Source organism: Dermacentor variabilis, chromosome 11, assembly GCF_050947875.1.
Source record: "Dermacentor variabilis isolate Ectoservices chromosome 11, ASM5094787v1, whole genome shotgun sequence".
In the NCBI taxonomy this organism is placed as follows: domain Eukaryota; kingdom Metazoa; phylum Arthropoda; class Arachnida; order Ixodida; family Ixodidae; genus Dermacentor; species Dermacentor variabilis.
In genome coordinates, this window is record NC_134578.1 from 50,444,857 (window position 1) to 50,516,945 (window position 72,089).

Genomic DNA, 72,089 nt, shown 5'->3' on the forward strand with positions numbered 1-72,089 from the left:
TTTCCATTTTGGGGGAAAATATAAAATGAGGCTAGTCGCTTATTTATCGCGCTTAGCGGTGTTTGCGCATGCGTGGGGAGTACTCTATGCAAAGAACCAGCGATTTGAAGACAGCTTATTGTAGCTCGGGGAAACCAATATTTTCATGGGCTATAGGCTTAGTGTTTTTTCCATTTTGGGGGGAAATATAATCTGAGGCTAGTCGATTATCTATCGCGCTTAGCGGTGTCTGCGCATGCGTGGGGAGTGCTCTATGCGAAGAACCAGCGATTTCGAGGCCGCTTATTTTAGCTCGGGGAAACCTATATTTTCATGGGCTTAGTGTTTTTCCATTTTTGGGGGAAATATAATCTGAAGCTAGTCGCTTATTTATCGCGCTTAGCGGCGTTTGCGCATGCGTGGGGAGCGCTCTATGAGAAGAACCAGCGATTTCGAGGCAACTTATTTCAGCTCGGGCAAACCAATATTTTCATGGGCTATAGGCTTAGTGTTTTTTCCATTTTGGGGGGAATATAATCTGAGGCTAGTCGCTTATCTATCGCGCTTAGCGGTGTCTGCGCATGCGTGGGGAGTGCTCTATGCGAAGAACCAGCGATTTCGAGATCGCTTATTTTAGCTCGGGGAAACCAATATTTTCATGGGCTATTGGCTTAGTGTTTTTTTCCATTTTGGGGGGAAATATAATCTGAGGCTAGTCGCTTATTTATCGCGCTTAGCGCCGTTAGCGCATGCGTGGGGAGTGCTCTATGCGAAGAACCAGCGATTTCAAGACAGCTTATTTTAGCTCGGGGAAACCAATATTTTCATGGGCTATAGGCTTAGTGTTTTTCCATTTTTTGGGGAAATATAATCTGAGGCTAGTCGCTTATTTATCGCGCTTAGCGGCGTTTGCGCATGCGTGGGGAGTGCTCTATGCGAAGAACCAGCGATTTCGAGGCAACTTATTTCAGCTCGGGGAAACCAATATTTTCATGGGCTATAGGCTTAGTGTTTTTCCATTTTTTGGGGAAATATAATCTGAGGCTAGTCGCTTATTTATCGCGCTTAGCGGTGTTTGCGCATGCGTGGGGAGTGCTCTATCAGAAGAACCAGCGATTTCGAGGCCGCTTATTTTAGCTCGGGGAAACCTATATTTTCATGGGCTTAGTGTTTTTCCATTTTTGGGGGAAATATAATCTGAAGCTAGTCGCTTATTTATCGCGCTTAGCGGCGTTTGCGCATGCGTGGGGAGCGCTCTATGAGAAGAACCAGCGATTTCGAGGCAACTTATTTCAGCTCGGGCAAACCAATATTTTCATGGGCTATAGGCTTAGTGTTTTTTCCATTTTGGGGGGAATATAATCTGAGGCTAGTCGCTTATCTATCGCGCTTAGCGGTGTCTGCGCATGCGTGGGGAGTGCTCTATGCGAAGAACCAGCGATTTCGAGATCGCTTATTTTAGCTCGGGGAAACCAATATTTTCATGGGCTATAGGCTTAGTGTTTTTCCATTTTTTGGGGAAATATAATCTGAGGCTAGTCGCTTATTTATCGCGCTTAGCGGCGTTTGCGCATGCGTGGGGAGTGCTCTATGCGAAGAACCAGCGATTTCGAGGCAACTTATTTCAGCTCGGGGAAACCAATATTTTCATGGGCTATAGGCTTAGTGTTTTTCCATTTTTTGGGGAAATATAATCTGAGGCTAGTCGCTTATTTATCGCGCTTAGCGGTGTTTGCGCATGCGTGGGGAGTGCTCTATCAGAAGAACCAGCGATTTCGAGGCAACTTATTTCAACTCGGGCAAACCAATATTTTCATGGGCTATAGGCTTAGTGTTTTTTCACTTTTGGGGGGAAATATAATCTGAGGCTAGTCGCTTATTTATCGCGCTTAGCGGCGTTTGCGCATGCGTGGGGAGTGCGCTATGCGAAGAACCAGCGATTTCGAGGCAACTTATTTCAGCTCGGGGAAACCAATATTTTCATGGGCTATAGGCTTAGTGTTTTTCGATTTTTTTTGGGAAATATAATCTCAGGCTAGTCGCTTATTTATCGCGCTTAGCGGCGTTTGCGCATGCGTGGGGAGTGCTCTATGCGAAGAACCAGCGATTTCGAGGCAACTTATTTCAGCTCGGGGAAACCAATATTTTCATGGGCTATTAGGCTTAGTGTTTTTTCCCTTTTGGGGGGAAATATAACTGAGGCTAGTCGCTTATTTATCGCGCTTAGCGCTGTTTGCGCATGCGTGGGGAGTGCTCTATGCGAAGAACCAGCGATTTCGAGGCAACTTATTTCAGCTCGGGGAAACCAATATTTTCATGGGCTATAGGCTTAGTGTTTTTTCCATTTTGGGGGGAAATATAAAATGAGGCTAGTCGATTATTTATCGCGCTTAGCGGTGTTTGCTCATGCGTGGGGAGTGCTCTATGCGAAGAACCAGCGATTTCGAGGCAACTTATTTCAGCTCGGGGAAACCAATATTTTCATGGGCTATAGGCTTAGTATTTTTTCCATTTTGGGGGGAAATATAAAATGAGGCTAGTCGCTTATTTATCGCGCTTAGCGGTGTTTGCGCATGCGTGGGGAGTGCTCTTTGCGAAGAACCAGTGATTTCAAGACAGCTTATTTTAGCTCGGGGAAACCAATATTTTCATGGGCTATAGGCTTAGTGTTTTTTCCATTTTGGGGGAAAATATAAAATGAGGCTAGTCGCTTATTTATCGCGCTTAGCGGTGTTTGCGCATGCGTGGGGAGTACTCTATGCAAAGAACCAGCGATTTGAAGACAGCTTATTGTAGCTCGGGGAAACCAATATTTTCATGGGCTATAGGCTTAGTGTTTTTTCCATTTTGGGGGGAAATATAATCTGAGGCTAGTCGATTATCTATCGCGCTTAGCGGTGTCTGCGCATGCGTGGGGAGTGCTCTATGCGAAGAACCAGCGATTTCGAGGCCGCTTATTTTAGCTCGGGGAAACCTATATTTTCATGGGCTTAGTGTTTTTCCATTTTTGGGGGAAATATAATCTGAAGCTAGTCGCTTATTTATCGCGCTTAGCGGCGTTTGCGCATGCGTGGGGAGCGCTCTATGAGAAGAACCAGCGATTTCGAGGCAACTTATTTCAGCTCGGGCAAACCAATATTTTCATGGGCTATAGGCTTAGTGTTTTTTCCATTTTGGGGGGAATATAATCTGAGGCTAGTCGCTTATCTATCGCGCTTAGCGGTGTCTGCGCATGCGTGGGGAGTGCTCTATGCGAAGAACCAGCGATTTCGAGATCGCTTATTTTAGCTCGGGGAAACCAATATTTTCATGGGCTATAGGCTTAGTGTTTTTTTCCATTTTGGGGGGAAATATAATCTGAGGCTAGTCGCTTATTTATCGCGCTTAGCGCCGTTAGCGCATGCGTGGGGAGTGCTCTATGCGAAGAACCAGCGATTTCAAGACAGCTTATTTTAGCTCGGGGAAACCAATATTTTCATGGGCTATAGGCTTAGTGTTTTTCCATTTTTTGGGGAAATATAATCTGAGGCTAGTCGCTTATTTATCGCGCTTAGCGGCGTTTGCGCATGCGTGGGGAGTGCTCTATGCGAAGAACCAGCGATTTCGAGGCAACTTATTTCAGCTCGGGGAAACCAATATTTTCATGGGCTATAGGCTTAGTGTTTTTCCATTTTTTGGGGAAATATAATCTGAGGCTAGTCGCTTATTTATCGCGCTTAGCGGTGTTTGCGCATGCGTGGGGAGTGCTCTATCAGAAGAACCAGCGATTTCGAGGCAACTTATTTCAACTCGGGCAAACCAATATTTTCATGGGCTATAGGCTTAGTGTTTTTTCACTTTTGGGGGGAAATATAATCTGAGGCTAGTCGCTTATTTATCGCGCTTAGCGGCGTTTGCGCATGCGTGGGGAGTGCGCTATGCGAAGAACCAGCGATTTCGAGGCAACTTATTTCAGCTCGCGGAAACCAATATTTTCATGGGCTATAGGCTTAGTGTTTTTTCCCTTTGGGGGGAAATATAATCTGAGGCTAGTCGCTTATTTATCGCGCTTAGCGTTGTTTGCGCATGCGTGGGGAGTGCTCTATGCGAAGAACCAGCGATTTCGAGGCAACTTATTTCAGCTCGGGGAAATCAATATTTTCATGGGCTTATTTATAGGCTTAGTGTTTTTTCCATTTTGGGGGGAAGTATAAAATGACGCTAGTGGCTTATTTATCGCGCTTAGCGGTGTTTGCGCATGCGTGGGGATTGCTCTATGCGAAGAACCAGCGATTTCAAGACAGCTTATTTTAGCTCGGGGAAACCAATATTTTCATGGGCTATAGGCTTAGTGTTTTTCCATTTTTTGGGGAAATATAATCTGAGGCTAGTCGCTTATTGGTCGCACTTAGCGGCGTTTGCGCATGCGTGGGGAGTGCACTATGCGAAGAACCAGCGATTTCGAGGCAACCTATTTTAGCTCGGGGAAACCAATATTTTCATGGGCTATAGGCTTGGTGTTTTTTCCATTTTGGGGGGAAATATAAAATGAGGCTAGTCGCTTATTTATCGCGCTTAGCGGTGTTTGCTCATGCGTGGAGAGTGATCTATGCGAAGAACCAGCGATTTCAAGACAGCTTATTTTAGCTCGGGGAAACCAATATTTTCATGGGCTATAGGCTTAGTGTTTTTTCCATTTTGGGCGGAAATATAATCTGAGGCTAGTCGCTTATCTATCGCGCTTAGCGGTGTTTGCGCATGCGTGGGGAGTGCTCTATGCGAAGAACCAGCGATTTCGAGACCGCTTATTTTAGCATGGGGAACCCAATATTTTCATGCGCTATAGGCTTAGTGTTTTTCCATTTTTTGGGGAAATATAATCTGAGGCTATTCGCTTATTTATCGCGCTTAGCGGCGTTTGCGCACGCGTGGGGTGTACTCTATGCGAAGAACCAGCGATTTGAAGACAGCTTATTTTAGCTCGGGGAAACCAATAAATTAATGGGCTATAGGCTTAGTGTTTTTTCCATTTTGGGGGAAAATATAAAATGAGGCTTGTCGCTTATTTATCGCGCTTAGCGGCGTTTGCGCATACGTGGGGAGTGCTCTATGCGAAGAACCAGCGATTTGAAGACAGCTTATTTTAGCTCGGGGAAACCAATATTTTCATGGCCTATAGGCTTAGTGTTTTTTCCATTTTGGGGGGAAATATAATCTGAGGCTAGTCGCTTATTTATCGCGCTTAGCGGCGTTTGCGCATGCGTGGGGAGTGCTCTATGCGAAGAACCAGCGATTTCGAGGCAACTTATTTCAGCTCGGGGAAACCAATATTTTCATGGGCTATTAGCTTAGTGTTTTTTCCATTTTGGGGGGAAATATAAAATGAGGCTAGTCGCTTATTTATCGCGCTTAGCGGTGTTTGCGTATGCGTGGGGAGTGCTCTATGCGAAGAACCAGCGATTTCAAGACAGCTTATTTTAGCTCGGGGAAACCAATATTTTCATGGGCTATAGGCTTAGTGTTTTTTCCATTTTGGGGGGAAATATAATCTCAGGCTAATCACTTATCTATCACGCTTAGCGGTGTTTGCGCATGCGTGGGGAGTGCTCTATGCGAAGAACCAGCGATTTCAAGACAGCTTATTTTAGCTCGGGGAAACTAATATTTTCATGGGCTATAGGCTTAGTGTTTTTCCATTTTTGGGGGAAATATAATCTGAGGCTAGTCGCTTATTTATCGCGCTTAGCGGCGTTTGCGCACACGTGGGGAGTGCTCTATGCGAAGAACCAGCGATTTCGAGGCAACTTATTTCAGCTCGGGGAAACCAATATTTTCATGGGCTATAGGCTTAGTGTTTTTTCCATTTTGGGGGAAAATATAAAATGAGGCTAGTCGCTTATTTATCGCGCTTAGCGGTGTTTGCGCATGCGTGGGGAGTACTCTATGCGAAGAACCAGCGATTTGAAGACAGCTTATTTTAGTTCGGGGAAACCAATATTTTCCTGAGCTATAGGCTTAGTGTTTTTTCCATTTTGGGGGGAAATATAATCTGAGGCTAGTCGCTTATCTATCGCGCTTTGCGTTGTCTGCGCATGCGTGGGGAGTGCTCTATGCGAAGAACCAGCGATTTCGAGACCGCTTATTTTAGCTCGGGGAAACCAATATTTTCATGGGCTATAGGCTTAGTGTTTTTCCATTTTTGGGGGAAATATAATCTCAGGCTAGTCACTTATCTATCACGCTTAGCGGTGTTTGCGCATGCGTGGGGAGTGCTCTATGCGAAGAACCAGCGATTTCAAGACAGCTTATTTTAGCTCGGGGAACCAATATTTTCATGGGCTATAGGCTTAGTGTTTTTCCATTTTTTGGGGAAATATAATCTGAGGCTAGTCGCTTATTTATCGCGCTTAGCGGCGTTTGCGCACACGTGGGGAGTGCTCTATGCGAAGAACCAGCGATTTCGAGGCAACTTATTTCAGCTCGGGGAAACCAATATTTTCATGGGCTATAGGCTTAGTGTTTTTTCCCTTTGGGGGGAAATATAATCTGAGGCTAGTCGCTTATTTATCGCGTTTAGCGGTGTTTGCGCATGCGTGGGGAGTGCTCTATGCGAAGAACCAGCGATTTCGAGGCAACTTATTTCAGCTCGGGGAAACCAATATTTTCATGGGCTATAGGCTTAGTGTTTTTTCCATTTTGGGGGGAAGTATAAAATGAGGCTAGTGGCTTATTTATCGCGCTTAGCGGTGTTTGCGCATGCGTGGGGAGTGCTCTATGCGAAGAACCAGCGATTTCAAGACAGCTTATTTTAGCTCGGGGAAACCAATATTTTCATGGGCTATAGGCTTAGTGTTTTTCCATTTTTTGGGGAAATATAATCTGAGGCTAGTCGCTTATTTATCGCACTTAGCGGCGTTTGCACATGCGTGGGGAGTGCACTATGCGAATAACCAGCGATTTCAAGACAGCTTATTTTAGCTCGGGAAACCAATATTTTCATGGGCTGTAGGCTTAGTGTTTTTTCCATTTTGGGGGGAAATATAATCTGAGGCTCGTCGCTTATTTGTCGCGTTTAGCGGCGTTTGCGCATGCGTGGGGAGTGCTCTATGCGAAGAACCAGCGATTTCGAGGCAACTTATTTCAGCTCGGGGAAACCAATATTTTCATGGGCTATAGGCTTGGCGTTTTTTCCATTTTCGGGGGAAATATATACAGAGGCTAGTCGCTTATTTATCGCGCTTAGCGGTGTCTGCGCATGCGTGGGGAGTGGTCTATGCGAAGAACCAGCGATTTCGAGACCGCTTATTTTAGCTCGGGGAAACCAATATTTTCATGGGCTATAGTCTTAGTGTTTTTCCATTTTTGGGGGAAATATAATCTCAGGCTAGTCGCTTATTTATCGCGCTTAGCGGCGTTTGCACATGCGTGGGGAGTGCTTTATGCGAAGAACCAGCGATTTCGAGGCAACTTATTTCAGCTCGGGGAAACCAATATTTTCATGGGCTATAGGCTTAGTGTTTTTTCCCTTTTGGGGGGAAATATAATCTGAGGCTAGTCGCTTATTTATCGCGCTTAGCGGTGTTTGCGCATGCGTGGGGAGTGCTCTATGCGAAGAAAGAGCGATTTCGAGGCAACTTATTTCAGCTCGGGGAAACCAATATTTTCATGGGCTAATATAGGCTTAGTGTTTTTTCCATTTTGGGGGAAAATATAAAATGAGGCTAGTCGCTTATTTATCGCGCTTAGCGGCGTTTGCGCATGCGTGGGGTGTGATATATTTGCGAAGAACCAGCGATTTCGAGGCAACTTATTTTAGCTCGCGGAACCAATACCAACTAACCAACCAACCAACCAACCGGTCATGGTCTGCTTTGTGTTTTTTTATTTTTTCACAAAAAAAAATTCTGAGGCTAGTGGCGTATTTATCGCGCTGAGCGGCGTTCTCGCATGCGTGAGAAGTTGTCGTTAAATTCGACTTCGTCCTACCGTCTGGTAGCCGCCTGATTAGCTCAGATGGTAAAGTAGTTGCTCCGGAAAGGCGGTGGTTCCGGGTTCGAGTGCTGGACCTGTACGACTTTTTCTGCAACTGCGAGGCTTTTATTTCGAGGAACCCTTAGGGTTTTTTTTGTGGCAATTGCTATGATTGTGCGGATGTTTCATTTTCCCTTTTGTAAGGCGTGGGGAGTGACATTTGCGGAAACCTGCGATTTCAAAAGCACTTTTTTTACCTGGCTGAAACGGACATTTTCGTGCCTTACTATATTTTCTGGTTTACCATTTTTTTCCCTTTTTTGGAGAAAGTAATTATGTGCGTTATTCGTTTATTTCTCGCGTAAATCGATGTCAGCGCAGGGGGGGAAGTGATGTATGTGAGAACCAATGCTTCGGAGAGAACTTTTTTTACCTGGCTGAAACAAATATAGAACTGAAGAATAGCATGATTCCGGTGGCTGCCCCCCATTCCTTCTTCCCGCCTTCTCCATTGCGTGCCGGAGCAGACGTACGATGCATCCTGTCGCAGACGATGCGTGCTTCGGCGTAGCAGAAGACGTGATCCGCGGCGCGCGCGAAGCAGACGACGTGGTGTTGTGGCACGGCTCGCAGCGGTCGTCCCATTGTTGAGGGGTGCAGCCCGCCAAGTCATCTCGCTTCTCCCCGCCCTTTCGCGTGACAGCAAAAGCTTACCTGTCACTTTTGGTTGCGCGATGAAGACGCATTGTGGGAAACGGTCTCCGCCGGCGCGGCGCGACCTGCATGACGTGAATAGTCACGAAAGAGCAGCAGACGTATCCATCGTTGCGCAGATGAAGAAGCCGTTCGTCTGTGTTCGTGCTTCTGTAGCAGACGGCCAGTTTGGAATACAGGCGGCGGACTGTGAAATGCACGCCTGCAACCGCGAGGCGAAATGCTTGATTTCATTTTGTCGTAGCATGCGGGGGTACGGCTAAAGAGGATGTGCATGTGCAGTGTCGCTGTTCAGGCAATGTTTTACTGGAGGTTACTCTTAACGCCGGTGAATTGGGTACCACGGTGCATATTTGTTTTCAAGTTGGGCACAACTCGACACATAGGCAAGGAAGAACCATAACGTTAATCGCCAAGCTCTTGTCCTCCGCTCACAATTGGGCCTGGTTTGGTGCCTGTAGTTGTGGCTCAACCCATTACGTGGGATAGGCCATGAATCGGTTGGTAGTAGGGACGAAAAAAGGTGAAATAAAAGGAATTTTGTGAATGAGATATAACGTAATAAACAGATAATTTTCGTCGTTAGTATTACATGTAGAGTCATATTAAGGAACATGTGCTGTTATTGGTGCTGTAATTATGGTGAGAAAAGAACACTCAGAAAATTAGCACGGAAGTGTTTTTATTTCACTTATAAAATTAACTAAGGCATCTTATACGTTCCTATTGCGGTAACTTAGTGCCGACGCTTCAATGGAAAGTATAACGGGAAGCGTATGCCACAGCCCCAGCTGACGTAGTGTACATTCTAGAAGTCTTTTTCCGTTAAGTGCAAAGCTATTCCATCCTGCAAAATTATGTTCCATGTTTTTAGGCTTACTGCAATAGTAACGTTGAAACAAAGTAGCCAATACAGACCTATGTGCAGTGGCATTCGGCCGACACTGTCTGTTAAACGAAACTTCGAATTTTTCTGGTGAAGCACCATCTGATGTGTCAAGGAAATCGAAGGCCCTGAAAATCAGCGTCGTTTTAAGACATGTGATTCTACATGTCGCCCATGGACAGAGAATGTTCAAGTTCTTGCAGCGCTGATATATGCCGAAGTTTGTAGAACCCTCAGGACCGGGCCTTTGAAGAAGCCGCGGCGGGGTACGTCTGCTGACTCATTTAAATCGCAGATCCCCTCTTCGGTTCAGTGTACTTATTCGTCATTTAACATTACAGCTTGCGATAGCCTCGTATTCTTCTGATAGATATAATGTCTGTGGACCTTCTAAAATCAACGAGTCCAGAAACATATGGACCAAGAGAGAATAAAGGAAATAGCATTCTTACATATTTTTTTCATTTACAATGTATGGAGATATTTTGGGGCGAAAAATAAAAAAATTATAGAAAATGAAATCTGCCTACACAAAGTCTGCGGACAATCTACAAACTGCTTAAATTCATTTTATGAGGGAGCAGCATTGTAAAAGAACACAGATAAGCCTTTTGCATCGTGAAAGAAAGATCTTTTATTAGCAGAGTGTTTTGATTATTATGCACCCATGGTGAAACACATTCGCTTGCACAATAGTGCGATACAAGAAAGTCACAGATTAGAAGGAACCAAGGTTATATCACAGACGAGCACCGCAAGTGCAAGAACACCACGCGCGTGTGTTTCCCAGAGAAAACCGAACACTTCCAGGTGCACATGCGAGTGTATGTAAGAGAAAATATGTTAACATTGCGAAGGCCACTTAAGAGACTCATGGTAACTTTACTAACATGCGACGAATTGAGATCCCAAGGCGACCTGTGCACGTAACCGCAGTTATGCCGTAGTAGGGAGTTTTAATCTGTCCGTATAACGTATTGACCTTCACGGAACCGGAGACGCAGGCCTGAGCAGCCGAGTTGGGGGAATCATCTCGTGGCACAGAGATTATTCACAGAGGACAAAGACACCGAGCGTTCGTCTACTTATCTTGTGGTGTAAGGCGTCGGTAGTGATATCAGCGTCAACATGCAGCCTTTTTTGATGCGAGAGCATCAAATGGCCCATTGCGAGAGAAAGGCGGCGTCTGTAGCAGCGAAACGGTACCTAAATTCCCATTGGCTGCGATGCCACGTCACGAGCGCGCCTCGGCGGAGCCGATACGGTGACGCGACGCCACGAGGCGAGACGGGTTCTCGTCGGTGAGGCGATCGCGTGAACCTACGCGCGGTTGCCGCCGTCTCGCTTTCGGAAGCCGGCGCGCGGTCAGTATCTCTCTCTCACCCCCACTGGGCTTAGCTGCTGCGCGCGCACCTACCGGCTGTGGTGGTCGCCGCTGCTTCCTCGGTCTCGGCTTCCTCGGCCGTGGTGCTTCAGGCTGCTGCTGCCTGCTGGCTCGGAGTGCGGAACTCTACGGACCGCTCAGGGCCGTTCCAATGAACATTAATGCTTTCACATTCCCAACTCACAAGAAATGCTTCGGTGTCCTCAGATTTCGTTCCTTCGGGGAGCGCAACATTGTAAGATGAAAATGTTTCTAACGCGTTGTTGTTGGAGAAACCACCACGAGATGTCGCTGCCTGTGTTGTTACTGCGCTTCACGTCTGCGGTACCACGGTATTCCGTGAAAGCGTGGTAGGTTAGAAGGGCAAGGTAAAACCCTATTTGACCCTCATTCAGAAATAAGTCTTAACTTGAAGTCTATGCTTTGCGTGGCGAAGATGAACGTGCCAAAAGAAAGGCAATTAGCATCTTGGACACGTTCCCGCCAGGCGTTATCTCGACCAACGTCAAGCACGGGCTTCAAGTTAAGGTATATTTCTGAATACGGAGGTTAATATTCAACCATTCCGCGTTGAATGGAAAGTGCGATGCACTCACACAGCTGATGACAATGCTTGCGTAGTCTAACTTGCTTTTAGTAGTATTCCCGTAATTGTTTCGCGTTTAATTCGAGGCATTTCAAGATTTCAAGCACGGTAACTTCAACTGGCCGCACCTAACGTGAAATTACACTGTCACTGGCACTGTTGGTTGCGAGTGACGACTGGCATCGACTGTAGGCATTTGACAGGCGTTGGGAACATTGCCCGATTAAACGTATTCCTTTGCAACTGGTCTGGGCACACCATATTTCAATCATCTGTGCTTGAATAAAGGTAACACCTCGAATGAAATGCGACATGCTAACCGCTCGGTGAGGGGATATATACATCGGTCACTTCCAGGCTACCAGTATAGTAAACTACATATAGTCTGTGCCTATTAGTCATGAGTAAGACATTCAGTAACTGCACTTTTTTGCGAGGCTAATGCACCTGTGTCTGCCATCGTGTGAATACGAATTGTGCTATTGGGTGTAGTGCCCTGTAATTTTTCTTTCAGCACTTCGACACTATGGCGAGGCCGCGTAATTCCCTTAGTGGAGTTTTGGCGAGCTAGCGAAAAGATTGCGAACTATTTAAAGGTGCCGTTATAAGGCTCGTGCAGCAAGTTCAAAAAATAAATACAAACACTCTCAATGTTTCAAGGTAACCTAACAACCACTCTGAGTAAACAGACATGCAAAGTCAAATTGACCTAGGAACTTAAATTATGTACCCTGTCCTTAAATACTGCAGCGAGAAGCACGAAAATCGCTGTCAGAAAAATAGCAATGTAACTGAGTATTCCCGTGTTTAACACATTTGGTCCTTTCTTTAATTTAGCTTACTACAATAAATTGGTCTTGACGCCCCGGAAACAGTCAAAGCTTTCTTGCACAACTATTCGCGTTCAAAGCGCCCTACAACCATTCATCAAATCATGGCAGCCGGCACAACGGAACCGGGCAGCTGTATAGAGGGCAATACGGTATAATCGATCATTCAAGTTCCCTGTAGAATCAATGTGGCAACCAAGAGTTACCAAGAGCCCCCTCGAGCGATATAAAAGGGAACATATAAAGCCTTCGAAAGACCGTAGTGGCAAAACAGACATGCCTCGCATCAAAGTTCCAATGCGGCCAAGTTTTCAACGGGAAAGCTGCCTTTTGCATCTTCACGCGTCGCATTTGAACTCAGACGTCATGTATAATCGCTGCCTAAAACGAATTCAGCGTTCCCTCCCATGTGCCCCCCACTGGGCATTGTCGGTTCCAGTGTGTCCTTGGTAGATGTTAGCAAAACAATAGCTCCTTTGACCATCCAAATCAACAATAGGTTATGGCCGACTCGAATTGAAAAAAAATTTGTTGTCCTTTTAGTCTCTAGCGTTTCTGCTAATCGTTTGGTTGAGTTAAGAAATGAAATAAAACATTGTGAGTTTTACGAGAGGGTAATTTTAAAGTATCGATTGCGCGTCGGCTTTAAGCGTCCCTTCAGCAGCCTCCTACCCGATCTAGCTAGCCACAAAAGTAGCCAAATCTCTGACGTACTCTTGACACAAGGAACGTCAGTTAAAAGCACGCATCACCAGCATCTAACCCCTCAGAGAAACACGGCAGCGAATAGCAGCGTTGCACGGATGCTAAGAAACAATCGCAATAGTTACCTGGCAGGTGACCATGAGGGTGCGCCAAACTAGTTCCTCAGAGGAGCGTTTGCGTCACACAACCAAAAAAAAATATGACGCGCTCGGTACGACTTTCTGCCAAAACGCGAGCAAGGTGAACGTGATCACTAGGACTTTGAGGATAATTTCGTAATGTATATTATAAGAGCAACCAAATTTCCTGAATAGCTTTAAATTTTTCAGTTGTGTTCCGGTCAAGTTCATGCCATTTAACGGAGGCAGCGTCAGTGAGGTGCTCGAGGTCTCACCAATTAATGTAAACAAGCACGAATTCCATGGCGGGCATCACCGGGCACTGCTCATTCGAGAGATCATCGCCGATATGCTGCAGGGCAAAGCCACACTTAAAGCGAGGAATAGCCAAAGCACAGCCTGGACAAATAAGCGCGAGTCCTACTCGACAGACCTTGGTCCGACACACTTGCCACACGACATCCAGGACACCTCAAAGCTCTCTGAATAGCACATCAGGGATTGCAGTTACATCCTATAGCCACCAACGACAGTAAAGGAAAAGTTTCCTTCACATTACTATAGTCCCATTCCAGTTCCCCTTGACGGCTCTTCCTTCGGCATCCAAACGAGGCGGACGACGGGGACCGCAGGAGGCGCAGGTGTCTCCCGAGCAGAGCACTGTCTGATCAAATGTCCAGGCACCTCAGCTTTCTAGTGGGCACGTTCGACACGAAGTCACTGGTCACTTCCGCCGCGGCGCCCGCCGCAGCGTCACCGCCCTGTTCATCCTGGACGTCGCCGTTGTCCGAAAACAGGGAGAACCGTCGCAGCTGCTCCCAGGCCGAGGTGGGCGCCTCGTAGGCGCTCATCTCCTGCAGGGCCTTCCACGAGTCCTTGAGTCTGGTCCTCAGCAGGGACTCGAGCGTGAAGAGGTGGTCGTCCCAGGCGTCCGGCACCTCCTCCTTCATGAAGCGCGCCAGCTTGAGCACGTACTCGGCGTTGGCGCCGCAGAAGCCCCGAGCCGCCAGGACCTCGTCGGCCAGCTGGACGGCGCTGGCTGGTCCCAAGTAGAGCGGGTTGTTGGGAGTGGCAATGTACACGAGAGCCGGGAAGGCTTCCTCCCGCGGGTCCCTTGGCCGGAACTGGACGAACCGGACCGAGTAGCCACCCAGCTGGGCTTCGCGTTTGTCGAGGTAGCCGAGGGAGTCTCGCGCGCTGGTGTCGTCGTCGCTCAGCAGGAAGGCCCGGCCCCACACCTGACCCTGCGTGTGACGAGGACAAAGAGAGGAGACCAGCGAGGTTACCGACGCTGTACGTAACGGGGCGTCTGACGTCAGCACAGTCACTGCTACAAGCAATTGTCGCCCCATCCTTAAAAGAAGCCACCTAAAACGAGGGCCGAGTCATCCAAATGGTCCGGCGGGCAGCAACGGCCAGCGGAGCCCTGGACTGAGGGCCCCGACCACATCGACTCCGACTTCCTTCGGCAAATAAAGTTTAATGAATGAAGCGAAGGAACGACACGTGCGACTGCTAGAACTGATCATTTACTGGGAAAGCGGAATGTGTAAAAGTGACATTCCAAAGAGACTGCGAATGCACCACCCGGAAATCCCCGACACTCCCTCTGCATTACTGTGTGGTAAAAATAACAAAAAATCTGTTCGATCATCTTCGCCTAGTGCCCCGTTCCAAGCGCATGCAGTCTCAAAGATGAACCAGTGCCAACTCGCCCAGTTTGCTGCTATTATCAAGTATCGTCATTGTCATCATGATTATCATCATTATCATTGCTATATACACTGGTGGGCGAGCAAGCGAAGCCTCGTTCTGGAGCCAAGATTTCGACAAAGTGACTTGTCCGTCGGGTGATCGACACACCTTAATACTACTCCTCACTCGCACCTGTGCACTCTATGCAATCGTGTAGTTCGCTCCGTCTGAAAATCGCATCGTTGCGTCCTATTTGTATCGTCCAGGCTTCCAGGAAATGCTAAACATAAGCGAGTCACGGCACAATAAGCCCTCGTGTCAGAAATGCTATAGAATATTGACTGATCGCCGGTTTAAGGCCGCAAGCAACACGACGTCGCAATGCAGCGCCCGGAATAAGTTTGACCACCTGGAACGTCTTCAACGTGCAGCCAAAACTAGGAACCCGAACATCTTTTTTTTTTGTCACCTGCGTGGTCCCATCTAAAAGTGACCGTCGCGGCAGGGTAGTCAACCCGCAACATCGAGCACCGCCTCAGTGTCATAGCCACGCGGGAATTTTTCTTTTTGCGGCTGCTGTTTTTAAACTGCGACAAAATTGAAAGTTCGGCTATTGGTAAGATCCCGCTACCAAATTATCGCAGTTAAATTGCAAACACCATCTAGCCAGTCTGCAGGTGTTGTTAAACTGTGAATAGTTTGTAAACATATGTTCACTTAGATCTCTACCCGTAACAATACTACGGGACACTTCCGTGTAAGTCTAAGAGGCGCCGCGGTATGGTTTCTTAGTTCTTTTTTTAAATTTTTCTCCGTATGCAAAAAGGTTTCCTATTCTTTCGCTGAAAAAAACCCCCACTGCGCACTCCCAAATAAATCTGGACAATACCCTTCTGTTTCCAGCTGCGCGCATAATCTGCCGCGCTGCGCAAGCAATCAGATGGAACAGAGGTACACGCAAAGCTTGACCAGCAATACACTTTCGCAACGACCTTCACCCTGAAAGGACAGAACGCGTGACGCAGCTGCACGAGACTGGGCTGCTGTGATGTCGACACGGAACCTCGCTCTTGAAAGCTCCAACCCCCCAAGCTGTCTGCGACCTGTCACCGCTGGACGCTGAGCGATTGGCGGCAAACAATGACGTGCGCGGCGACCACGTCACGGATTTTTTTTTTTTTTGCTTGCCCACGCAGTTCGGCCAATGCCGAGAAACGTTCGCGAAAAACAACCGGAAGAAAATGCAGTGTTCGGTGGCAGAGCGCTGCGTGTGCGTGTGTGTGATCCACGTGCAAAATGTGGCGCAACGTGGACGGCCTGTGGACAAGCGAGCAAATTCGAACAGAGGCGTGCTTGCGAAACAATGCGGGGAACACATGCGAACGAAGGGGCATTTTCTTGGGAACTCCGAGAAGACCTCGCGCATGACTTCGCTGTCCTTCGAAGCATATGTATATACATATAACATGCAGACGATGCGTGTACAGTTGAACAAGCCCCGACGATAATGCCTGAAGATCATAAACACCAATGGAAATAAAGGTACTTAGAACACGCCGATTACATCTTAAGATATATCTTAAGACATGTAGGACTTAGGACATATTGCTTCCTAGGCATACGGAAGGTATTTCTGAAAGTTCATTCGTAGAATAAGAAATTACGGATTCAAGAAAGCCAGCAGAAAACTTCAAATTTCTTACTCTGCTGTAGCTGCTGCACGCGTGTTTAACGATGCTGAATATACAAACGATTGCTATAAAATGAATTTCCAGCACATAGAACACGCAAACATGCACAAACACACGCACACACACAGAGAGAGAATTACGCGCACTCACTGGGCGCAACAGGACAGCACAACAAGACCGCGTAAGAGAAAGGATTACGCAAAGTTTTTCTCGCATTATTTTTTATAAGGCAGTCCAGACGTCGCCTAACTTTATTTTTTCTGGAAGTCATTGCCGTTGTTTGATGGCGAAGCCTGCAGCCAATCTTAGGAGCCACGGCAATATGCAGCCAAGAGCCAGCGCAACGCGTCACCTGGGTCGACTTAGCGGATCTAGGAACTTTAGTACAAAAAAAGGAAAAAAAAAACAATGTTGAAAATGACGTATAACTAAGCGACGAACGCTCGCACGACGTAGCGAGAAAGTTGAGACGCTCAGTGTAACGTCTTAAGCTTGAAACTCCCGCCATTGTGCGAAGTTCTAAAGAAATAAAGGACACCACCTGCGAGTCAAAATGGCACGAGAAAAGCCTACACGTACGGTTATACGGGTAAGGGCGCCTTCATAAATTGGGATTTCTACGCACCCACGGAACTGCTCACTTTATCGGTTACTTTAAGATATACGAGACTTTCTTTCTTAGGGGTAATCCGGTAAAAGTGCCTTACAAAGAGCCGCCGTAAGTAAGAACTTGCGGCGAAAAGAAGTGACGAAAAGTTCCGATGGCAGCCCTAAAAGGACAGAGGTGTCATCAAGTGGGCTATGGCGTGAAACACGGCAGTTGCCCTGGCCGTTACCAACTAAACCATCTAAGGCATCTCGGCAAGCTGGAGATGCAATATAACGATGCATATTACATGTTGTTTTTTTTCAAGCCATGAAATACTTCTTTAATGTTCAGTGACATTGAATTCATCGCGGCACAGCCTGTATTTTACGTCAAGTGCTCTTTCGAAGGTTTCGAAAGACTTGTAGCGCTGCCAAATAAATAAATAAATAAATAAATAAATAAATAAATAAATAAATAAATAAATCGCTGTATGAAGTAACATTCGATGTAAATATTGAAACGAGGGCGCAGCAATCAATTGTGAATTAACCTGAGCAAATAAATTTAATTATTAGTCTCCGTCCTGCAAATGCAAACTTGCAATGACTATTTGTGAACCAGGGTTAACTGGAGATAGCGGAGAGAGGCCTTCGTCCTCCAGTGGACACTAATATAGGCTGATGATGATGATGGTCTATGAACCGCAGCATACGTGTGCCACAGCAGCGACTAAGTTGATAAAACCATTTACTATATGTTTCTCACAGACAGACAGACAGACAGACAGACAGACAGACAGACAGACAGACAGACAGACAGACAGACAGACAGACAGACAGACAGACAGACAGACAGACAGACAGACAGACAGACAGACAGACAGACAGACAGACAGACAGACAGACAGACAGACAGACAGACAGACAGACAGACAGACAGACAGACAGACAGACAGACAGACAGACAGACAGACAGACAGACAGACAGACAGACAGACAGACAGACAGACAGACAGACAGACAGACAGACAGACAGACAGACAGACAGACAGACAGACAGACAGACAGACAGACAGACAGACAGACAGACAGACAGACAGACAGACAGACAGACAGACAGACAGACAGACAGACAGACAGACAGACAGACAGACAGACAGACAGACAGACAGACAGACAGACAGACAGACAGACAGACAGACAGACAGACAGACAGACAGACAGACAGACAGACAGACAGACAGACAGACAGACAGACAGACAGACAGACAGACAGACAGACAGACAGACAGACAGACAGACAGACAGACAGACAGACAGACAGACAGACAGACAGACAGACAGACAGACAGACAGACAGACAGACAGACAGACAGACAGACAGACAGACAGACCGACAGACCGACAGACCGACAGACAGACAGACAGACAGACAGACAGACAGACAGACAGACAGACAGACAGACAGACAGACAGACAGACAGACAGACAGACAGACAGACAGACGGACGGACGGACGGACGGACGGACGGACGGACGGACGGACGGATATGCCAACTTCAATGAAAAGCTGGGAATGTTAGCGCGGAAATCTAATGCCCAAACATGCTAATTCAGGTGTAGGGTACAGTTGTGATGTGTACAGCTATAAGAAATCTCAAACATACACACGCTACAGACATTCATAAAGCCTTATTAAGAAAGCAATACGTTGTTCGAGTAGGTTTATAGAATACATAGAAAGGATGAACGGTTTAGGACCCGCGCGTACCGCACTACTAACCCAAATCCAGACCGCGAGAGAACAACGCAGTGATACAGTCTAACTAGGCGTAACGTTAGATAAGTTAGTTTCTCAGTAACTACTCGCCCTGTCAATACTGACTCGAGAGATCAACCAACACAAGTAGGGCGTGGATGGTGCGCGTGTGCCGACGTTGAGCCTGCCGAATGAAAGATAAAATAAAAACATGACGTGCAAACAAGATGGTGCATCGTTGATATGACGAATGCGGTGTGGCCTGATCTCAGTGGGAAAAAAGTTAACTTGTTAATGTTTGCCGTCCGGATGCGTTGAATAGGAATACTCTGGTAAGCGTTCTTTTCATTCTCGGAGCTGAAAGTGCCAACAGACAAGGGACGTTGAAAAGCAGACAAACACCGTTTCTTCTACAATAAGTTTCTTGGAGTCAAGTCTGACCGAAAAACAAAAACAAATACACGAACAACAAAAAAAGAAGAAGAAAAGAAAAAGAGTGACGTCGCCACTGCAGTGTTAGCACTTTCATGGGCAAGCTAAATGGATCAGAGAAAAACAAGAAAGAACGAAAAAAAGAGAACAGGCGCTGATTCGGAAGAAAATGCGGCAATAGAAAAAAAAGCGGCTTACTTATATTATTCAGCAAGCGCATCGATCCAGGATTAATGGACGTTGTCCGCGCAGGGAATTGAGGGATGAGAGAGGGAGGGAGGGGGGAGTCAGAGCAAACACAACAGGTGGCTCGGGGTCACAGGTCGGTCGGGGTGGGTCGCGGCCTCTCAACCTCCGCACCCAAAAACGAGGCACCCGCACCCCTCCACCCCAGCTACCCCGCGCCTCCCTACACCTTCACACAGGGGATACCCTCCCGAAGAGCTTGCGGAGTTCCCCCAACCCTGGCCGCAGCCGGCACACGTACGTACGGCTCGGACCCTCCGACCTGTCTTCTTCAACCACTGGGGATTCAGTGCATGTTCAAGACGATGGGTGCGTCACCTTTTCTTGAGCTGGGCCATTCTTGTCGAAGAAAAAAGGAGGCTTCAAGGTGGGGAGTTGGGAAGGGGGAGAGGGTGATACTAGGAACCGGCTGTGTGGCTTTGTGCTGGGAGGAACCGGGTGCCACAGAACAGTGAAACAGGGACAAGGAGACGAGGCCCCGTTTGCCGACGAAGGAGGAGGAGGATGTGCCGGTAAAAGAAAGGATAAACTCCTTAAAAAATTAGAGCGAATGAGACGGGTGGAGGAGGAAGCGAAGGGGAAGAGAAGACGAACAGCCGCGCAACCGGCATGTCCTTGGCTGTTTCAGTGTGCAGGTCATCCAACAATGGGTTTCATCACAAGCCTTGCACTCGTCATCCGCGATGCTCAACTGCATCCTCAATCGAAAGCCGTGGCGGCTCAGTGCATATGGCGTTCTGCCGCTGAGCGTGAGGTGTTGGCTTCAATTCCCGGCGGCCGCATTTCGACGCGTTGCGTAGGAGTGGGATTTATCTCTCACTGTTGCTTAAGTTAAGAACGGTGGTTAAGAAGGGGTCGAGCTGCGAAAGCATTGCAAGTGTACTTACGGCATCTTAGGCTGATCGTGTTGGCGCGATCTAGACCGCTCTCGCGACCAGGGTTTATTGGACTGGTTGAAAAAGAGCTCGCACCCTACGTTCGGCTCGTTATTTTCGATCGCTCTCCAACTTCTTCGCGCACTCTCGGAGGGTTCTAGCCACGGAGCCTACTGGCAAGTAGTAACGCGATAGCGTTACTAGTTGCCAGTAGTAAGGCCTGCGTGTCGTAGTAAGGCCTGCAGTAGTAGGCCTGCGTGTCGCAAAAGATCCGGCGTCGGCGTCCGGCGTCGGACGTCGCTTCAGCAAAACGAATTTTGAATACTCGTACCCAATCACGCAGACCCTCCATGTGACGCAAGGAAATTACTGTACTAATGAATTTCTCAAGGTAAAATACGCAGCAAAATCCTAAACTACGACTTACACACAACCTACAGACATGATAGCGTCGGACTCTTAATTCGAATATACGAGAAAACATAATTCAGTTACGCGCAAACTCAAACACAAAGCCCTTTTAACGCGATAGCGTTTTCCAGCTGCCGCTTGAGGTCTATCTTAGTAGGAGCGGCGCGGCCCACTCGGTTCCCTGCGCACCATGAAAAAATAAAAATAAAATAAAAAATGAACCACAAAGCTCGCCTTCGTGCATACCGTTCTCCGCCAGCGTTTCCCGGTGAACATCACGGTTACATAAGCTACAGTTGCCGGGAAGCGTGAGAAGCACTCGGGGATCTTTGAATGGTATCGTGTTCCACTCTTAAAGGCGAAGCTTAGACGTCCTCCAAATTTTTCTTCTCCGAGCAGTCGTCAGTGCATATATGTCTTCGAGATTGAACGCTTCGAGGCACGTGATCACAACACGGGTTCATGGCAACTACATTCTAGAGTTCGAACGAACGCTCGTCCCTTCGGCGCACCCCCCCCCCCCCCCCGTTCTGCCACAAAATATGGAACCAGCCCGGAATCGGCAGGAGATTTGGCTAGGTTTCAACAAACCGTCGATGCGAAATCGGATCTTTACTATAGCCACGACTTTACTATAGTCCTTCGATACGGCGTCTGTCAATGCCGCAATGTTGCCTTGGGGCGCTAAAACCCACGGTTCAATCACTCAGATCGTCGATTGAAGGCAACGAAAATCACTAGAAACACAATAGAATTTCAACAGTGGACTTTTCATAAGAAGCCAACAAACATCGACACCAAGGACAACATAGGGGAAATTACTTGTGCTTAATAAATGAAAATAAAGAAACGAGGAATTAATGGAAATTAAAGTGGATGAAAAAACAACTTGCCGCAGGTGGGAAACGAACCACCAGCCTTCGCATTTCGCGAAGGCTGGTGGACTTTGGACTTTGGTGGACAGTGGACTTTGTAAGAGAACGCCGGCCATATATTTTCTTGGGATCACAAACAGAGCAAATGCACCGGAAAGTTGGCGGCCACCTGAAAGGCATCATAATGCTACAAGGCAACTCAGAGGTTCCTTAGAAGAAGATATTGATGTAGGTGAAGAAGATAAACCATCCAGGTATACCGAGATTGCATCCAGAATCATTGGCTTCTATAGGCCAGCCGTCCGATCAAGTGAGCTAATGGGGAAGCTATAGCGGATGGCAAGGAGTGGCAAACGGATTCTTAGTGGATTTCCGGAAGCGATGGCCGTACACGAATATAAAGCTTTACTGCATTCGAAATTAAATAGAAAGTTAACCTGGCAACTGCAGAGCAAAGGTAGAGCGACCAATTTTAAGTGACCGTTATGTCATCAACGGTTTCGGCGCGAAATGCGAGAAAATTTGGGCCATACTCTTCTCGCTAACACTTGATACTTTCCTATTTATGTTTAACATAAGTACGAATTAGCGTAACCAAGCCAGAGTGACATCGTTGGAAGTCGCTAGAGGGTCTTCCCTGCAGCGCTTGCACTAGCACGTACGGTGCGCTTCCCGTTGCTCTTAAGCGGCTGGAAACTCCACCCCAACATAACTCTATACCTCACACAATGACATCGCATTGCGAGATCGTTTTCGGCTATTCAGCGCAACTTCATTGATCAATGACCAAATCAAATGTAACCGTGGGGTTTAGCCTCGAAACAGCACACTGACTGCGAAAGCGCCATTGTCGGGAGCGCTGGATTAGTTATTTAAAAGCCCGGATTCTTTAACGAGCACCTAAATCTAAGTATATAGCAAATGCACTGTTTCCTATATTTTGTATCGTGAGCACCCAACCTGATGCTATGAAATGTCAAATTTGCTTGTGTTGTACCATTTTCCCTCCCTGTAACAACCTTCAAGCGAGGGTTAACAGTATTAATAAAGAAAGAAAGAAAAGTATACACGAGCGGTTTCGAACTCTGCCCCGATCGAAATGCGGCCGCCTCGAGGCGGTTTTTGGAACTCGCGACCTGGTGCTCGGCGGCAGAACGCAACATTGAGTCCACCGCGGACGGTTTGATCGAGAACCGTTCAGAGCCTTTCAACCAGAACGGTTATGAAGCTGGGAAGACAATGCACCCGAGCGTCACCAAGCTTCGTGATCAACAGACGCACACGTGATCCTTTCCAACTCGCGGTTTCCTCCTCTCCACCCAGCGCACTACTTCCCGAGGTGCGGACCGCGAAACCTTCTGCTGACGCTCCCAGAGCGCCGCGCTGAAAGCCCCCGAGCCGTACGTGGCTGACAGAAGGCGAGCCCACGGAGACGAGGGCTAGAGACCGCATATGCCAGTGGGAAAGAGGAAACGCTGGGTCGTACTTGCGAAACGTACGGAGAACTTGAATGAAGCAGCAGCGAAGGAGGCGCGGGGTTAGGGGGGTAAGCCGGAAGAGCAGCAGCGACGCTGTAGTAATAGTTTAGGTTTCGGGGACGCGGCGACGCGGTGGCGCCGCCGCGCTGTTTTTGCGAAATCGGGCGACAACAGGTGGCCAGGTGGATGCGAACAGAAAATGAAACACACAAACGGGCTGAGGTTAAGGGAGGGAGGTTGACGTTGTGGGGAAGGGAACAGAACGTCGGCGGCGCTGACACAGCGAGAACCTTCCTTCACACAGGGAGTGGAGGGGAGTGGTAGTCCCTCTGCTGTTGCACTCTTCTTTGCTGTCTTTTAAATGATGATATACCGGGAAAATAGAGTAGTCTAAACGAAGAGGAAGAAATAGAGAGTGTCAATAAATTCGTTTTGAAAGGTCAACTGCAGAAAAATTTCATGTCGCATGAAAAGAAAGTAATAGTTGTGATAGCGCGGATACAGGGGAAGTCTAAGCCAAAAAATTTTGTGCGCGGAATTCGAAAGAGTGTATTAGAAGGAACTCGCAAAAGTACATCGACGGAGTAGGGCTACAGTAATTGAGGTCATGGCACTGAATCAGTACTTATCCGGCGCATACAGTGTCGAACTAAGAACACCCTTCCACTCCACGGAGGAAGGAAGAAACTGGGAGTCAGCAAAACGAGTCGACCCGCCACGTGATCGTCACGTCAAAGCGCGCGGTAGGTTTTAGTGCTCCCACTTTGCAGGCAGTGCTACGGCCACGGAGGAGGGAAACTCAGGAGAGGACCTGACGTCACTCTTTGTGAAGCTAAAGTGAAGCCGGAAGTTGGCGTTGCTCACGCGTTGCTCCGCCTATCGGGCCAGCTCTCCTCTCTTGTTTACATTTCTCGAGAAACCACGCCGGGCTGCGCGCAACCGTGGTGCTCGGACGCGCGCGCTCCGAGCACCACGGTCATACGAGCCATACTAAACAATCGTTAGCACGTTAGCATGATATTGCGCCAAAGAGGGCAATATTTCCCGCGGATATTCCTTCGTCCGTTGCCATTGCCGTGGTGCGGTACATTGCGTACAGCATTGCATGCGCGTTCATTTCACGAACTTTAGTTCCTCCTGTTCCACCTGGCCACAACAACATGCGGTAGAGCACGGTCCAGATAACGCAACGCAACAAAACACGGAGACCAAACTTGCCCGCACGGCGGCTGTGCCACGGTACGAAACCTACAGAGCAACACGTGTGAGCGCACAGAACAATAACAAAGCCGCCAATGTGGCCCGAAAGGCGGGGCCACTACAGCAAAGAAATAAAAAACAACAACAAAACCAACGAGAATCTACTACGCCATTTCCTCCACACTTTTCTCCTAGCGCGCGGAGGCGGTAGGGCCTCTCCTCAGTTTCCTTCCTGCATGGCTACAGCAGAGCAGCCTAACTTCTAGAACATTGTAGCCTAACTACGCATCGACTGAAAATACCGGAAACCAAGTATTCCCGGCCAATACGCAAAATCTCATAGGTCACGTGTTGGGCCGACTTAGCGAGGGAAGAAAGCGAAGGGTATGGCTGCACCGAGAGTTGGCTTGCCAATGCCAGCTGTGTGACATAATGTGGTTTATTTCCTTCCTCCGTGTTCCACTGTAACAATTCAGCCATCTTGCTTGCTCTGATTGGTTAGAACAGTGGCTACACCTTATCTGATTCACTCGCAAAGCAGGCGCTCAAGAATTGCAAGATGTCCTGAATAGTACTGAAAACCACAACGAACTCTCAAATCCAGCGTCACACGCCATAGTGCTTATTTTAGCATCATATATTGAGCGTCAATACGTTCTCCGGCATGGTCTAGTGGTTAGGATACCTGGCTCTCACCCAGGAGGCCCGGGTTCTATTCCCGGTGTCGGAATACGTATTTTTTTAGATGCTCAGTTCAGGGCATGTGCTACATTTTATCTCTTTCTACTTTATTTTTTGTATACTTGCTGCGCATAGCATTTTTTTTTTCAACAGGGCAAGCTCCGCCACCGTGCTCCTTCTTGCTTGAGCTTTTCGTTTTATATGTCATATTTCACACAGCGCAGCTTATATCCGCGTACGCTCGACACCCACTGCCGTGTCCAGCGCTACCCACCCTGCCAACCTCCGGACGCTCAGGTGGACTTTAATAGTTAGAAGGGTCCTGCTCCCGCAGGGGGTCCGACGGGGGTTCCTGCCCATTTCACGACAGACGGGGGGCTGGCTTCCTTATGTTTCTTTTTATTTCTTTCGTTCTCTTTCTTTCTTTGTCCCTTTTTTTTCTTTCTTTCTTTCCATAAAGGCTGTTCTAGGTAAGGCCCCAGTGGAGGAAGTGAGTGGTGCAGCGCTTTGTTGGACAGCGAGGAGGTTGTAAGGCACGGTGAGGAGGCGTCGCTCACGGCACGAGGGTGGGCGGTGGAGCGTCGAAAACCGAACATCTGGATAGTTTCGCCGACGCAGACACTGGCCCGTCGCTGGACGGGTGCCAGAGAACGGGACCCGGGTCAGCCAATACGCTATAGCCGCACTCTACGTGGATGGATGGATGTGTGGATGGATGTTATGAGCGTCCCCTTTGGAACGGGCCGGTGGGTTGCGCCACCAAGCTCCTGCCACTATACTGCCTAATGTCCTACCTAGGTTAAACAATAAAAAAAAAACGCTATGAACTCCCACAACCAAATTTTCTGATCCCCTATTGCGAACTGTGCTTTTGTACGAACACAAAAGCACCGCCTGTCGATGGGTGTTGGTGACCCGCATGCGCCAAGAACAATCGACCACTCCACCTTCCTCTACCTTACCCCTTACAGGATACTATCGCAGCAGTTTCGCAAAGCAGACTCAAGCAACGGGAACTACAAGTTCCTGCCTCGATGCGTGAATTAGTCTTGCAGGGTACTTCCTAATCTTATTTCTTCGCAGCTTGCCGCTTAACTATCGTCTGCTGAGCTAATAGGCACATTTAGGCTTTGTGCACCCAAAGTTGTGGTTATATTCCTGGTCTTAGGCGAGAATTGTGGTATATACGCGTAACCCTAACGGCACACATTCACCCATGGACAAACACACACAGACGCATTAAAGCTGTATTTACGAAGTGCCACTGAGAATTGTAGACCACAAATTGAACACCTGTGGTCTGTAGACCAAATTATGTGGAAGGTGCTAAAGCAGCTCTCCGGTGGCAAAATGACGGGAAACGCTGCAGCCATACACACCGCACAGCTGGCAGATTGCTTGCGTGAAAGAAAAAAATAAGTATAACTCGAGCCGCCATGGTGATGCGTGGAGTAGCGAACCTCGCCAATTAATGAATTGAAAGTCTGTTATCAGTAAACTTTTGCGAATGATATCGGGGATTAAAGCATAAAATTTCGCTCCTGGGAAGCACTCGGGTTTAGATCTTAATGCAATAGCATTTACGCAGGACACTCGGTGGCATTCGTTGTTAACGTCGACGAAGAACAAAGCGGGCCGATCCCGGAGGCAGTGTTATCGAAACGCATCTGTGCGTCGATCCTGATAAGGCTACCGCATTCCAGTCATTCGGCAGGTGTGGCGCACACTGGCCAGCGAGTATTATTTTTTTTTGTCTTTTGAATGCGACAAAACTAATGCGAGTCATTTATAGGCCACTGACGAATAAGACCATTTCTGTGTTTCACATGTATCCGAGTACCGAAGTCAAGAGTTTGCCGCTCATCGATGCCTGCTGTTAAACTTAAGAAACGCGGGCGTAGTACAGACAGCCGCAAAACATTACGAACCATGCGATCTGAGAAAATGCCGAATTTTCTAGCGTTTTGGAACCGCATGGCCCACGAAACCGTACAGCAAGGTGTTGCTCTCCCATATACTTACTTGCAAAGCCTACCGGAAACCCAAATACCAGGCTGCGCATAAAAAAAATTGCAGCCTTTGTAGCTTACATCAGCAAAGAATAATCCCCTTCAACCTTGAAATCATTTCATTTCTTTACAGCGTTGCCCACCCTGCAATTTTGTGTCAGAACGCTACGTCACGCTGATATGGGCATCCTATTCGTGAGCTGAAAGTAGCGGGGCCGCAGCGATTTTCTTGAAGTACACGCGAGATCGATGGCGATTATTATTTTGGTGATAAGATAATCCCCAAAGGATGCAAATTTTTCTTAGAGTGCGTGCCCACGCATGCAGGATGCGATATGTATTGAACGTTTCCTCGTATTGCACGGTTCGTAAACTTTCGCAATCGACTGTGTACGTCGAGTGAGCAGCGTTACGATAGCTCGGACGACAATGACCAGAAGCCGAAGTACTCACTTCCTGCATCATCATCCTCCACAGCAATCTATCTAAAACATGTTATGCCAAACGTTTTCGATCTATCTTTCTATCTTCTCAATCTACGCGGCACTCCAAATCATGCAGCGAGATCAAGAGCAAAAGACCTTCGCCGGATTTCGCGAAAGGTGACGTGACGATAATCGTCTCGTTTACAAGAGCTATACGCTAGCGGGTCATCATCATCATCATTTTTGTCCCTTAAAGGCCCCTGTCGGGGTATATTACATAAGGGGGGAGCGTACACAAGGTAGATAATAAAAACAATGGTCATAAAAATATAACAATGCAACACAGGGAACATAAAGAGCAGTCAGAAGTCGAACTGACCCATCCCGACCCGACAGCACGTTCACGTGCATCTGTCCAAGCGGGTTGGGCGAACACAACCGAAAGCAACAGCCGAATTTCGGCCCGACAAGTCAACGGGACCCGCGTGTCGTGTTCACGTAAACGTAGCTAATAGTTTAAGCTTAGGGGACGCAAGCGGCTTGCGTACGCGAGGACTAGTGGCGACGGTACTGCGCATGCGCAGACCCCTACGCCTGGGTCTGCGCATGCGCAGTACCGTCGCCCCTAGTTCTTGCGTCCCCTAAACTAAAACGCTCTAATAGAGTGTTTCAGTTGAGCGTCTTTACGGTACGCTCTGCTCCGAGTGGCCCCGCTAAGCCAAAGCGGAGCGGCGGGCGGTTTTCACGTTTTAGTTTATACGTTTAGCGGAGCGGAACTTTCGTAGTTGCAGCGCCCTCTGGCCAAATGCAGGGTAATGAAAGAAAATAAAAACACCTATTGGTCAGTTTTACACAGTAAAACGTATGTATGTGTATGTATAACTTATTTCTCCGTTAAGTTTCTAGACACGCGCTTGTAATGCGTTACCGGTGCATTTTACCTACTGGAATATAATGCGCCGTCTTGGGGAACGCCACGTGATAGCCAGTGCGCTTGCTTTCTGCATCCAATCCAATCCTTTCTGACGCCAACGCTAGCCAAAGCGCTGCGCAGCACGCTCCGCTCAGGCAGCTTCTCAGCGGACCGTGTTCCTCGCTCCGCTAGCCCGCTTACGGCTAAGCGGACGGCGCATGCGCATTCGCGCTTCCGCTCCGCTTAGCTGCTTAGCGGAGCGTAAACACGCTCAACTAAAACGCTCCAGTGAAGCGTTCGCCGGCTTACCTCTTCGCGTTCAACGAGAGTCGCCACCCGGCCAATCTGAAATTGTCAAAGAAAGAGAGAAAGAAATAATTAGCCGGTAAATTACGAAAGCAAGTCAAATTGGAGGCCATACTTGGGGCCATCAGATGCGAAATTTAGGCCTTTATATAAATAAGCGTTTCGACGCTATGTAGACAAGCTGTAAGTCGCGAAGATGCGGAAGCACTGCCGTCACATTTCACGAGGACCAAAAAAAAAAAAGAAAATCTGAACTTTACTGAAATGAATACCCGCTGCCGCTAACTTAAATAGACGTGGGCGTGTTTACAAAAGCTAATTTGGAGTCATTACTGTCCGAATCAGCGAATAGCCAATAAGCGTAGACGGAGTCGTCTGCAATCTTTTTTTATAATTTCAAAAATAGGAAATGGTAACGCAGGCCTTTGTTTAGACCTGGTAATCCTAAATTCCCAAATGCACTACTCAGGGAAAAGGAAGGAAAAGAAAATGATCAACGAACAGAAAGCAAACAGGAAATGTCAACATGCACTAGGCACGTGAACACAGAGGGAGATAAATTTTAACGGCAGCAAGGTGGAGATGTCGGCCTGAGTGAAGTTACAAGAACAGTGCCCTTATATACGGCTGCCAGTGCCAAAAGCACGGTCCATTACCTTGAACAGTCACCAAACAAACAGAAGAGGACCGGAGGGGTGGTATGAGTACAGGCAAGTCACTTTATTCATTTCATGCGTCACAAACATCGACCGCACCAATTTCACATAAACCTGACCTCGCAAAGAACACGGCCACGATATGAAGACGTAAAAAGAAAAAAGAACTGTTCAAAACAGTAAAATCAGACAATTTCTCTCAAAGGCAGTCTATAAGATTTCTCTTGAGACACTTGCACACCGATGCTACTTTAGGGAATCTGTCGCCAAGCATCACAAACGTGCAAAACATCATAGCATCTCCGTACAGAGAACGTTCCCCTCACAGGTCACTCAACCCAGCGCACATAACGTCACTGTTCACCATCGGCAGGCTCAGCGTGTTTTCTTTATGTGCCTCTTCTACGTAAAATAATAAGGAGGAAACAACCTTAACGGCATGCCGGTATGCATACGCGAAGGCCGATGCCAACAGGGTTCACGTTTCCGCAGCGAGCCAAAGACAAATGACACGAAATCGCCGCGTAGACAGTGGCCTTCGTTGTTGCCGCGACCCGACCTACTCACCGCGTATGAGCTGTGCGCCGTCAGAGCCGTGCAGTGGGGGGGTGCAAGCTAGTGCCGGAGTCCGCCAGCCAATCGAGGAAGCTTCACTATTATTTTTTGACTGTGTGGTATTCTTCAGCAGCGTACGCGCCCAAATACAGACAGCGTTCCCAAGCAGACGGTGCTATTGCAGACGGTGCTATTGCAGAGGGCGTTATTGCAGACGGCGTGAATGCATACGTAACGAGACCTGCGTTTTTGATTTCATGTGTGCGCACTTCTGCTTGTAAGTGCATCTTTATCATTTCTTCTTTGCCTGCCTTTTGCGAACCTTTCAAGCTGTTTTCAGGTGTACGTAGTAGAAGGATGTTGCCTGTTGCGTAAACATGCGTATTGTGACGCCTTGACTAGATTGTTAGTTAGATTGTTAGCGACTAGATTGTTAGACCAGCCTTTCTCTTCCCTTTTCGAAGCTGCGCGTAAGAAAGCGAGTATAAATGATCAATCCGTACTTTAAAGAAAAGACGTGTTGGCAGCACCTTTCAATAGAGCAAATACTTGCATCATATTTATTTCCCTTTTATTCGAGTCCTAGTACTCCCTTAGGGAGTACGTTTACTCTGAACATTGTTAGAGAGAAAAGAAAATACACCATTAGGAAGCACGACCACTTTCAGATATAAACTGAAGTATGACAAAACGGAGTCATGAGTACTCCCTTGTAGATAGTTAACATGAGTCCCATTGTTTAAGAGTGTGTGGTCATGAAGTACATTTACTCTATACTCAGAGCAAATGCACTTTATATGGGAATGAGCGAGAGCTCGAAAATGAATTCATAAACAATTTATTTGACAACAGGATAGCTAGCAGGCCTAATTGAGAAACGTTTGAACTCGAAAATTAAGTGAAGTAATGGGACGAGCAGTTCCTCTCCGATAAAAGGAGTCCCCAGCACCCCCTTTTCTCTTTCAGAGTGCACCCTTATATAAACTGAGTAACGCGACTCCTTTGTTGGGCTAGCCGGTTGTGCCATTATTTAACTCCTTTTTCGACAGTGCTTCGAGGCACTGTCTCCTGCTCCACCTCAGTTAGCGCTTCAGCGCGCCTTGTAACTTAAGTCCTTCGAACAAGGGGAGTGTTCGTGGCTCATTAAAGGAATTCACTGTATGTACCTTACTTTACTTAATTTTTACGCTGTTTTGCGCAATGCTGTCTTCTGCTGCAGGTCGCTGACCGTTCCAGCGCGCCTCGTAGGCTTACCCGGCACTGCGCCGTTCATGTTGGATAGGGTATACAGTAGCTAACACCGGTACGCCCGGGAGAGGGTGAGGGGGGAGGGCGAGGGGGCGGTCCGAGAACGTGGTTCGAGGAGAAGTGGAAGCGAATTCCGTGAGGTTGGAATGGCCGTAAACAAGGATTTCTAGCAGGACGCCTGCGGGCATCCCCCTTTCTTCGGGAGTAGCAGCGATTAGGTCAAGAGGCAGGCATCATCGTCTTCGACATCATCATTATGATATCGCTGATCGGAAGCCATTCGTCTCGAATATCGCCGCGGTCGTGCTTTACGGGAATCCGCCGCTGCGCTTGCATCGACGGGATATATGCGCGTCTATTGTTTTCTGTGAGGCACGAAAAAATATTGGACCCCCCCAGGAGAAGAGACCACGGTTGTGCGTGGAGCTGCATTCCGCTGCGGGTCACGACAAGGCAGACAAATAAAAGGGCAGGTTTGGCATAAGCTGAACGGCGATAGTTGGTTCTTTTTTTTGTCGTTGATTGAACGTTACTCATGTTGCACATAGTTGGACTGCTCCTATCCTGTAGTGGTGGGTGGTGCTTCCGTATCGACGCTGCTTGCGTGCTTGTGACTCGTTGTCGAGCGTGCTGTTAATAATAATAATATTTGGGGTTTTACGTGCCAAAACCACTTTCTGATTATGAGGCACGCCGTAGTGGAGGACTCCGGAAATTTTGACCACCTGGGGTTCTTTAACGTGCACCTAAATCTAAGCACACGGGTGTTTTCGCATTTCGCCCCCATCGAAATGCGGCCGCCGTGGCCGGGATTCGATCCCGCGACCTCGTGCTCAGCAGCCCAACACCATAGCCACTGAGCAACCACGGCGGGTGAGCGTGCTGTTGCTTGCTGCTATTTTTTTTTTGCTGTATTTTACTTCGTTATTATTGCAGAGTAGTGTATTCGGTATAGCCGGTCCCAAGAAGTTCTAGCTTTTGATTTTTCTGCACTTAAGATTTAAAACTTATGTCGTGCTTTAGAGTTACACTTCCGATGAACCTTTCAAAGTTGCTTAAAAAAGAAGGAAGAAACAGTCGCTCCATACTAAGCACGTAGGACAGTGTTGCAAATGCGTACAGTATCATCAGTGGTGATATATATATATATATATATATATATATATATATATATATATATATATATATATATATATATATATATATATATATATATATATATATATACATAAACAGGAAAAGCGCTTCACCGGCAGGTCAGATATTGGACGATCGCCGAATGTGTCCGCCGGTATCGTTTTTCTTTGAGTGTAGCCTGTTTTTGAGGGCACAGGTTCGCCCAATAAAGCGCTAGTTTCGCCAATCACAGTTTTGCTGCTTTCTTCACCGTCACTAACACGTGACAATATCTTACGCGAAATAATTCAAGCTCTATAGGGTACTTTTTCTTTTTTCAGGGAAGGGTTAATATCTCCAGTTACTCCCGTTATAGCCAGCTAATGACCAACTGTAAGTGATCTGTAAGCAAGTGACCAACTGATAAATAAGGCACATTACCTGTGCGCTTGGGCACAGCCGATAGCTTGCGTAACCAACTTTACCCTGTCGTAGAAACGGGTACACTCATTTCGACCAGGATGAAAGACAAAAGCGACCCCGCCCCCTAGTGGATTGCGACGGCGCTAACCCTGACGCGGCAACAACGCCATGCTACGCAGGGAGGTAAACGTTGGTTAAGAATAGCAGCAAACATGCGCCGACTTTGCATGCCGAAAGGACAAGGTTGTATACATTAATGCGGCGTGTCTACAGGGGGGGGGGGGGGCGAGGGAAAAATAACACTTGTATACTCGCTGTAAGAATGTCACTTACACCATGACATTCAGGGAGACAAAGACAGAAAAAATTGAAATTAAAAAGACAGAATGAAAAGACAACAAATCGACACACGCAGAGACGTTGGCTAATAAATCGGGAAAATCAAAGGAAAGCTATGCACTGTACAATAACCCCGCGCCAACGGTGGCGACGAAGGCGGCGAAAGTATAAATAGCGCAGTCTTTGAAGACATTCCTCGTTCCTGCATTCAACAGCTTGTGTATGACCCGGGGTCCGACGATGAAGAATACACGTCGCACTCCATCCACGAAGCTATGTAGGCTGCCGCTACGGTAGTCGGTAGCCCTTACGTCGGTAGCCCTGAGTCGGTAGCCCTAGGTCGATAGCCCTTAGTCGGTAGCCCTTAGTCGGTAGCCCTTACGCGTCACCATTAATTAGCGCACTGGGCGGTATGTCCGCTTTACAAAGCGAATTACGCTACCATTGCCGATCAAGGCGAGATATAAACGACGCCCGCGAAGAGAAACGAACGCGCAAGCCTGTACAGGATAAAAGGCGAGGTCGAGATGTCCCGCCGAGGAGAGGAACGTCGTTCACGAACAACATACCTCGGGAGGAACCAATTAAGAGGGACCGCTCCCCGCCTTCGGGGGTGCTGCGCAACCGTCGATCAAATTCACGGGCGCAGTGCTGTGGAAGCTGAGCGGAACCGCCCGCGTTGCACTAAGCGTGTGCTTCTCTTTTTTCTCTCAATATGTTAGCATTAGGAGGGTCAAAGCGGAAAATAAGTGCGTCTGTTTGAAGTGTGCGAAGCCGGTCACGTGGTAAAGAGGCGATGTAACAGCTTGGAGGTGCGTGTAAGTGCAGCGCGCAAGTGCGAGCGAAATGCGCGAGCATTTCGTCGCACTTCTTTGAGGTCCCGCGTGCATGATTTAAACTGCGTCGATCCACACTGCGAAGTATTGTTCAGGAGCTCAGTCTACACACGTCCTGCTACTTCGAGAAGCTCATATATAAAGTCAGAGTCGAACGCACGCCTACCGCTGTAGTACCCGCCGTTTTTAGGCGGTTTCTTAACTCGACTCCAACACGTGGGAACGTTGGTCAGCGAAGAAGCAGATAGCTTTGGTAATGATAAAAGCTCGATGCCGCATACAAGAAATCAGGCGGGCGAGGCGAGAGCACAAATGGACGGCTATCGCAGTGGACTTCACGGGAGCTGTGTGGGATCTGATAAGCAGGGATGTGTGGGAGGATAAACTTCAGTAAGCTGTTAAGTGGGACTTGCAGTCGATTCAGCTAGTCTAGTCACTTCGATCTTTCTCGAAGCTCTGTTGATTCAGTTAGTCCAGTCAATTCTACTTCTGTGTTCACTGTGGAAACGTGTTTGTCCGCAGACATTCTATTCTTGAAGTATCCCTCAAACGGTTGCTTGCGTGCAATATGAACTTATATATAAGTGTATATATATATATATATATATATATATACACACGGTAATATGTTTATTTCTGTTATCCAGCTTTTGATCACTTTCCACTTTCGTATGCCTAGTGACATCACTGCGGAGAATTGTTGTCTTCCGTTGATTTAGTATGTTCTGTAAAGCCTACTGAACTTCTTTTTACAAAACGTTGAAAACACACCCTCGTTTGACCACTGACATACTGCGCTAATTTCAACGGGCTAAAGAAGATCGTTCGCCGATGTGTGCCAGTTTGAGCAGCTGAAGCGTCAGGGACGGCGAAGATGTACACCCATGAGCAAAAGTATACGGACCATAGGGACACCGAAAAAAACGAATGTCTTTGTACTTAACGCGCCTAAACTGAAATAGACGAGTACAATGGAAAGTTAACAGTGGCAAGTTCGGACTGCAGCCCTCAATTTCAAGTTGTATTCACAGGCAGACGAAAAAAATCGGCTTTATCGCGCTATCCCTGGTCCGTATACTTTTGCTCACGGGTGTATATACAAGCGAGTCGTCGCACCCTGCGGTACTACATGAGGCCTATTTTCTAGATGCACTTAGCGATTATTCGTCACCGACGTCCCGTTCATACAGTCGTTTTGGGAGTCCCAGGCGTGTCACACTGCTACTTGCTTTTTACCAGCGCAGCCGTACAAACTCCTAGCTGGTCTCTAACGTTGAGCCACTGAAGAACGACACGAGAAAAAGAATTACGGGCAACTGGCTAAGAAGAACCGCACAACAAAGGTGCATATTCGTGTGAAGTGTACGCATATGGGCAACTTTTATTTTCTAGTCATCGATTATGCACTCTCCGTTAGCCTCTGCAATGCTGCACGCATTTACGGGGGGCGAAATCGACTAATCGGACAGACGGCAATGATAAAGCGCGCGGCGACCACTGTTAATTAACATTCCAGAAATGCGCAAGCGGAGAGCAGACGACACGAAGCCTTCCGATGCGGTCATCTTTCTTCCAAACTGTCACGCAGACACGTACGCTACGCGAGAGCCACCTACTGACCGAGGAAGTAGGAAGGGCTATGCACGCATACGTACATACAAACAGGGTGCCATGGCAAGTCTTGCATGAAGGACGCAAGAGAAAATTGAAACAGCTTTAAGGCCTCACGCGTAGTATCAGAAGCCGGCGGTCGTGTTTCTGGTCGGTAGAATGCACTATACCCTCACGTGAAACCGCCGCCGTATTCATTTAGGTTTGGCCGCTGGGCCTGAAATTGGCGCAGCACCTATCGGCGCAGCGGTCTGAAGGGACATTGGAATGGTTATAAGGAAGATGGCACATCTTCTACGGCGTCTCCACACAGCCTAGCTGTGTAGGAGAGAGAAAGCGAGAGAAACGAAAAGGGAAAGGTACGGTGGTTAACCAAGGACGTGCCCGGTTGGCTACCCTACACTCGGGGAGGGGGAAAGGGAAAGAATAGATGAGGTATAAGTTGCACAATTCCTTTCGCGGTGGTGTTGGCAGTGCGTAGCAGCGTGGTCGGCATTGAATGTCAGCCAGAGAGCAGCCGGCAACGACGCCTGCGTCGCAGCCTCGAAGTTGTGGCATGCGACCAAACCGTCGGAACGCATAGCCGGACGCCGACGCACTATGTGCTTTTCGAATCTATGCAACAGCGACGTAAGTTCCCTCCGGGTAAGAGAAGCGGATCTCGAAGGCCACGCTTTTGCTTACTGGGTGTGCCGGAAACAAGTCACAGAGGGAACATGAGTAGTATATAGCGGAGAGTATAGAAGTTGAAGCTTTTGAGAAAACTCGGGCACAGCGAAGGAAGTGTTTCGGATAGAGGAAAGGGATAGAGCGCCCGCGTTGTTTTGTCGCCGGTCAACTTGAAATTTGGAGGTGGGCCAACAGAAATTTGGGCGTGGGCCAAGTCGAAATTTGTAGGTGGGCCAACTTTATATTTGTGGGTGGGCCAACTTTGAATTTGTGGGTGGGCCAACTGGAAATCTGAGAGAGAGCCAAGTTAAATTTCGGGGTGGGCGAACTTAAATTTTGGGGAGGGGCGACCTGAAATTTGCATGTGGGCCAACTTAAGTATGGTGGTGGGGCAACTTCAATTTCGGGGTGGGCCTACTTGAAATATGGGATCCTCATCACCATCATAATCATCATCAGCCTGTTTTATGTCCACTGCAGGACGAAGGCCTCTCCCTGCGATCTCCAATTACCCCTGTCCTGCGCCAACCAACTCAATCTAGCGCCCGCAAATTTCCTAATTTCATTGCTCCACCTAGTCTTCTGCCGTAGTCGACTGTGTTTCCTTTCTCTTGGTATCCATTCTGTCACCCAAATGGTGCAACGGTTATCTACCCGGCGCATTACATGACCTGCCCAGCTCCATTTTTTTCTCTTGATTGAATGTAGGGTTGGGTCAACTTGAACTTTGGGGCTGGATTTAGTTAAATTTGGACGCGGGCCAACTTGAGATCTTGGGGTGGCCCAATTGAACGCCTCTGAGCGTCCTTCGAGTTACGAACACCGCGGGCGAGCGGAGGCGTTGACACGTTCGGTGCGTTTTCATCGGGTCTTACCGAGACGCAGTGCGAACGCAGGCTTACGAGAGCGACGGCGAAGGTGACACGGCATCGCGGCGATGCCCTCTCCCCCCACGCAACGCCTCACGCGCGGTGGCTGGCATTCCCAGTCGATTCTCCCTCTTTCTCTATCATCTTTCACTTCCCACTCCCTCTCCCCTGACGACGCTTCCACAGAGAAAGAAAAACGCTTCGGCGTGCTCCCTCACGGGTTGCAGAAGCAAGCGTCTTTCCTGTCTTTAGATCACTATCATCATCATCATCTCGACCACTCTGCTCCGTCGAGGCGCGCTCGTGTCCGGTGTTTCGGCTCTATTGGTACGATCGCACTGAAGGGGCCCGGATGTGGCGAGAAAATCTGACACTCGTCTACCAAAGCGTAAGCATTCTTCGCAACCGCAATGACCGTGGGTGGACGCCCATGAACTAGGAAAGAGCAAGCATGCAAAACTAGGCAAAAGAAACGAAGTCACAGCCGAGCCCAACAATGCTTACGCATTGGTAGACAATTCTCAGAATTTCTCTAGCTTTTTCCTTTGCCTTTGCCAAGTCCGTGGAGCTAAAGGCCCCGCCTTCTGTCACTTTCTCGCTCTCTTTCTTACGCGCTATTTCGATGATGATTTTAGGACATCTCAAGGTTTCATATGCTCACGTCAGAGCCCACGTGTTACGATATAGATTACTCCACAGGCGACACGTGGCTCAACAAAGCTGTCGAGATGGGCTCGCAGCAGACACGTCGTGACGTGGATGATGGTTCCCGTCGATAGAAGAGTGAGGCGTTCCGCTGGATGTCGTAGGTATACACTTACTGCGAAAAGTGAATGCTATGGATCGATGCGAAGGCGCGAGCAGAACAGTTCCTGTTTTGCGGGTACGACGTTACGCCCCTGTCACACGATTGCGTTCGATCCTCTTCCACAGTACTGCTCCAGACGGGGTTGCTGTGGAGACGTCGAGAGAAACATACCCCGCACGCGCAATTTCTATGAGCTGAACACCAAAGTGAAACGCATCAAGACTGCGAGCTCAGTTACTTAGTGCGAATGCATAATTTACAAAAAGAAAAAAAAAACAGCTCTAGACGTTCACAGCCTAGCAGTCCTAAAACCACGGATACGGAAGGTCATCTTCTAGACCTCTGTCCCTGACGTGGAGCTTTTTTTGGTTGTTGAGATTATTAAGCAAAATGAAAGGAAGAAAAGTAAGAAATTACTCATTATTTATGAGTACATGAATGAATGAATGACCTGCTATACTTGCTCCAACGTTTATTAATCGCACCTAACAGGGTGAGTTTTTTGACAGCACAGTTGAAGTACGGGTCAAAGAAAGGCAGACAAGGACATCTTAGTTTTGCGCCGTATTTCATTTCAGTAGTAAAAAGAAAAACGCACAACTCAGCCGTAAATCAGGTTCCTCAGTGGAATATCTTTCTAATACTATGACCTGTGCTTTTATCTGAAAGAGTAAAAGAATAATTTGCGTTTCCCAGTAAAATCAAAGCAGAGCAAGTGCAAAGTTTCGAAGATAAAAACACAAATCCTCGTGTGTACAGCGATACCCGGCCGTGTACCGCCCCGATGCGATTTATTATTTAAAATGTCTAAAATATTCGCGCTATTTTAGTATTGTCTTAATACCGCACAATCTAAAAGAGTTTACTGCGATACTCGTTGCTAGGAATTAGTGTATGGATGTTTCTGAACTTTTTAGCGAAAAAAACGGGGGACGAATAACGTTCCCCCTTCTTTTCTGCGTCACGTTCGCTTATTTTGTGGCTCCCAAAGCGCAAACGTTTGATCACGTGTTCACAGGAAAATTATTATTTCACAGACGATTAATACCACTTAACATAAGAAGCACCTTAACTGCAGTAACAGTTCGATGCACTCTATACTGCGTGGTACCCTTATAAAAATTTCTAGCAACATTTTTTAGACAGTCTATAGACTTTTGTTACTAGAACCTACCAACAGTCAATTGAAATCCTACCAGCTGTCTTTATACATCCTAACAACGCTCTAGTAACACCCTAGAAACAATTGGCCACCAACTTTCAATAGAAACATGTTCATAGGATGTCTTTAAACTTCCTACCAATTTCCTATGAACATTTGTCTTTATACACCCTAGTAACATTCTTTCAAAAGAGAAATGTTCATATATTTTCTGTTAACTTCCTACCAACCCCCTATTAACAAGCTTTCTTTATACACCGTATTAACATTCTTTCAAAAGAAAAATGTTCATATATTTTCTGTTGACTTCGTACCAATTCCCTATTAACAAGCTTTCTTTATACGCCATATTAACATTCTTCCAATTGAACAATGTTTGTAAACGTTCTGCCAACCTCCTACCAATCACCTATTAACATTTGTCTTTATACACCCTAGTAACATCCTATCAAGAATTGGATCCTATCAAGAATTGGCTACCGTACTTCAACTGAAGCATGTTCATAGATGGTCTGTAAACATTGTACTAACCGTCAACCAACACAAGTCTTTAGGCTCTTTAGTAACACTCTGGCAATATTTTACTTACATGTGCTTATGTACTTGCTATTGACGTCTTACTATTCCCCTAGTAACATTTGTCCCACATACGACCTAGTAGCATGGTGTAAACATTTGTCAGTATGTGTGAACATGTTGGTAAAAGGCAGTATGCACCCTAGAAGGTGCACGTAAATGGAAAACAAATGCAAGTTTGCACTGAAAGAAGTTTATTCACACAAAAATATTTACACAGAATTGTGAGAGAAGTAGTAGAGAAATTAAAAGAAAAAATAAATGAATAATGACTTAGTTGATTACGGCATGGCAGCTGTCGCCTAATCTCTGGCAAGCATCGATTATGCAAGCTGATGTCTCAGAATGCTTGCAGAATGAACCAACCCTGCACAGAAACAAGATGGTCAGTGTTAACATCATGTTCAGGTTAGCATATCACATACATAGAACAGCTTTTTATGGTTCACATGAATGATAAAATTGTAACCGTCATCCCTGTTTACTTGCAGAGGAGATGGCAAGGATGGGGCACATTATTCAATGCATATCCTTTGCTGCGTTGTATTTACTACGTGTTATTAAAATTAGGAAAGTGTACTAAATGGGTTTCTCTACCAATTAACTGCATAAATGAGTTACTCACTAAAAAAGTTAATTACATGGTTTATTCATGGTGAAATTTGTAGCACGCACAATAGACACGGACGCAGAGAAGGTGGTCACGCGAGCGCTTACTCAAAGCTGGTTATTTTTGGAAGGAATGAAGGTAACAGCGCCAGCTAGCTGCACCGAGCATGTGCAAAACGTGTCATCCATTTATATATAAGCAGATTACAGAGCTTCAAGCAGTATACAAGAATACAAATGCTTTGTCAGTGATAGCAAGCAATGGCTGACTGATGCATTTTTAAGCACGCCTAATTATACGGAACGCTTCTGTAATTTGACGTGTTCGTTTATTTTTACTCAAAAACAAAATATCAGTGTCAAAAAATACCGGTTCACAATGACATAGGTTGCAGTGGTCAAACAGGTGCGAATGATTTTCTTTCACATTCGCACTTGTCTATCCAGTGCAACCTATGTCATTGTGAACCGGTTCGCTGAAAAATATGTAATTGTGAACCGTGAAGCTATACGCTCAATATTTTACTGTTTCTCATCCTGTGGAGCCAGAGTAGGAAAGAGCAAAGAATGAGTTCATGATCAGACAATATTTACCAGACCTTAGGTCATTGCGAACGCTGTGAAAACGAAGTATTTGTACGCTTCGTGTTTATAGCAACTTCAAGCGAACCTCATCACGCGGGGCAGCTGAAAAAGGTAAGAAAATCGTTCTTAAAACATTTCACGTCGTTACAGTTCGCGCTATAATAACCTGCCAAAATGCGGCATTAGAAACTGAAATAAAATAACATCAAAATAATATGTTTATGAAAAATGATGGAAAAGAACATACCTTTTATTATAATTTGGAGATAGAGAAAACTTCGGCGCATAGCAGTCTTGAGGAACAGCTGTTCGCTATTTGTGCAGTTTAAAACACGGACAGTGCCAATATTAAATCACTTCACACGACACTGCATCGCAGCTGGCAGAGAAGTTCCAGAAACGCTCACATCACGTAACGAAGAAAGCACCGTGGGCTTCGCAAACACCTTGCTGGTTGGCTTGCATCGATGAATTACCTACAACACAGCATAAGCATAAATAGCAGCAAAAACAGCTAGATTGCTGCTACAATACGCCACGAAACACCTACATCGCTGCGACCGTACCATGCTGGCGTCGCAAAGGAACTGATGGCGATTGCGATGGTCTCCCTCTTTGCCTCGACTCGGCCAACTGTCAAATTTGTGCGCATGCGCGGGGAGGCATGTGACATTCTTTCCATCCACCTGCTTCGCATTGACCGCCGCGGAACTAAAGCCCCTCTTTAAGCCGAAACATGCCCCCCCCCTCCCCCGCTACCTTGCGATGGTTGACTCACACCTAGACATTCCTCGCCTCTTGGTGAAAGCTGTGGCCGGCCTTTGTGTACGCACCCCTTTCTGGGAACTGCACTTAGAGGGAGGAATGCACCTCATGGCCGAGGTTGAAAAAAAAAAAAACTGAGAAGGCAGCCGGCTCAATTTTGTTGGGCATTAGGGGCTGTATAGTTTTATATTTCGAAACAATTATTGCTCTGAAAACCGACTTTTTTCTCGAAATGTAATATACATAGAAAAATAAAATCATATTGGGTAAATTATGTGGATATTCTATTTTGCGCAAGAGCATCCTTTAGCACTTGCTGCTTTCAGACAAAACATTGCTCCCTGGCGCCCAGCGGTGAAGCACATTGTAGTACTATTTTTATAGTCAAATACATGTCCGAAGCGTGGCGGCTATGACGTCAGCAGTTTTCAGAAGCCCGAAGCACGGCAAAAGCATGGCCTTTGATATCCTGGCTGTTGGTATACGCAATGCCATTATTACGGATGTCATGATGACCCCTTGTCGGAGCTCAAAATTATGTCGCCGTGTTGTGAAGCAAGATCACTGAATGTTAAGAGTGCATAATTATTTCTTTTCGATCTGTTTTCACACACAGCAAGCTACCATCGCCATAAAGCACATCAGTTGACATAGTTACTTTGCCTTCACTTTGATGCAAGGTCCTATTTCCTTTAATGTGCAGAAGCCGTCGGTAGGAGGCAGGGACGAAAGCGTGCGAATAGGAACGCGTAGAAAGCTAAATTTTTTTATACTGTAAGGGTAATTTAATTATTTTTTCACAGAAAAGTGTTGCTTGCACGGAGTTCAGCTTTTCTTTCTATTCGACCTGTGCGCTTCTCAGGTCAATACCCGCTCTCACTCAGCAGTAGTTGTATTTTGCAGCCTTTTGGACATTTGAGCGGCAACGTTCCAGCGCCGTGTTTCCCTGAGTTTCGGCTCTTTTTCTTCTTTTTAACAAATATCATGACGCTACTATGCTTACACGTTCCAGCTTAGGGCGTACTATTGATATCGCAGATTGCACTGACCTAATTATCTCGTTGCAAAGCTAATTGGTGGCATTGCAACAGCAGTGCGTGGTAAGGGCAAATTTACGCTCGAGCCTTACACCACACCACCCGCCTGCCCGCACGCATGTGGTCGGGTGAAAATTTGCATATTTCGTAGACTGGTACACATACTTCGGTTTACACTGCATGTGCGAGCCCAGTGTATGCCAAAATGTGTGAACCAGCGGGCGAAATGCACAGTTTTCTGCACGACCGCACGCGTCACGGCTCAAGCGTAAATTGGCCTTTAATTAACCAATCCCAAGGTAGGGATAAAGCTCTGCAACTGGTGTGCGGCCTGCACAGTAGTCCGCTATCACACCGGTCAGGTGGTGTAGCGCAAGCAAATTTTCTCGGAGTGTGCTGACGTCACCGCACGCTCACGTAGTCCAGTAGATCCTCTAAAAGATTAGTTCTAACAATTTACGAACATATTTCTTTAAACATTTTAGGAGCACTCCGTCAACAATTGGCTACCGACTTGTATTGGGACTATGATTTAAAATAAAGAGCTTGACTCCTGAGTATGTCATATATCGGCATTAATGTGTGTTAGAAAAATTTATCAAAAACTCTCAAGTTACTTCCCATCCTAAATATTTTTGGGCAAACAGTACGAGCTGTTGACGTTCTGAGGATACATGTCCTTCAAACAAAAAAATATAGTTCGATGATGTATAGTACAACATTCTTTACACAAAAGTAACGAGCCTTCTGACGCAGTACTGAAGTGGTTATAGAGATAAAAGTTAGAAAAATGCATGTTGATGGGGACCTTAAAATATTCTATGTGCAAAAGTAAGAAGGAAGTCTTTTACGGTGTATTATATATATTCTTTATACAAAAGTAAGAAGGAAGTCTGTTAACAGTGTATTATATATATTCTTTATACAAAAGTAAGAAGGAAGTCTATTAACAGTGTATTTAAAACATTCTTTATACAAAAGTAAGAAGAAAGTCTGTTAACAGTGTATTGAAAATATTCTCTATACAAAAGTAAGAAGGAGGTCTTTTAACGGTGTATTTAAAACATTCTTTATACAAAAGTAAGAAGAAAGTCTGTTAACCGTGTATTGAAAATATTCTTTATACAAAAGTAAGAAGGAAGTCTTTTGACTGTGTATGAACAAATGTTACTAGAATGTAAATGTTAATAGACTGCCAATAAAGTTAATAGAAAGTTGGTAGGAGTTCTAAAGAATGTTAACGTTCATTTTTATAAGGGTACGCACATGGCCAGAGAGATGAGATTCAGAACAGCTCTCCACAAGTTTCGTTTATAGAGACCGACAGTGAAGTTAACACAAAGGACGACATGGACCTCACTGCATATACTGCCATGTCTTGACAGGTAAGGATTCATTGGATTAGACGGATGCGATTAGACTTCTACTTTAATCCGCCACTTTAATGCGAAAGTGTCAAATGGCCCAGTGAGCGAAAAAGCCGGTGAAGTTACGTTATACTGAGATTGATGGAAGAGGCAGACAGCCAGACGCGTCAACAAGAAGCTAACGGGTGTGCCATGGACAGCTGTTGATGTGGAAGCAATGTCCACACACAGACACACATACACACACATACATATTTAATCTTAAAGTGCCTCGACGAGTGCTATATAGTCCGTATGAAATAACTTTGTTGTGGTCATAAGTTCCGCCGCTTAGGTGACACACACGCAGGGACACTGACACACAGGAAAAGTCTGCGTCCGTTTCGTGTTCACGTGACATTGTCCATAGGCGAGTGGCTCTCCTACAGAAGCAGCGAAACTTGGATGAAGAAGCAAACCTCGCGCACGACGCACAAAGCAGTGCGCAGGCCGTTCTATAATGCCGAAAGTAAATCAGCACGAGATCCCAAGCGCGCCCGTCTAGAGACCTTAGGAGGTTATGCGGCGACACGTGGGAAAGCGAGGCGGCGCTCGAGGCGCCCCCGCCCGGAGGCGCGACGCACAAATGACGGGTGCGCGCGCGCGCGCGAGCGTACGGAGTCACCGCCACGGCTGCCGTACGACCGCGATGCACCCCGAGACCGCTCTCTTTTTTTTTTTTTTTCTCCGATGACCACCGGCGACTTATTAAGCGCAACGCGGGCACGCAAGGCGCCACAGTGGTCTTCATCATCTCCGTCTCTGCCTCGGCTGTCTGGCTCCTTTTTTCACACGGTCACCGCGCGAGCGCATGGAGCTATGAGAAGGCCGCGAACGGCCACGGGCGCGACCAGCACAGCGGGGGGAGCTTTTGGAATGGAACCGCTCTTAAAAAAAAAGAAAGGATGGCGGCCAAGTTAAAGGCGTGTTCGTACGAGTTGCGCATTATAAATGTGATGGAGCTGCGGGGGAAAAGAAAAGAAGGAAAGAAGCACCTCCCTGGCGCAGTGCCGGCTGGTTAGGCTTGCCTTACGGGAGAGCAGATAGTTGGGCTGTAGTTGGCTAAATTCCTAGTGAAAAACTTTGCGCGGAGACTTTGGTCTCGTCTCTTCCTCGGCATTGTCTCTTTCTCGGCGTTGTCCACGTGCGCCCGCGCAAACTTTTTCAGTTGCTTTGTACAGGCTCGGAACTCTCATTTATGTCTTTCTTGGGCGTATGCGCAACCCCCACACGAAAACTAACGGAAGCGTCGTTGGTTCGCGAACGCTCCGCGGAGGAAAATCGAGGAATCCGGTGGGTTTTAGCGCGGCGTGGGCGCCAGCCACAGTTTCGCACAAACACGCCGCACCCCTTAAAGGCGCCCTAAACAGGAGCGTTAAAGGAACAGGTATAAAGAGCAGCCCTTATATATAGCTTCCATTGATTACGACAAAGCGTTTGATTCAGTCGAAACCTCAGCAGTCATGCAGGCATTACGGAATCAGGGTGTAGATGAGCCGTATGTAAAAATACTCAAAGATATCTATAGCGGCTCCACAGCCACCGTAGTCCTCCATAAAGAAAGCAACAAAATCCCAATAAAGAAGGGCGTCAGGCAAGGAGATACGATCTGTCCAATGCTAATCACAGTGTGTTTACAGGAGGTATTCAGAGACCTGGATTGGGAAGAATTGGGGATAAAAGTTAATGGAGAATACCTTAGTAACTTGCGATTGGCTCATAATATTGCCTTGCTTAGTAACTCAGGGGACCAATTGCAATGCATGCTCACTGACCAGGACAAGCGAAGCAGTAGGGTGGGTCTAAAAATTAATCAGCAGTAAACTAAAGTAGTGTTTAACAGTCAAGGAAGAGAACAGCAATTTACGATAAGTCGCGAGGCACTGGAAGTGGTAAGGGAATACATCTAGTTAGGGCAGGTATTGACCGCGGATCCGGATCATGAGACAGAAATAATCAGAAGAATAAGAATGGGCTGGGGTGCGTTTGGCAGGCATTCTACGATCATGAACAGCAGGTTGCCATTATCCCTTAAAAGAAAAGTGTATAACAGCTGTGTCTTACCGGTACTCACGTACGGGGCATAAATCTGGAGGCTTACGAAAAGGGTTCTACTTAAATTGAGGACGACGCAACGAGCTATGGAAAGAAGAATGATGGGTGCAACGTTAAGGGATAAGAAAAGAGATTGGTCGAGGGAACAAACGCGAGTTAATGTCATCTTAGTTGAAATCAAGAAAAGAAATGGGTATGGGCAGGACATGTAATGAGGAGGGAAGATAACCGATTGTCATTAAGGGTTATGGATTGGATTTCATGAGAAGCGAAAGCGTAGCAGGGGCGGCAGAAAGTTAAGTGGACGAATGAGATTAAGTTTGCAGGGGCAACATGGCCACAATTAACACTTGACCGGGGTATAGTTGGAGAAGTATAGGAGAGGTCTTTGCCCTGCAGTGGGCGTATCCAGGAGGATGATGATGATGATGATGATGATGATGATGATGATGAGAAGGAGGAGGAGGAGGAAGAGGAGGCGGAGGAGGAGCACTAAACTATGCTGATGGAATAAACTAGCCTTGAACGTTTTGTTTTTGTTGGTACATCATACAAGAAGGCGTAGGTAGCGCCCGAAGTGGAGACAAGAGCGACAATGCGTGCGCGTGTGCGTGTCTGTCTGTGATTAGGAGAGGGTTGGGGGAGCATGGACCTACCACTGAACGAAAGACACGTCGCGGAGCAACATTCACGCATCAGCTGCCCGTTACGTCATTGATTTTGAAGGCGTCTCAAAGGGGGCACGTTAATCGCCTATATACAAGCAGAGCAGGATCACACGGCGTTCCGAAGCAAGTGACGAATCAACTTATAGCTATACTTCCAGAAACTTTTCCTGCGCAGAAACGCCTTGGATACACGAAAATGCCTCGACGTTTGTCTCGTCAGACTGACGTTTTTCTTCGGCGTCTCTTTAAAGGGACACTAAAGTGAAAAATTATTTCTTCTGCATCAGTAAATTACCGTTCTACAACACCAAAGACACCAAACACCTCTTACAACGATAAGACGTTTGGCAAGCCAGAAAAAGCGCAAGAACGAAATACGGGTGGCGACGCCTACTTAAGTTCCCACACCTGGGGGCTGTGACGTCATGGATTTTGATGACATCTTCCAGGGCCTACTAATTATATATAGCGATACACATTGACTACATTGTGTTCTAAACGAACCAAATATTAAACATGGCAAGTTTCGGGAACCTTTATTCAGCCAACGCGGCCCAAATGTGAAAACATACTTTAGAATCCCTGACGTCACGCTGACGTACCGGCGCTGGGGTTTCGGCGCGAAATTCAAATACTGATACTTGGACCTTCATTTTCTCATCTAATAATCAAACTACTTTTTTCAATGACTGCCTGCAGGGTTCTCAAGCAATGCTTCATTAGTCTAAACTGATTTATTGTTTCGCTTTAGTGTCCCTTTAACGTTAAACATACGCTGTTCTTCAGGGGATGGCCATCATTGTTTGACTGCTCTTATGCCCTTAGTCTTCTTTTTTTCACGTACTTCCCGAAATTCGTATTCCGCTCGACACACGCTATTGGCGCACTCCGTAGTGTCGACTTTTTTTTATCCCGTGTAGCGCAGGACTTTCACCGCTACCAGGAGGAGCGATTCTGTCCAGTCCGGTTACACTAGATTCGTCGATCAAGTGTGAAAGCCAAAGCTTTGCAGTGAGAACTAACTAACTAACTAACTAACTAACTAACTAACTAACTAACTAACTAACTAACTAACTAACTAACTAACTAACTAACTAACTAACTAACTAACTAACTAACTAACTAACTAACTAAGTAACTCACTAACTCACTAACTAACTAACTAACTAACTAACTAACTAACTAACTAACTAACTAACTAACTAACTAACGCACTGAGGAAAAGCACAAAATTGAGAAAGACGAGAGGAGGAGCTGGGCGCCACAAACCCTGCGGACACAAGACGAACTCACGCTCTTGGCACTTGGACTACATACACTCTGCGGCCTTGTAACGCCCTATTAAAGTTGTAAATGGCTACCCTCACAAATCAAATAAATAAATAAATGAGAGAACGGAAGAGAGAGGGAGAGACCCTTCCGTTCTGCAAGGCACGCTATCTAGGAAGCAGCGACGGCAAAATCCCGCGCCGCTTTCGACAAAGGACGTCGACGCGTACCCAAAGAGTGTCCCGCTCAAAAGCTCCGTATGCATGTACACTCCCACTACGCTCAGAACTGATACACGCACGTATACGCGAGCGATGTGACGACCCTGAAAAATAAAAGCGAAGGGGGCAGGGGGATGGGGTGGGGGTGAAGGCACCTGAAGAACATGTCGGGCATGGCCGCCGCTAATTGCTCTCCCACCGATCGACCCGGTTTGCATGCTCGGCGGCCGTAGCGCGGCGTGAGAGACAGGGACGAGCCTTCGTCTCGACCGCGCTAACGGCCTGCTGCAATGATATATAGCCGCGCGTGCTAGCTAGGCGGCGCTTAAAAACATACACTGCGCGCGTTTTGGGGGACCGCTCAAGGCCCCGCGGTGTCTCGGCCTTTGGGGCATGTATGTACACTATTAAGGCTGCCGCCGCGTCCGACGCTGGCTGCCCTGCACCGCTAATTGCGTGCAGCGAAACAGAAGCTCAGAGGCTGCGTCGTGTCACACATACGACATGACGAGGAACAGTTGTTTCCCTGACGAAGACAATTTCCTATAAAGCGATTCCTGCGCCAATCAGCACTGTCGGTTGAAAGCTTAGTTCCACCGCATGGTCCTGCACATTCAGAATCATCGAAAGCGTACTGCGGGCCCGACAAGTTAAGAATTGTCGATTGTTCGGTGAGTTCTGTCGAGTTCTGTCGACACAGGCACATGTTGCAATGTCAGCATGTACACACGTTTGCGCTAACGTAGAAATACCCAAATGTATACGGCCATATGACTCCCGTCGTAAAAAGCTGCGGACAAACTTGACAAACGGCTTCCGAGCTAACATGCACCCGCCGTGATTAAGGGACGATTAAGTCGTTCGGTTGCTTTATGAGCACACGGAGGTATCAGTCTCGATCCTGTCATGCGCATTCCTTTTGATGGCATCATGTAAAACGGATAAAAAGATAGGAAGAAGCGGACATTTCTGACTTCTCCGACGTGTCCATAGGTTTTGCTGTGTACGCCATTCAAAGAGCCGCCACGGTGGTAGCACTTACTACCGGCACCGACTCGTCGTCATGCAATGAGTTTCGCTATAGAGAACGCCAAGTCGTCCTTCGCTATAACGAAGCCGAGGGCGACAGGGGAATTCCGCGATACCAGTCGCACCATGAGTGATAAATGAAGCGCGCACAAGGCGCGTCCGCTGTTCAATTGCAGTATCGATAGACAGCTAACACACTTCAAGCATGGGCAGTGCCCCGTCACCAGAATTTTGTCTTCCTGCTTAATTTTTCATGTGGGCCTGGCTCAGATGGGCCCTGCACTTGGAAAGAGAAGACGAGAAAGAACATATAGGGGACATTCTTGGAAATAGTCGACGACTAACGCATGCGGGTTCGTGAACGCCTTCTTGCGACCCTCGGAATGAACTGTACCCAATGTACCTACAAATCATCATCATCATCATCATCATCGTTATCGTCGTCGTAATCATCATCACCACCATCATCATCATCAATATCTGCTGTGTTTGCTTAGTGGCTATGGTGTTGGGCTGTAAGCACGGGGTCGCGGGCCACGGCGGCCGCATTTCGATGGGGGCGAAATGTGAAAACACCCGTGCACTTAGATATAGGTGCACGTTAAAGAACCCCAGGTGGTCCAAATTTCTGGAGTCCCCCAGTACGGTGTGCCTCATAATCAGATCGTGGTTTTGGCACGTAAAACCCCGTAAATTCTTTTTAATCACCACTACCACCATCATCATCATCATCACCATCATCATCACCAGTATCATGTCTCCTTACACATATTTTCATCATAAATCTAGGCACATTTAATAAAGACCTTGCGTAGCGAAAGAGGCAATTAACGACGCTTTGTTTTCTATTTCTATGTGTTGAGCGCGAAGCTGAGGTGGCGCGCCTAATGATGAGATGACAACGTAACGGAAAAGACAGACGAATGACCTCAGAAAGCCATGGCTAGAAGTCTAAACTGACGTCGCAGTAAAAATCTACCCAGACAGTTCTTTTAATGCGAATAGCATTCTTCGCCTACTTCAGCCGTTTTGATCCAATCTAGCTATCGATCTAGCCTCTTACGCCGACCCTGTGACCCAAGTTGTCTAACGGCTTGGACCGCTAGATATGTGCTTCTGGTCGTGCAGTCATCGTGGTTGTTCCGTTGTGATCACTCCAGCCTCGGTATCTTACTCTCGTCATGCCTTCGTCTTCACACTTTCTACTCCGCACCCAATGGTCCAAGTTGTCTTGAATTCCTTGTCACCTTGGGCCAATAGGTACGGGCTCGTCATCGTGATGTCGCCGTCGTGGTTGCATCGCCGTCGTATTGCAGCTTTGTCATCCTACACTCGTAATGCCGTCGTCGTCACACAGTCGTCATTATCTAGTCGTCGTAAAGCTGTCATTTTAGCACTTCTATAGCTTCGGCAACGTCATCCAATTGTCGTCGTGCCATTGTGGCATACCGCCTTCGTCGTTTCATCGACCCCAATCTCTCTTCGTCATTGTATTCTAATCATACTGTGGTCATTCGAACGCGATTATGGCGCCCTTGTGCCGTCATCGTCAGTCGCTATAGCGCCTCCATTATCAGACCGTTGTCGTGATGCCATCGTGGTCGTTCCGTAATCGTCGCTCCAACAACGTCATCCGACTCTCGTTATGTCGTCGTCGCCAAGCCATCGTCGTCATGCAGGTTTGTGATACAGTCATCGTCCCGTCATTGTTGTCATGTACTCGCCTTCATGCCATTGTCCTCGTGCCGTTGTCTTGTAATACGTCACACAGTCGTCGTCATACATTGGCGGTCGTACCGAGTTGTCGTTATTCCATCGCAATCACGCTTTCGTTTCACCATCATCATCACTTCAATATCTTCATCCCGTTGCAATTACACAACGTTCGTCGATCCATCCACGTCATTTCTCGTTTGTCATTTTGTCGGAACCGTGCTGTCGCCATTCAATCGATATTACGACGTCGTTGCATGCCATCGTCGTCATTGGATAGTCGTCACACAGACGCTATTCATGCATCTGTTTTCATACCGTCGTCGTCGTCGTGCCGTCTTGGTCGTACGTGCGATTGTCGTCATTCTTGCTTCTTCATCCGGTTGTCGTCACACCACCGCCGTCAATTCCTTGTCATCGTGTAGTCGCTGTCACGTTGCCGTCGTTATACCATGGTCATTCTCATGCCTTCGTCCCTACATACCTCGTTCCATCGATATCATTCGTTCTTCGATCCTCATTCTGCCATCACTGCGCCAGCGTCATAGAGTCGTTGTCATGCCTCCATGCTCATGGGCGAAGCCTGGCAAGCGAGTGCGATAGAAAAGTGAGACGACATCGGAGTATGTGGCACACAGCTGAATCAACGTCAGAATTACCACTACACGTGTTGAATAAACGGTACTTCAGGAATGTGACCAGTCCCTACATTGTTCGATGGCTATTCGCCTTACCGACTACAGTCATCGTGAGATGAATTCGGTCGATTTTTTTTTACATTGACTCCATGTGAGCACATTGGCTCACACGGAGTCAGTGTGCTCACGCACCACGGGCGCAGACACACTCGCAACTTCCCGCGCTTTTGTCGTCGGGTCTTTCGCCGCGCGAGGACGCCCTCATCGACCGCGGCTCTCTCCCTTTGCGATCACGCCTCGTCCTTAGGCGCGTCTTGGATCATTTATAACAACGGTCGCAATGTTTCGGGGGCCGACCTCGTGACCGGTGCCTCGGGTCACCTTGTCCGCCCACCGGTGATCTTGACTTCCTTCTCGGTCGATTTACTCCCGACTTTCCCCATTTATTTCGTATTCGTAACGCTTCCGTGCCTCCCTCCCTTCCCCGTTAATCTTTTCTTTCCCTACGAAGCTTTTAGCGACGTCTTGATGTAACGGTTATTGATCGGAAGTCTCCCTTTTGCTTTAGCCATTCGGGCGTGTCACGCTGAATACCTTACAAAGATGGCTCAAGAAGAGGCTTCGTCGTGCGAGTTGCTGTTGCTGGGCGCATGCGCAGACCACGAACTGCTTTGGTCCTCCCGAAATACGTCAGTTTTATGGTTGGGCGCCAGCGCTGTTCGGGGCCTTGTGTGTGCATCTGGCTCTATAGTTCTCCTTTTTCGTGAGGGGAAATGGGGTACGGTGGTGGGGATCTTTTAATTTCTTAAGCGTACATATAAAGATGAACTACGACTGTCTACGGTCGTTGATAGACTCCTCAGTGTAGACCGTTTTAACTTCTTACAGATTCTTGCAGACTTGTCCGTTTGGCAATGCGAAGTAGGCGTATACACTGTCCACGGTTAATTTATGCTTGTTCCACTAAACTTTTTTCACCGGCAGCTCATAAACCGAATCCTTAGTGAGGCACGTTACATATACATGATCTCGTAGGCGGTTATTCTTCTTTACACTATATACTGACGCTTCAACCACGGTGAATGGGTCTGCAGGATCGGTGATCTTTCCTGCAAAATCTCCACCATAAAGACTCAACTATCTCACCAGACTACATCGACTGCCGCGGAGCTTGCTGCTATTCGTTGTGCACTTCGTGTAATTTCTGATGAACTGCCTAAGAAATGGAGCGTGTTCAGTGACTCCAAGGCTGCTCTTAATTGCTTTGTTTCTGCCTTACGCCGAGTACCCCCAGAACAACTAGTTCTAGATATCAGACTGCCGCTTCACCTCCTCGTCGAGCAAGGACACGACATCACGTTACAGTGGATTCCAAGCCACTGTGGCATTATGGGCAATGAACTTGCCGACGCAGCAGCACGATCTGCACATGAGGACGGCTTGCAAGACTCCATTCCATACTCAAGAACAGACGCTGCAATGGAAATTCGGGTGCTTGCAAATGAAACCATCAGAACTCTATGGAACACACCAAGCTTGAAGCACACACGTCTACACCGACTGGACCCATCCCTTCGACTTCGACCTCCATCTGGACTCTCTCGACTCGAGACAGCAGTACTTTTCTGACTGTGGCTTGGTGTCGCCTACACAAGATCTTTCGCCATCCGAGTCGGTATGGATGACAGCGCGGCTTGCAGTTACTGCGGCGGCGAGGAGACTATCGAATACGTACTTTGCCACTGTCCTCGATACAGCGCGCACCGGCTGTCACTAGCGGCCGCGTTGGCCCGTCTTGAGGACAGGCCACTTTCAGAACAGTCAGTTTTGGAATGCCGACATGAACTGTCGTCGCAGCGAAAGTCGGTCAAGGCTTTGTTGACCTTTTTACGTGACAGTGGCCTATTAGAAAGGCTATAATGATCCCATTCGGTCCCTTTTCATATTTTTTTCTCACGCTTTTATTTTTGTCACTCTCTTCTTTCCGTCTTTATTTCCCATTTCCCTTCACCCAGTGCAGGGTAGCAAACCGGAGGTTCTAACTCTGGTTAACCTCCCTGCTTTTCTCTCATTTGCATCTCTCTCTCACTCTTTTTCACTGAAAACTGCCAATAAACGAAACCGCTTGACTCCCCCATCGTAAGTCAGCCTTCTCACTTTTCTGTGACGTCTTCGGCCATTTAACGTCTTGAAACAAACAAATAAATAATATTCGAAAACCAACATAAATAACTACACAAAACGCACTCGCAGCGCACATAACAACAAGGAAATGTGACAAAAAGGACGTGTATACGTTTACATACATCTTGTACTGATACGCGGATTTCGTCGGGTAAATAAATCGGTTCGCGTACAAAACTCTCCGTAGGCGAATAGTTGCAGCGTACATAGTTGTATGCACACGAGTCATCGTCTGCTACAACGTTTTAACAGTCAGTCTCGTTCCTTGGGGGATTTCCCCAGCGAGTTTGGCGCACGTAAAGAGCATCATTGCAAGTCTGGTTGGCAAATGCTGGAGACCTCCCGTTCAATGTGCTTTCCAGACACCAATAGCTTTCCGGTGGCTGTGGCTGGCCAATATTCCTCGTTCTCTGTTACAGATGATACCACGAGGAAAATGACACGTGGAAATTGCGCACGAGTGTGAGGGTGGTGGGAAGCGCAAATTCAAACGTAAGGTTGCCTGTTGCTGTTTGGGTCAGTTAGGGTTATGAGTTTTCGCAGTTTGTCTCTAAGAAAAGTATCCACTATTCTGGTGTTTTTTTTTCTTTTTCAGTGGGGTGTGTTTTCTCAAGTTATTTGGCAGAAACGTTCCACACACAAGCCTCTCTTGAATCGACTCGCAGTCTCCACGCACATCTGGCGGTCGTTAAAGCCTATCGTCGAAATAATTGTGCAACTCACCGGGAACAGTCAGGTGGCAAAAATTCTCTCTTTCGTGGTAAAGAAAGAAATAGAAAGTTGTATGTACTAAATGTTTAATGCAGAAAAGAAAAACAACAATGAACACGACAATATCTCACTGTCTCTGCCTCCCGTTAGCAAGACAGATTGGTATCGCTTGAACGCAGGAAAGTGCCGAAATTCAGTGTTATTTTTCTTTTTTTGAGGACAGATCCCAATCTTCTAATTTTCTGGTTGGGGCTGTCTTTTGCATTTAGTCGCACCTGTTCGAAAACGATGAGTAGTGTAGGCAGGGCATACGTCACGAAAGAAGGCAAAAAGAAGAAAACTGTGTGGAACTGCGACAGAAAGAAAGAAAGAAAGAAAGGAAGAAAGAAAGAAAGGAAAGGAAGAACGGAAGAAACGAATTAAGGAAGGAAGCTGACAACTGTGCCTGATACACTTATTTGCATACGAGAGCCCCCTGATTGTCAGGCAATCACTAGCTTAATAGTTATGGCAACCAAAATAAATTGTCTTGGGCCACAAAATATTCATTAAATACGAAGTAGCAAGCATTGATAATACGAATAACGCAGCGAAACAAAATTGTCCCACGGCTGGATGTTGTTGAATAAAATTGGTCTGTCTCATGACTAATTTTGCATCTCTCACCTTCTTACTATCATTGTTTTCTTTTTAAGGCCTGACTCACCAACAGTATTGCTCGCTCGTACCAGAACTGCGACAATAAATACACAACAGAAAGTAAATTATTTTTCTTTTTAATTATTGAGATACGATAATCCACTGTGAACTAAGGGTGATATACCGTGTGTCTATAGTGTCGTTTTTTCTTCTTTTTTGTCATGTCTGCTTGTAAGACTTCCGTGATATCTTTCCAGAGAATGTATGTAAAACATACGAAGGATGTATCGGAGTACAGTTAAGATCGTTCAGAAAGTGTTTGACGTGCGCTCTTGGGAAACTGGTAACTGGGACGCCATCATGTATTTGCTTAGCACACGTTAAGGAAATATATTTGCATAGTGGTGCTAACTTTCGCGTGTCTGGTTAGGCAGGCATGGCGTCACTGCTCGGATTCACTTTCGCAGTGACGACATGAACATTTATTGACGACTCTTCTAGTTAGCTGCTTGGACGCATGCTTTTTTGTCCATAAATTAATGTCCGTCACTTAATGAAATCATACTCAAAAAGCAGAAAATGGCTATCTCTCGCAGGCGAGTTTCGAAAAATCTCTTCGAACCTAAAATAACAAAAAAAAAGAAAGAAGGAAGACAGATGGTATTAAAGTCCTTCCCGGTACGATAAACACGCGCATTATAGGAACACCGCATATATGAGCCTGTTTTGCATTTTGCAATGATCATCGCATTTAAGCCAGGTGCTTTTTTTTTTCGCTTGCGGCATGCCACACCGCAAGCCCCTTCCGCAAACTCTTATTCTTATTATTGTTGTTTTCAGTCTGCCTATGACACAGTGGCTATTGAACAATGCCTATGCCAACGTCGTACTTGCTCTTCTGTCCTTACTGTTGCTAGGCTGTTTTTTTCGATCGACGTCAACATCTGCATGACGTCAATTTAATCCCCCCCGCCATTTATTACTCTGTGGTGTGACAAACATACGCAAAGAAAAAGGAAAAATATATGCAACTGTTTGTGCTTTTCATTCTTGCTGCAATGAGGCTGCATATGCATAGGTATGGTTGTAACTGTAAAATAAATAAATAAATAAATAACAACCGATATGCCTGCAGGTCGAAAGCCAAGGATACCGTACGGACGAGGCAACTCTCATATATAACTTCAGAGCTTACCTTCCACATTATCATAATCATATTAAATTATACAACAGGACTCGAAGGCATGCTGTCCTATTGATCTTCAAGTCGACATTAAAAAGCAGAAATATAGCTTCTTGGCCTTTTTACTAAAGAATGCGACGATGCGTGAATAGCTTCAAAATCGCTCGCGATGATTTAAGCCGTAGAGTACGGCAGGAAGACAGCGCATAACAATAAAACAGAAAACAAAGACAAAACAAAAACAAGTATTTCCGCCTTGACTGTTTTGGGGTATGCCTCTGCGCTCTGTAATGTGGTTTTTGTGGGCAAAAGTATATGATACGTAAGTTCTTCTATATCAATCAGAAAGCAAGCTTGCTTTGACAATCTATAGAATGTCTATAGATGCTCCGTTAAAGTATTCATTATGTCCATAGTGCAGTTTTCGGACTTATAGCGGGACACTTTTTGCCACCAAATGTTGACAGATTTCCCATACAAGCCATCCCTCCGTAGTCTATGAACCACTCTTAGATGAAAGTATGTATAATTTGGCTACCGTCCATCTGTATACTAAATGTGTTTTGCGCTGGCACTTCTACATATTCCTTTTTTTTCCCGGTTTTCATTGACAGCTTCTGTGAATTTTCTGTGGTACTTTACGGCATTGAGGACCTAGGCGCAAGAAAAAAAATAATAATAATGATGTCGAATACCTTGCCAAGCTACAATACCAGCTAATAATGTCCAACAACTACTGTCACAACGCTGTAAATAATTTGGGATGCACTATCAGAGTCGACAGAATCGGTGTGTTTTGTGACATTAAGCCCACTGAGCCAGGATGGCAGTGACACAAATAAAAGACATTCTTTGCGGATTGTGCAGGATCATTAGAGAACTTCACATTCTTCTGGCGTACCACTACGGCTTCGCGACATAACGTTATACATAGGCACCAATTTTCATGATTCCAAGCAACCGAGGCGAAAATTTTTTTCTCCCGAAATTTTTTTTCAGAACTGACAAGCTCTCTGCAAAGTTCAGGTTTTCACTGATGGTAGATGCTCATCCAGGCATAAAGGACCGCCAGAAGGCAGATCGGTACACATGTAGTCTATAGACGAACTATAGGCTCCCTCACCTGAACCTTTAACTGGAATGTACGGATTCCACATCTCCGCTTTACAAAATCAGCGCATGCTTTACAAATTCAAATAAGTATGGGATCTAAGATGCGCGCAGCAAGGTCTCGCGTTGCGACCTTGAAGTTACACAACATTTGCAAGCGTTCTGTCAAGTGGCTCATGATCGATGTCGATGAAACAATGCTGGAAAAACCGGTGAGTCATGAACTCGTGGCTAAAAGAACGCATGGAAACCACGTGAAACTTTATTAAAGTTAACACGAATAGCGGTTAAAAGAAGGAGGTAATTCAGACTCTGACCAGTGGGTCATAAAAGAGGAAGTCAGTTCTCAGGAAACTATTCCTCGTTGAACCTTTTTTTTTTCGTTATCACGTTTCATTGCGAGAAAAAAAAAAGGAAGGAAAAACAGTCTGGCACAAACTTCGTGATGATAGACGACCCTGAACAATGCATAAGGCCACCTGCATTTTCGGGTCACACAATTTCTCCGATTTCATTGCCTCATAACGCGTACGTAAATTGGGTGTTTGCTGATCTGTATATAAAAAGTACTTATGGATACACGCGGAAGGTAAAAAGGCATAAAAAAGCCTACAATTAACAACTGGCAGCATGCCTGACTTCCCGAAAGATTTGTCAGAAGGCGTAGCACAAATGTTTCATCTGACCACGTTCTGTAACCTGTCTCGATGAATTCAGAACGAAAAGAACAGCACTCGTTTGAGTTTTGACACCGCGGTAACATGCATTAATTACTTTTGGCCAGGACTCGTGTTATTCACTTTCGCTTCGCGCAGCCGGAGATATTGCTTTGAAGCCACATCTGTTCGCGAAGCGCGGATCATTCGTCTGCTAGCGCGCCACGCTAATCGTCTGCAACAGATGTTTCGCGCCGCTGACACGCTCCGGCACTCGCTGGCGTTGCAAGGCGTAAGGATGAAGAAGAAGCAAATTATCTGGCACTAACCTTCTCCGGCGTTCCCCGATGCTTGTCGTTGCCTTGCCAAAACCTCCGGTCATAGCCACGGATGTAGCCGATCTGGCTGCGCACGAAGTCAAACCCAGGGTTCCAGACGAGCGATCCGTAGCCGAACACCCAGATGCCGGACGACGAACCCATCTTGACACGCGTTCGAAAGCGGCAGCTTTTCTGGATAACCCACTAAATAGCGCACAGCTGGAGCTGGAGGTCACCGGTTTCAAGTAGCACACGTGTCAGTTGACTAATTTAAACTAAAACGACATGAAAACCTCACTAATATACGCGCCTAAATCACCGGCGAACTTGGAAACCGGAGCAGACGCCGGGCGGCCGGCCATGAAGAGCAGACGACACGCTGGAGAGGGGGCAACAGGGGAAGGCAAAACGAGTGCGGGGGCGCTGCGGTGCAACGTGGTGGCCCAATAGCAGTGCCTTTTTCATACCACGTGACCACAAATGCCGCTGGGTGATGCAAGGTGTTCCGCGGCTTGCGAGCGCGCGCTCGTGCGCCTTGAGGCTTCTTCTGCTTTGAATGTCGGCGTCGCGGTAGCGGCGTAATTGTGGCCCTGCGAGCGTTTCTTCTTTCCTTCGGAGAACGCGTCGCTCGTAGGCGTGGCGGTTCGTGGACGAGCTCGCGATACACCGCTAGTACACACGCGGAAGAGGCGAGGGCGCGGCTTTCCGTTTTCATTTATATTATCGGGCGGAAACCGGAGCGCTGTTTGTATCTTCGCTTTTTTTTGCGGAGGTTATTTTTTTTCTAGAGCCTCGTGCGCCACGGGGTTAAGGTCAGCCGCCGTTTCCTGACGTCACTTTTCGTGACGTCTGCCGTGTTTCTTAACGCTGTCTGGGGTATCAATCGTAGCAAACAAGGAGCACGAGAACTTTCGTTGTTGAACTCGTAGTAGATGTCAATGTTCTAGTACAAAACAAGCAGTACGTCAAAGCTTCCTCGGTAAGGTAACAGACGCAACGAACCAAAAGACGGCTTGCTTTCGTAAAATAAAATACAGAACATGTTCTAACCTTTCTTTTTTCTTTCACTAGTACGTACCGTTTACTATATACATATTTTAGTGCTGTTTTAATGCTTGAAAATATTCGTCTGTTTTCATGTGACGATGGTGAGGGCAACACCAGCCATAGTAAATATAAGGAATTAGTTTATTATAGTTGCCCAGGAACAACCTATCGGTCTTGTCATTGGATAATGAGGCACCACACGTCAATATATACGGACTATAATACGGACTATATAGAAGGAGTGTAGAAGTTTTGTAAAGAAATACAATATAATTATGCACAGCAACAAAGCTACAGTCAAACAATACAAAGCAACACTACCAGTGACAATAAGGACGATAATGCTAATTTATAGTCGCACCCAAAATTGCACCCATTCCACTCTAGGAATGTGGGCTACCAGCGGAGCTGTAAAAAAGACAAAGCAAACCACAGAGTGTAAAAGTTTACTTATTTTGGGCCTTTCTCTTCCGCGTCTGTAGAAAATTTCGAGGACACTGAGGGTTCGCCTTTAGAGTGGAACGCGGTAATAATCAAAGATCCCTGATGTCTTCTAACGCTTCCCGGCAACTGCAGCTTATGTAACCGCAATGTTTACCGGGAAACGCTGGTGACGAACGCTATTCACAAAGGCGAGCATTCTGGTAGAAACGCAGCCGCTTGCGTGGCCTGCGGATGCGCGGAGGCGTGCGCCATCTGGAGGTGTTGCAAGGAACCGGGCGCGGCACTATGAATGGTAGAAACGCTGGAAAAGGGGTTTGTGTTGGAGTTTGCGCGTAAAAGGATTATGTTATCTCGCAAATTCAAATCACAATCCGACGCTATCATGTCTGTAGGTTGTGTGTAAGTCGTACTTAGATTTTTCTGACGCATTTTACTTTGAGAAATTCGATTAGTGCGGTAACGTCTCCGCGCTATACAGAGAGCCTGCGTGGTCTGGTATGTCTGGTACGTGGACATTTTTCGCGAAAAGGCGGTCGACGCTGGACGCCGACACCGGATTTCCTGCGCTTAACGCTTTCGCCTTAATATCCCGCGAACACGCACTACTAATAGCTGCTCAAACTACCAGAGTGTCCAAACTGAAACGCACCAAGCATCTCAATACGCCGGCTTGCCAGCAAAAAAAAAAAAAGAGAAATTAGCAACGACGTTTTATGGCGCTTGTCAATGCATGCGACCGGGGCGTAATGTTTTCAATGTGGGACTTCTGTGCCTAGAGGTCCGGTGCTCGAATCCTGCCAGCAGATGATTTTAATAGCGTTTATTGATTACTTATTTCGCAGTACCTTGTAGGAAATGACGAACTTACAATGCCTAAGAGACGTTTGAAGCCAGAAGGAAGAAGTTTAGGCAAATTCGTGTGCTTCCCATAATTCCCGTACTGGCACAACCGCTCCCATTGCAGCTCCCGTAGACACTAGCGCCAGAGTTCTTTTTTAATTGTTCCCTCTGTATAAAAATATGTATTGGGTGGTTTCACAGCTTTCTTCTTGCTACGCCAGGTGTCAGCGCATGCCTTACTGGTTTGCTTTGCCTCCTCATGGAGGGCGCAGCAGTTTTGAGGCACGGACATTGAAAAATGCATGGGAGGGTAGACATATACAGCTCCGCTGTGAAGGTCGCCGTACATGCCTTGGGGTGCTTTGCGTGTGGGCAACGATGACTGGGAGTACGAGTCGTCGAATTAAAGTTTTTCCCTCTCTCTCTCTTGTGTGGGGGCGCGTAGACATAATTAACGCGCCACTTAGCAGATGACTGAGTTAGATTCCAAGCGATACCATAACAAAAGCGATACCATGTCTACAGAAAAAAAAAAGAATTCAGTCGCGATATAGGGCGAATTCGAGAGAAATACGTTGGCATCACGTCGCACTTCTCAGAGCTCCCGTATCCATGATTTAAACCACATTCCCCACATTGCAAAGTGTTCAAGTGCTCACTCGACACAGGTCATCGCTCTCTCTCTCTCTCTCTCTCTCTCTCTCTCTCTCTCTATATATATATATATATATATATATATATATATATATATATATACCACGTGACCATCTTTAAGCACATACACACTTTTTTCCCACTTTTACACTCTTAATGTTAACTCATTAAAAAGACGGTTGACTAGACGAAATACGACTTCAAATGGGCCCGTAGCATGCCTAGATGAAGACAGGTGTTCATTTCTGGCGCATCGTAAACGCTGTAGCAACTACGATCATTTTACGTGATGCTTAGGAACACTAGCAGAAATGTTGAGACCAGCGCCAGATTTGAAATATCTGTCCTCAAGTTACGCTAAAGAAAAAGCCATCGGCGTCCCAGTAAGAGTAATCTCGAACTACTTGACGAATATATTATATTTTCTCTTTACTCTCTCTCTCTCTCTTACTTTATTTTTTTATTTTACAGGGGTGGAAGTGGTTCCGGAGTGCCTTCCTCTTTTAACCCTTGATGTTACCTTTCATAAATTTCACGTGATTCCCATGCGTTCACTTCACCACGGGCTCACGACTAACTGGTAATCCCGATGTTGTTTGGATGACGTCAATCATAAGCCACTTGACAAAAATTTTGAAAGCTTTGTATAACTCCAGGATCACAACAATGATCTTTCCGGTGGCAGCGTCTGACATATATTGTGTGCGTCTTCTGAATTTCACGGGAGCAACTAAAATTTCTTAGAAACGTCAACACAGGGAGTCACAAGTTGGCCATGGACTGCATGGACACCGATTAGCACTCTTGCACAACTGTCCTTCTGTAACCCGCCGTGGTTGCTCAGTGGCTATGGTGTTGGGCTGCTGAGCACGAGGTCGCGGGGTCGAATCCCGGCCACGGCGGCCGCATTTAGATGGGGGCGAAATGCGAAAACACCCGTGTGCTTAGATTTAGGTGCACGTTAAAGAACCCCAGGTGGTCAAAATTTCCGGAGCCCTCCACTACGGCGTGCCTCATAATCAGAAAGTGGTTTTGGCACGTAAAACCCCAAATATTATTATTATTATTTGTCCTTCTGTAACAGAAAACACACGTACGGGTGGTAGCCAAAAAGTTTACTCCCGTCGGTCAAGCAGTGGCCGAAGAATATAAAAACCGAATGTATGGACAACAGAAGTGATCATAATGATGCTCATGAGGAAGTTAAGGAACAGAAGGGATTGCATCCCTACATGTCGTCGCCTCGCGGTCTTCAGTCAGATTGACTGTTGTTTCTATTCATTAATTTATTTACTTATTTATTTATTTATTTCACAACAATCCTAGCCATCTTTCTGCTCACGCAAGGCAACATTGAAGGTACAACGTAAGAAGAAAGAGAAACGATTGAATTCCTTTCTATCGTTTTCTCCTCTTAACTAAAGCATGAGGCAAAGTGACGTCATGAAAATAATATCTTGTGCAAGGAAAGGGCTTAGCAACCGCAGCCACAGTGAAACAAGAATGACTCAGCGTATAGGCATTGTTCAACAACCGCTGCACATGGCATCAGAAAAATGAAAATAAATAATTTGTTTTCAAAAAGTAAGACTTCGCGGAAGCGAATTGTAGTATGACATATTGCAAGGGAACAGGCCGGGCTTAAATAATTTTTTGCAGGAATGGACTCCATCTGCAGAATCTCTTACATATAACAGATTATTTTTTTTCTTTTAACTTGGAACAACATTAAAGAAATCATGCTGTTCAGGTGTATTAGCCTAGGAGGTGGTCAATATTCGTACGGCAAATCGCAATTTCCAAGCTGCTCGTTACAACTGTTCACTAATGAACTTTTTAATGATTCATTGTAGGACACACTTTCCATTTCCGACACTGAAGTCGAACGTTAAGTAGTGAAATTACGTCTGCTTGGCAGAAATTCGAACATTATAGCGCCACTTTTGTGACATTCGTCCCCAAAATGCTTTTAAAAGTTAATGTCGGAAAACTGAGGTTTAAGGTTATCCTGAATCACTTCATGTACGCTCTTGGAAAACTGATAGCTGTAACGTCAATGGAATTCGAAGCACACTTTTACACATTTACGTTTCCCTATTACGAAGCACACATTTACGTTTCCCTATCAAATGCAACAAATTTATTTCAAATCGGCCTGGTGGTTCTCCCTAAACCAATTCTGCGATTTTGCGTGCGTTTTGAATCGATACATCATAGTTGACCGCGACCTAAACATTCCTTTTAACCTTGCGCTCTAGCCCCGAAACCGCATGCAGTATGCCACAACATGACATGTTCATGCCATGTTTGCAAGGGTCACAGCGACAGGCTGTGTCGCCACAGCCGTCATGTTGTGTACTCGGGCTTGATCGCGAAGTACGTGGTTAATGCACCGTATCGAAGTGGCCTTCGTTTCCGCCTCTGCACGGTACTGACGATAGTCGTGAACAATACCGAGTCTATCCGAGGACGCAAATCTGGTCCGCGCTTAGTACGTGTTGCTTTATTCCGTCAGGTTAACCGAGATCGCCGTTCTCACTGTAACTATACACTCTAAGATACTCTACAAGAAGTGCCTTAAACCCTGCAACGCAATATCATTTCAGCAAAATTGCCTTCTGAATAAATTCAGTATCCGTGACGACTGACTTTGCGAGCGGCACGACTAAATTCATTCGTTAAATTAATTAAACTCTGCGCCGAAACCACGATCTGATTATGAAACACGTTAAAGTGGGGGACTCCGGATTTATTTTGACCGCCTGAGAGGAATCGAATGCGCCACTTCACGCTTGGAAGCAGAGTACATCAACAATGCCCTCAACTACCGCGGCTTGTGTCAAGGTACAGATGAGGAGAGGTAGAGGATTGGGCGGAGGGAGAGCAGAAGTCATTTCTGTGCGATCTGGAAACGTGGTCTGGTCTTGAGACCTTGGCCCGGCCATTTATTTGCAGTCGAGTCTGGGTCAGAGAGAAAGGGCTCAAGGCGTTTTTGCAGTGTTGAGTGCATTTTTGTTTTGTCTTTTTCTGTTCGTGTTTTTTTCTTTACCCACTCCTCGGTTTTTTCTGGCACCGGGCCACACGTGTATTGCCTGGCCGGGGTTCCTTGACGTTGACTGTGAGAAGCGTTAGTCGCAGGAATACTTTCGCATTTCTCTTGACTGCCTCAGAGGAACAGCCGGGGTTTGCGACCATGCCCGTATAGCCTAAGAAAATATATATTGCGATAGTCCGTAATAACTCTACATATATTCCTCTATGAATGCTGTGTGTGGACAGCCGGTGGACGTTTGGAATTATAATTCTTCATCGGCTGAAATTAAATTATGAAATTTTGCGCAAACAAATCATTCCGAATTTTATTAACAAAAGAGAATATGCCCGTCAACGAACTTCATCCAAAGATTGTTCATAGCGTTGAGAGAGAGAGAGAGCGAGATAGGATAATTTATTTCAAAATATACAGAGAAATCAGCCTGAGCTATAGACAATTTTCGTTTCATAGGTGCGTCAGCCAGTTTCTCATTGTTTTTCTTTTTTCTTAATGCGCAGTGACGTCAATGTAATATTGTCGTGAAACACCGAACGCATCCGTGGAATCACCTTCATGCGTACGAATTGACTGTAGTACTGTCCATTTGATTATTTCATAAGAAGCCAACAAACACTGACACCAAGCACAACATAGGGGAAATTACTTGTGCTTAATAAACGAAATGAAGAAACGATAAATTATTGGAAATTAAAGTGGATCGGGCCCCTCGGTTAACCCCTTTCTTTTCGTTTGTCCATTTGATTGCCACTGATAGAAGACGGTGGCGTTACCAGCCCACGGCGACGCCCATTCGAAAGCTTCCGCAAAATAGTCTTATAGCTTGTTCTGGGCTGGTACACTCTGCAAGGGAGAAGGGGAAAGAGGGAAAGAGTTAACAAGTATGAAGCACCCCACCACCGCCTTCGTCGCTTTCTTTTGAGGACCACGCAAGCCGCCATTCCAGGATCGTCTGCCGCGACAGCAGGCCTTCGTCAAAGCGTGCCAGTGTTGTCGGGAGATGAATTGCAACGTATTTGAAAGTGAAAAAAAAAATCAACTGAACGACTGTAGTAAATGTGTTTCAGTCCAATAAAAAGGGCCAAGATGCAACCAAAGTCTCTGAAATCCATCATGTGAAGCTTCACATCATTGATGGCGAAATTAAAGAAGACATGGCAGATATTTTCTCCACCAATGATGATCACGATGTAATTTTGGCACAGAAATGCATTTTGTTTTGTTTTCATAGCGTTCTGTGTACGGCTCCAAGCTGTTTCGTTTTTTCACCTCCGGGTGTATCTCGATAGTATATAATTGTCGCTAATAAAAAAAACTAGCATTTTATTCGTCAGAGTCATCTGTACTTCAACGTGTCAAAACTCGCATGCATATGAAATCGAAATTATTTGCGCCGCTCCTCTATGTGGCACCTGAACGGCCCTGAAAGTAACTAAATAAAATGAAATGAATATAAATCTATTCGTCATTGCGAGGATCGTGCACTCAGAACGTGACCGGGGTTCCAGTGGAATGCACACCAGAGATACCACAGCTGCTGCGCACAGATCGTGAATGATCCTTGAAGAACACACACGCCGAAATAAAACAATGACGCCACCCGGACCGAACTCGCACGAGCACACAAAGGGACCATTTCTGGAAACCCATAGGTCACGTTTCCCTACCATACACATCCGCATTGCACCTGTATAGTCAGCGGGTGTAGCTTCTGCGCGAAATTACGCTCGAATACGACAATGGAGTTGCTCAAAACGTGCCCGACAGGATTTGTTTGATCTTGTTGCGAAGCGCACACGTATCGTGAAGCAACACGTGATATTTGTGCTCCGTCGATACAGCATACACATAAGCTAGGTGACGCGTATAGCACAAAAGACATTCCAGAAGGTCATTCTCTGCGTATACCGCACCATCATTGTCACGTGCCTGTGAGGAGGACCAATGGAATTCGTTTTCAGCTTCTGCGTGTAACGGTCGAAGGAAAGCGGAACGCACATCGACGAGTAGAAGCAAAAAGAGAGTGTGCATGGTAAGGCACGTAGCCACTCCGGTAGCCGAACTTCCTAATGGACGAGCGTGCCTGCGATAACGAGAATGACTGTACGAACAAATGTCCCCTTACACTTCTGCCTCCATTCGCGTGGTGGGTCGGTCAGTGCCCCAGAAGGCAGGGCGGCAGGCCGGGCGAGCCATTCGAAAAGACAATGGGAAGCTCATGGTTCGATCATAAGTCGTGTGCGGCTCATATCGCTCGCGTGCAGCAGACGACGTGCAGCAGACGACGCGCGAGGCGGGGCGTGTGCTCGAGGTGAAGAGGCCACACGGTGCTCGCGCGGGCGATTCGAAATTGATACGCACGAGCCACAGTTTCATTTCCTTGTTTCGCGACGGCGGTCTGCACAATGACACCGAAGAGCTGCAGCAGTGTGCGGCCATTTTGAACCGCCATCCGGACACGCGAAACGATGGAGATGCTTATCGTCTGCAACGCGGAAGGATGGCAGACGACGCGCGCGGCCGTGCAGACGACGATACGCTGAAAGGGCGCGCGTGCGTTTTGGCATGCATTAATCGATTATCTCGCGAATGGTTCAATGGTATACCGTCGTGGGTTCGAATCTTTTCGCGGGGCCGACGCGGTTCCGTCTTTGTCTCGCTTCTGTGCTGCTCGCGTGCGCGGACGATTCTTTCTGGCGGTGGTAATGACTCAGGGATCGCTTGAAGAAGAAAAGAAAGACAGCGGAAGCACGGTTGTCAGCACTCCATCCGTGTACGTGGCGTATTGTTTCGATCTTAATATGTTCTTCTAAAATAGCACAATGCTCATGCGTCTTCAGCTATAAAGAGTCGAACATACTACGCAGCGCGATCCTGCAACTGTCATATACTACTGCGAAGATCCAGACGTGGATGGGACGGAAATGTACACAACAGAGCGACTAGCGAAGTGTTGATCAAATGTTCGCTTGTGGAGTGACTTCCTCAACAGAGCTAATCACCCGATCCTGCACACCCGCACTGCTGAGTGCCGAAAACGCAGAGAGAGAGAGAAAGCAAGGACAGGAAAGGCAAGGAGGTCAACCAGAAGAGCACCCGGTTTGCTACCCTACACTGGGGGTGGGGGAAAAGGGAATAGAAAGAGGAAAAAGGAAGAGAGTAAGCACTGAATGCGTGTTGGAGAGGACACTATACAGAGAGACACTGTAAACGGTCTCTTAAGCAGGTGCATTTCAAATATTGCACCAGTGCACGAATCGCTCTTCGTGCCAGTGACGGGTGTGGCCACGGTCCATGTATCTTTGACTCAGTGAACGGTCTTGAGTCCAGTAGGTGCAAAGTCGCCCGCAGAGAGAGGCGTTGTACATCGCAGCGAGGGCAGAATTGTGCACGTAAGCATCTGCTTCCGCAGATTTGTCTCTTACAATATTCGCTCATAAAATTCAGTTACATTTCAAAAGAAAGACTAATAAATACATAAGAAAATTAACAAAACACATCAGGATATCTATATTGATATTCATAAGATATTGTAGCAATGCGCGGACGCTTTTAGGACACATCTTGATTCCCACGGAAACATTGCCAATATATATTTTACCGAGGGCCTTCTCATGAAGATGAACCAAATTGGTCTAGTGCAAAGCACTTATCGAATTTTTTTAACGCTTTCGGCGTCTTGTTTTTATCTGAACGAATGTGAAAAACCACACTAAGAATACGAGCTCTGTTCCGACTTCCGTTGCTTCTCGACATCTTGCTAATTGCTCAATGCGCTTGAAGTATGGTCGTACGTCACCTACTTTATCATCTTACCATCTGCTTAACTTTAGCATTCCCTTAAGACAGTGCTAATGCAAATATATAAAATCTTACCTTAATTTATTCAGTACATTCAGAATACAACGACATCCACAATCCAAGCTGTGGACTATTGTTATTTTTCATTCAATAAAAATTAGACATTGGTTTTGCTTCTTTAACTGAGCTTCATTTCGTCTGATAATTTCGCTGTGTGCTATCGCAAATCAGTGTAGAACAAGTTTTTTTTTTATTTCTTTTTCCTTTTTTGTTAAAAGGGGCTGTTAACTTATGCTATGGGGCTCTTTTCTCCGGGCCTCAGCTCAGGATGTGCGGAAAATGCTAAACACATTCGTCTTTATGTGCAGCCTTCTTTTTTATTGTTGCACATGACTGTCTCAAGGGTGGTGGCGAAATGATCTACACTTGTCGGTAATTTTTCCAACACCACAATACACAAGTAACTCAATCAATGAAAAAATCAGTCTATCAATTTGTTTACTTATTTATTGAGCTTATCAGTTTCTTGGGCTCCCCTGCTGAATGCGTTATACTATACACTCATACAAATATACACCCTTTGGGGTGTGTATTTTCCACACAAAAATAATCGCCATCTGTCTTGCTTGCGTTTCCTTTCTTGAAAACGCTGCGCTATCTACTTTCCTGTCGAGGATGATCTGCCATGCTGTCAACGTGCATGCCGTTCGTGACTTGGAAGTACCGGGCTTGCAGCCTTAAAGAAAGGAAATGCGCACAAGACAGATGACGATTGTTGTGTGGCAAGATACGAGCCAAAGGGTGTAATTTTGCTTAAGAGTGTACCTTCAGAAAGGCTTCAATAAGTAGAACTGGTGCAATGAATGAATGAATGAATGAATGAATGAATGAATGAATGAATGAATGAATGAATGAATGAATGAATGAATGATCCATCGATGGATAAGCCAATCAACCAATCAATGACGTTTATCAAGCTAAGTGGTCACGCTTGCTAAGGTCTTCAATTAGTGATTTTATAACTTTTGGATGTTTTCGTTCCATAGAACTGACTCGGTTAATAAACGAATGACACTTACTGTCTCAGTAACGTGGAAGATAAACTGAGAGCGCTTTCGAGGTACAAACCACGTCCGGCTTCACGCGTCTGGCGCGTTCGTTGACCGCAAAACTAGCGGGCTTAAGTGGAACGCAGTTTTGTTTTGAAAAATGTTCATTGACTCATAGACTGACCTCCCGAGTTCGGAAAACAAGCACTATAAAATGTCATTTGCGGTCATCTCACAAATGTTTGTCGGCGCTGATGATCCAGCAAAGGTTAAACAACAAATTCATTCGACGGGCACATTGTGCTTATCCGCTGCTCACGTGACACTAGAGCGGGAGAATATCGTTCAGGTCATGCTTACGGAAACAGAGAACTATACGTTCGGGCGTATGAACTCAACACGTGAAAGCTGAGCTCAAGCGATGGCTGTAACCCGTGTTGAATTCTGAAAGATAGAATAAATAAATAATAATAAATTGGCTAAAATGTACTACTAAATCATCCTTTTACCGAGAAATGTGCTCTCATTTTCAGAAGGCGCTTGCTAAACCAGAAAATACCCAAAAACAAAAGACGCGTCAATGACGACGCAGGCTCAAAGTTTCCGCATTTGCTCTCCAAGATCTCAAGAGTGTCTGCTCAGATCTAGATGGGTTTTTATTTCGATGGATGGATTACATGTTATCTAAACAAGCCCAACGCTGAACTTCGCAAGTTTCGATAACTTCAGTGAGGCGCAACCACTTGAGTGCAAACAAGAAAAGAAGAAATTCCTGGTTACCTCTGGGGTTTTGACGCAAAATTGAAAACACGAGAGTTTGGACTCTATATCATCTCGTAGTAATACACGAATATGGACAAACATTGAAAGAAACTAAAGCGCGAACTCTACAAATCCATCGCTCTGCACCAAAAACACACACACGCACACACACACACACACACACACACACACACACACACACACACACACACACACACACACACACACACACACACACACACACAGATATCGCAGTCGTCTTTTTAACTGTACCTTGAACCGGACACATGTCAGAACCGACAAATTTAATGTGTGAGCTTGCACCTTTCGTGAAATTGTTACGACGCATACGAGATTCTTGCAAGTAATACTCCCAAATTAATAATATGACTCAGAATGGTGCACAATACACCAATTCCGTCTGCTTTAGATAACTTAATAGATGCAGTGTACATAATTGTGAAGCGCTTTATTGTCTTATTGCATAGTTGCAAACGTGATGCCGCAGCTTTGTTAAATTTTCAGACAAATATTGAATACCTAAATTAAAGCTGCTGTTTACAGTCACTTGATCTAACGCTTTCTTTTCAGTGCAACAAACCTCGACGAATTTGATGCAGTGAATAGCGAGCAAAACGTTTACTCTGTTCCGATGCATTTCGATCGTACGAGGAAGCCTCAACTATTTAAGTACGCGAGAACGGAGAAATTGTTTTTCGCAGCAACCGCTGCACCGAAATTGATAAGGTTCATTACAGAGAAAAAGTTAGAATTTAGTTAGTGACTGTATGAAGCAGATATTTTTTTCCTGCCGCCAATTTTTTTCCTACAAATTGTCAAAAACCCCAAAATAAAATAAAACAACATATTAAAGTTAACAATTCTGTAACTCAGAAACGAAAAAAAATAAACGATATTGTCATTCTGAAAACCTTGTCTAGTAGTACATCGAAAGAATACAAGATTGTTGTAATGTACATTGCTCTGACTTAATACAGTAGTAGTAGTTTTGCGAAACCCTTGTAAACAATTTAACTAGATCACGTGAGTTGTCAAAATGATATAGTAAATTTGCCCACTTTGGGCACCCTAACGGATGGAGCTTACATAACTGCGATATCTATTTTCGGTGCGGAGTTAGGCACTTAGCAAAGTTCGTGAAGTCGAGGGATTTGTCTGCTGCAGCGAAAATCCCGGGACCACTCAGCACATCCTAATGCAAGTAAGTCCTCGTCTTGTGTTGCGCTGTAACGAACCTTACTATGAATCCCAACCAACTGGTCCGACTTGCCGTCTTGATACATCCCAATGGAATGTGAAAGTATTCACCCGATGAGATCCGTGGGTAACGTACACCTTCCAGAAGCGCTGTGATTCAAAACGGACGAAAGCGCCAACTGGCCAGTAGCTCAGGTAAGCAAGACATGTTTAGAGTATCGGTGGGAAAAAAATCAGGGAGAAAATTGATAGGACCTGATTTGTTGGAGCCGTAGCTAGTGATACAAGGCAGGTAAATTTTGAGGAAGAAAAAGAAGATTAAGGAGATGTGGACAAATTGCTAAACTGAAAGGCATGTATAGCACACCTCATTAGTTCAAGCAGGTTAGGTCACTGTTCAACGTGTGGTGTGTACGGTGACACAGAACATTACCTCATGTGCTGTATTGTGTATAACGCGGAAAGGAGGGTGTTATTCGGGTCCCTCAAGAACACAGGACTTCCTCACAGCTCTCTTCAGGACATCGTTTTCCCGCGCGGGAACCGATTGTGTAGGAAGGAGGTCTCTCGCCTTCTGTTAAATTACCTACAGGACACGGATTTGGCTTCCACATGGTGAACTGAGGAGTGACCATTTGTAATTGGGAGGTCGGTGTCTGATTATTTGATTTATTTATTTTAAGTGTCGCTACGGTAGAGCAATTGCCGGCAGCTACTGCAAGGCTAATCCCACCAGTAGCCTACAACAACTCAACTCAACTAGGTCACTGTTTGTCACCGCCTAGCTTGTTTCAAAGGGGACGCTGCCTATTAATAATC

The 72,089-nt window shown here is 46.4% G+C and overlaps 1 protein-coding gene and 1 non-coding gene across 3 annotated transcripts; one reads left to right on the plus strand and one right to left on the minus strand.

Annotated features, from left to right (window-relative positions):
* Window positions 1-11,940: 11,940 nt before the first annotated feature.
* On the minus strand, window positions 11,941-59,053 carry LOC142564190 (glutathione-specific gamma-glutamylcyclotransferase 1-like). 2 transcript variants are annotated; one of them, XM_075675092.1, is made up of 3 exons: window positions 58,413-59,045; window positions 28,741-28,776; window positions 11,941-14,397 (listed from the first exon to the last, which is right to left on the minus strand). In XM_075675092.1, exons 1-3 carry the CDS (start codon window positions 58,563-58,565, stop codon window positions 13,822-13,824), a joined length of 765 nt encoding a protein of 254 aa, XP_075531207.1. In that variant the 5' UTR covers window positions 58,566-59,045; the 3' UTR covers window positions 11,941-13,821. The 2 variants fall into 2 exon arrangements, with proteins under 2 accessions (XP_075531207.1, XP_075531208.1); XM_075675093.1 differs by lacking the exon at window positions 28,741-28,776 and having other exon boundaries at window positions 58,413-59,053.
* On the plus strand, window positions 25,062-25,133 carry TRNAE-CUC (transfer RNA glutamic acid (anticodon CUC)). Its single transcript has one exon. It is a non-coding gene; the product is annotated as a tRNA-Glu (tRNA).
* Window positions 59,054-72,089: the final 13,036 nt, after the last annotated feature.

What these genes read in the sequence shown, in the direction of transcription:
- LOC142564190 (XM_075675092.1), bottom strand. Translation starts at nt 58,565, where the DNA reads ATGGGTTCGTCGTCCGGCATCTGGGTGTTCGGCTACGGATCGCTCGTC. An exon ending in ATCGGGGAACGCCGGAGAAG is followed by an intron (nt 28,777 to 58,412) that starts GTTAGTGCCAGA and finishes TGACAATTTCAG; the next exon opens with ATTGGCCGGGTGGCGACTCT. An exon ending in CTCTCGTTGAACGCGAAGAG is followed by an intron (nt 14,398 to 28,740) that starts GTAAGCCGGCGA and finishes CGTCACACGCAG; the next exon opens with GGTCAGGTGTGGGGCCGGGC.